Source organism: Gossypium raimondii, chromosome 5 (genome assembly GCF_025698545.1).
Source record: "Gossypium raimondii isolate GPD5lz chromosome 5, ASM2569854v1, whole genome shotgun sequence".
Lineage (NCBI taxonomy): Eukaryota > Viridiplantae > Streptophyta > Magnoliopsida > Malvales > Malvaceae > Gossypium > Gossypium raimondii.
Window position 1 is genome coordinate 20,972,150 of NC_068569.1, and position 60,948 is coordinate 21,033,097.

General features: G+C 31.6%; 3 protein-coding genes across 4 annotated transcripts; 2 read left to right on the forward strand and 1 right to left on the reverse strand.

Moving 5' to 3' along the window:
* The first annotated feature begins 16,525 nt into the window (after positions 1–16,525).
* Positions 16,526–19,414, forward strand: LOC105769822 (trihelix transcription factor DF1). The gene is made up of 2 exons (XM_012590709.2): positions 16,526–17,100; positions 17,671–19,414. Exons 1-2 carry the CDS (start codon positions 16,733–16,735, stop codon positions 19,091–19,093), a joined length of 1,791 nt encoding a protein of 596 aa, XP_012446163.1. The 5' UTR covers positions 16,526–16,732; the 3' UTR covers positions 19,094–19,414.
* Positions 19,415–25,705: 6,291 nt separating this feature from the next.
* Positions 25,706–28,787, reverse strand: LOC105769823 (trihelix transcription factor DF1). The gene is made up of 2 exons (XM_012590710.2): positions 28,262–28,787; positions 25,706–27,609 (listed from the first exon to the last, which is right to left on the reverse strand). The coding sequence occupies exons 1-2, from the start codon at positions 28,492–28,494 to the stop codon at positions 26,133–26,135; spliced, it is 1,710 nt and encodes a 569-aa protein (XP_012446164.1). The 5' UTR covers positions 28,495–28,787; the 3' UTR covers positions 25,706–26,132.
* A 25,682-nt stretch (positions 28,788–54,469) lies between these two features.
* On the forward strand, positions 54,470–56,884 carry LOC105770399 (WAT1-related protein At1g43650). 2 transcript variants are annotated; one of them, XM_012591594.2, is made up of 7 exons: positions 54,470–54,719; positions 54,814–54,873; positions 54,949–55,065; positions 55,147–55,396; positions 55,476–55,634; positions 56,179–56,330; positions 56,453–56,884. In XM_012591594.2, exons 1-7 carry the CDS (start codon positions 54,517–54,519, stop codon positions 56,595–56,597), a joined length of 1,086 nt encoding a protein of 361 aa, XP_012447048.1. In that variant the 5' UTR covers positions 54,470–54,516; the 3' UTR covers positions 56,598–56,884. The 2 variants fall into 2 exon arrangements, with proteins under 2 accessions (XP_012447048.1, XP_052487231.1); XM_052631271.1 differs by lacking the exons at positions 54,814–54,873; positions 54,949–55,065.
* The last annotated feature ends 4,064 nt before the right edge of the window (positions 56,885–60,948 follow it).

The window sequence follows — 60,948 nt, forward strand, 5'->3', positions numbered from 1 at the left end:
AATCTTTTAAAAATTATAAAAATATTGTAAAAATGGTGAAATTTAACTTTTGCTATCATGAAAATATAAACTTTATTTCTACCCCTCTCAAAAAATTTTCTGGCTCCGCCCTTGATTGCAATGGTTTTTAATGTCCATAAATGTGTGGTGAATACAAAAGAGAAATTTATGAAAATCGAACCTTAAAATTGTTGGTATGTGGGAATAAAAAATAAACTTACGAGAAATTAATGAAGGTTTCAATGTGTGTAATCATGTCTCTTTTTTTTTAAAGTTTTATTCGCCTCACCTATATTTTAATGTGCAAAAAAGTTAAAATCAAAAAAACCTCGAGAATACAATGAAAGTCCAATGATTAAATGCGTTTTGCAATGAGCACTAAATGGTGTACAACAATATCTTTATAGAATAATCTACTAATATTAGAATGAAAAAAAAAATAAAATGAACTTTGTTTTTGAATTCTTTGGAGTCGTTTGTGGTATGTCATGCAAATAAAATTTGTATTCTATTTATAGAAATTTCTGTATCTTTTCATAGAGACATAACTAACCAATAGATGCTTATTTGGATATTCACATCCATTTACAATCACATAATTAATCATTTGATATTACTTGAATAACTCATCACTTTGATAACTTTGGATTAATAATCAAATGTTACGTACTTACAACTTTTCATTTGTAATTATTCAAATATATTGAAAATATAAATAAAAAAATTAAAAGATAAGTTTAAAAAGAAATTTTGGGGTAGTGCTCATAATTGTATAGTAGTGCTCAAACACTGTTTTTGCTTTTAGATTTAACAAAATTAATGATGAGACTAATAATGCACCATGAACAATAAATCTGAATCATGAATTTGTCGACTTTCACCACTTTATTTCCTTTTCATGATCCACAGTCTAAAAAGAGCACAGTTCTATTTTGAAATACATATATATATATATATGAAGATAAAAGCATAGTTTTATCATTCTGCTTTACAATTTAAAATATATATCAAAAGTTGTATACATACATAAATCAGTTTCATTTATATGACTCGTGCATTGTAATATAGAGAAATGCATAATCCAAACCTTTTTTCTTTTATATATTAATTCATCATATAAAATATTTAAATAAATTAAATAAATATATATTATGAATTCATTATAGTTCTCGTTTTACTATACGTCGATAATGACAGTAGGAATGATCGCAAAGCAGTAAGAAAGAAAAACAAGAATGCACAGATTTTACGTGAAAAACTCTTATCGGGAAAAACCACGGGCAGAAGAGGAGGAATTCACTAATGTTGAAAACACAACGATACAAGAGGTTCGACCCTCGATCTTCCACTCCCACATATCCCCAGTTTTGCCTCGAACTTTTCAAGTTGAGATTCAAATCACACAGCTCTAACCGTTCTAGCTAAATATCAAACTTTGTAATTGATCTAAAAAAAAATCTAAAGATATATATGAAAATGGAAGAAAATAATTGACTATGTATAAAAAAGATATGCATGATTTTGAAATTATAAAGGGTGTAAGACAAACTAGATTTAATGAATAAATTTTAAATTTATATCTGGCCATCTTTATCAAATTTGACTTATAAAAATTAAATTTTATTCAAAAAGATATGATAAATAAAACTATGCATATCGTTGTAATAGGAGTCACGCAAGAGTTCATATTATTATTAGCACACCTTATAGATAAGATAACCCTATACCTATTCTATTTTACCCTCAAGATGTTGCTTATTTTCTATCCTGCAAATTTTACATAGCGTATCCAAACAAACGTCTAAACAAGAGAAAGGTATAATGTCAACTTGAGTCCTTAATATTTATATTTTTATCAATTTGATCTTTATATTTTTTAAGTTAAATTTGACCTCAACCTTTAAAATGACTTGAATTTGACTATCAATTGTTTAGAAAGAGTCAAATTATTTTTAATAGAAATACGTACTAAACCATTGATTTTTTAGTGAATTATACTTCATGCTATTTTCTATGAATTTTTGTTTTATTTTTAGATCATTTGTTGACATAGCATATAAAACAAAAAGTGACATGTCAACATAATATACACGTGGACTACCATATTGATTGCAATGCTTTAGTCATAATTTTTGTTTTTAAAAAAGTGATTTAATTTTTCAAAAGGCTGATAAATAAAAAGTAGTTAAAAAAAAGCTGGAGAAATGTTATTGTTGGTAGTCTCCCTAATTTCTTCCTCATGGTAACATGTCTATCAAACACCTGGGGCCAATGCTCTTTCTTTCTTGCTCAATTTGGGCTTTTTTAGTGCTCTCATTGGCTCTTTTGGGGCCATCTGATTTGTCACAATATATGTTCTCTAGACAAAATTCTTATATTTTAAAATAGGTGAGTGCTGTTTTGCTAGGTTGTAATTTAAACAAAAATTAAACATGTTATTTGTAATTTAACAATTAACACCATGTACATCAATTATGTGAATTAAAATTTTAATATTATATAAATATAAAAAAAGGAAAGTGAGATACAAAGTAAAGAGCATTTAAAAAATATGTATCTCCCATTTCTAGAAAAGAGAAAAAAGAGATCACAAATAGATATAATTTTATGACACGATGTTTTTATTTTTTTGATTTCTCAATGTATAATTGGGGAAGGGGATGGGGTCATTTGGGATCGGATCCAAGCTCTCGTGTCTACAACATAATGCTCTTGTCATCGTACCAAGAGATTGTTGGCATCTATTACTATATTTTAAGTTTTTGAATTGATATCAGGGGCCAACAGAATACCAATTCGATTGAGAAATAGTTGAAAAGTAATAAATGTTAGTATTAGAGTGCTTTTATTTTATTTTTAAAAATTATATAAAATGAAAATAAATTTAAACTCAAAATCTAGAAAAATATCTATACGTTGTGGGACTTGAACATAAAATACAATTATATATTTTCAAATTTTCAAATTTATCAATTCAAACAAAGTTGCAATTTTATATCAAGTGTGTAAATTAATCTAGTTTGATTTTATACACTTCTTTAATTGATTAGAGAAACCATTAATAATTTGAATTTGTGACACTCATAATGTGGTCAAAGAAAAGATTAATTTATAAAATTTATAATTAAGAATTTCTTTTTATGTTATAAGAATAAGTACAACAGTAACTATAAATACGAATAATATATGTTTGAATAATTGTAATTAGAATAAAGGGTTAGCACAATAGATTGATAACATGGATCTATACCATGAAGTGAATAGTTTCTTTAAAAGGTGAAATTTTGCAGTATAATATTTCCTTGAGAAATAATTACATTGAGTGGGGAAAAATGGGAATACTTTTTTAGCGGTGAGAAATTATAGTGGGTAATTCAGTTTTTCTAAAATATAGTTTAATTAAGAATTTGAAATTTAATTGGGTTAGGAGAGTGAATAATTTTAAAAAACAAATAAATGAATTTTATAAAATTTTAAAATGATACAATAATCTTTATATTTTAATTTAATAGATTTGATTTTTTAGTAGTTTTTAAAATCAAAGAATAATTAAATAAATAAGGAATTCAAAATATAATCTAAAAAATGATAAACTGATTCAATTAGTTTGATATGGTCAACTTTTTATTTCATTTTCATTTTTAAGTGATTTACTCTTAAGCTAATTCAATTTTTAATTTCTCCAAACTGATGTCTAACAACATTGCCCTAAACTTGAAGCTACCAACACAACTTCCAACATTAGGTGGTTTGTATTTTAGAAGAAAAAACAAAAGAATTAGATGCAAATAAAGCCCAAGGTATATTCCAAACACATTACAAAAGAAAAAAGAAAAGGGCGAAAAAGCCTTATAATCATTTACCATTTAGCTTTAATATTTATTATTATTATTATTATGTTGCTTTTAAATTAGGGTCATTGATACCTCAAACACATGCTTTCATGTTCTAATTATACTTAAAACTGAACATAAACGGCTGCTGCAACCATACATATGTTACGCTAATAATTTAAGTGAGTTGGGGCACATGGCTTTGTAATTGGTGATTGCTTCCATTTTAATCTTTTTTTTTTTAATAATTTCATTATACGTGACACAATATTTAAAATTACTCATACTCTCTCCTCAATACATACAAAGGAGGATAATGCGCTTCAACATACTCGAACTTACGTCCTCTCACATTAACAACAATAAATATACTAATCGAATTAAAACTTAATTGACTATAAATACGAAGAGTTTTAAGAGTAAATAAATAAATAAGAAGAGTATTTTTGACAAAACAAACATTATAAATAGAAAAAACAACAGAAGCAATAGGATAACTATTGTAGCTGTCATAATTGTTTGAAAAGTCATTGTAAGCATTTTATTTTTAGCCCATGCTGATGAGTCACATTCAAGTGATTGCCTCATTACCTTTATTTTTTATTTATTTAAAAAAGAAAGAAAGATTAAAAGATACATATTGCACTGGATGGTTGCTTTTTACAGCAGTCGCCAACTAGTAGCAAGTGGATATGTTTATACCTTGTTCCTTTTTTTTTTTTTTCACATTACAGCCCATAACTATATAGGCTAGTGGCATATAATTTTAAGCACTCAAAAATATTTATTCAACCAACTAATATTCTCAATCTCATACATATATATATAATAATAATAATTCCCAACAAGAAAGGAAAACGCAACTTGATATGATCATATCTATATTTATAGTTTTATATAATTTAACAATTTTATTATATTTTCTATTAAATTATTAGACATGTAGGACGAAAATTGTCAACTTGTAAAAAAGAAGAGAGAAAAAAAAAATGAGAATCAAAGAAGGTGGATGGGTTTGGAGTTGAGCTGGTGGGGAGATAAATGTAGAGATGAAACCACATGGTAGACAGCATATATATATATATAAGTGTACATAATTCACATGATATGCCCACCCCATCATCCCCATGTGAAAGTAAAACCTTTTTGTCTCTATGTTTATTGTAACTTTTCTTTATGGTCCACCAAATATGTATTTATTTACACCCTATACACAATATATAATGTATGTGTGTGTATGCATGTATGGATATAAACAAAAGTCAGCTGGTCACCCTCACTATTTGCTCATTTAATGTCTCCACACACATGCTTTTTCATTTTCTTTTATAAAAATGATCTTCATCCCAACAAATTACAATTTCGAACCTCTATCTAAGTTTATTTTTGTTGAAAATATATACATATTCAAAAGATTTGGGACAGAGAATTAATACAAATATGAGTAGAGCAGTAAATTAATCGAGCTTCAATGGATTTGTTTATTTATTTTTAATTGTATTTGTTCATAAATATTAAATGAATTATTGGCGATCCGAAAAATTTAATTTTAATACAAAATTTTAAGCTTCAACCTTATTTTTATGTTTGTTCATAAATATATATACTTGTTTATGGAATTACTTTTATGTTTGTTCATAAACGTAAATGAATTACTTAATTATACATTATCTATATATTTATTTTGTTGAATAAATGTATTTCAGAATGTTGATAAAATTTTTATTTCATTGCAAATAAAATGAAAAAAGAAACCCAAAAGTAGAAAAAATCACACTGTATTTTTTATTATTAAATTTATTTAGAAATTTTTTAAGGATTTATTTTGAGTTTTATATTAAAAATTGTATTAGTAATAAATAAAAATAAAAGAAGGCGAGATAGAAATTGAAGTTTGAAGCATCTCAGGCCGTAAATAATGCAAGTGGGTTGATGAATAGTAGGGGAGAAATTATCAGGCAAATTACATATAAAAGCTCTTTTTTTTAAAAAAATTATCGAAATGGGCCAAGTAAATAATTATTTATCGGAATGGCCCAATTCCCCGAAAGCGCGTCCACGTCAGCGTGATGTCAGGGGACGTGGCAGGAAAACGCATCCCTGAGGAAGGGTTTTGCCTACGTGGACAGAAATCGCTCCCTCAAGGATGCGTTTTCCTGCCACATAAGTGCCTCCTTGGGGACGCGTTTTGCCCACGCGTGAACAGTAGCAATGGCTACTTTTTTTACCGTTGGTGACCCCCACAACGGTAAATAAATAAATATATATATATATATATATAAAAACCCCCCTTTCATTTTTTTTCACAACTAAATCCTTTCTCTCAATTTTTCTCTAATATTCTCTCAAATTCCTCTCAAATTCCTATTTAAAAGGGCTTTAATTTTTTAATTATTTTTTAAAAAGTTTTAAATTTTATTTTTTGAATTTTTTTTAAATCGTAAAAATTTGTACCAATTTAGCAATGGCCGGAGAATTGATTTGTCTTGATGACAAGCACATATCCGTCGAACAAATGAAAATGGTAAGTGTTAAATTTGATTTTTAAATATTATTTAAGATTTTTTTATTTATACAATTTTAAATAATTATTATTTTATTATTTGTTATAAAAGTCTGTAGATCGGATATTGCAATGCTATATCCGTAATATGCATGGTCCTCCATCACCGTTGGTAGAGAATTACCTGCGGGAGGCGGGTTTTTGGCACGTGGCGACGGTAGGCTGGGGATGCAAGTTGGACCCGAAACTTATCAGTGCGTTGATTGAGAGGTGGAGACCCGAGACGCACACATTCCATCTTCCATGTGAAGAGTGCACTATCACTTTGGAAGATGTCAATTTGCAATTGGGATTGCCGGTGGACGGGTACGCAGTCACCGGGTCTGTTCAATCTGGTGATTGAGGAGTAGTATGCTTTGAGCTTTTGGGCGCTATTCCGAAGAATATTAACGGAGGTCGGATCAAGATAGGCTGGTTACGAGACACATTCTCGGATCCGGATGATGATTCAACCGAACTAGAAAGAATCTGATATGCTTGAGCATACATTCTTCAGATAATTGGAGGTTATCTGATGCCGGACTTGTCACAGAACCTCGTACATCTAAGATGGCTGCTGAAACTCGTTGATTTTCGAGCAGCTGGTGAATTTAGTTGGGGGTCTACCGTGTTGGCAACATTGTACCGGGAGATGTGCGGGGCGACGCGACCGAATAAAGCGAAAATCAGAGATTGCCTGTCACTACTGCATCATGGGCAGGGTTTCGCTTTCTATTTTTACGTCCTCAAGTGGACCACTCGTATACATTCCCACTCATAACGAGGTAAATTTTATATTAGATTTTACAATTATTACGTAGATTTAAAATATAATCAAATGCTAAAAATTTATTTAATTAGGTGGAACCATCCGACAAGTTATGCTCGATGACCTACCTCTCTTGAGTTAGCGTACGTGCCAAAATATATGCCATGATTTAGGATCCATGAGAAGCCGTATTTACTGTCGGCAGAGAAGAGGCAGCGGCAATTGCGTGTCCAAAGGGAACGACGTGGCCCTTTAAATCCAAGAAGAAGGGACGACGACGCAAGCCTATCAATGAGGCCCAGACATTCACCCGACACAGTCACCCGACCCAGCAGTTCAACCGACGATACCCACAGCACAGCCTTTTCAGATGATGTCAGGTGCGTATCCTAGCCATTTTATGTATCCTAACTCTTATATGTTTCCTTTTTCTAGTCCTATGGCAGGTTGGAGTCAATGGCCTGGTTCATCTCCATTTTCGATTACACCGAGTGGACCGCCGATGTATAGGCCAGCGTGGCACGAGGGATCGTAAGAGAGGCCGTCGGGGAGCTCTTCTTTTTACCAAACCCCATTACCGTATGGGTTTCAAACAGCTTCGCTGTTGGTGATGCAAACATCTCCACAGTCACTATTCTATCAAGGTGGCTCATCGTCCCAACATCGACAACCAGATCCCCTACCGAAAGAACCAGAATCCCCGCCGGAGCAACCACAACCCTCGTCGGAAGCTGGACAAAGGAGGAATCCAGCGCGTAACCGTTGACAACCGCCATGTGGCACTGAATCTGGCGGGCACGGAGATTGATTTTTATTTGTACAAACATTTTGAATATTTTGATATTATTTGATGTAATAAAATAGAAATTCTTTTAAATAAGGCAATATGTTGAATATTTCTATATTATTTCATTTAATAAAATAAAACGTTGTTTTGAATAAAATAATTGTAATTTACTTTAATATTTTTAATAAAATAGATTTTCTTTTAAATAAGTCAATATTCTGAATATTTGTACCAATTTTTTATTTAAAAAAATATAAATAATACAAAGTTTTTTACAATAACGTTCAACTATTGCGATTTGGGCATGATCGGCTTGTGTGGCCTGGGTTCTTACACCATCCGCACAACTTCTGTTGACTGGCCCCACTAGCGAGATCAGTCTGCACCATTGCCTCCAAGTTACGAGCACATTTTATGTCAAACGAGTCATATGTCACCGGATCAACAAAAGAACAAAATCGATACGTAATAGACAGGACTTTCATTGGCGTCGTTCCGAATATTTTACGCCTAATTCTTTTACGAAAATCTGTCAAATCTATGTTCTAGTTAAAAACCAATCGCACTGTATTCTCCGATAAAAAAACAACACCGTTCTCGGTGTGGCAAACCTCACAATCATAGTAAATAACAGCTCTAATACGTTCACTCATCTTCACTTTCTATCCTTCTTAGCCTCTCTAAATTTTTTTTGCTGTAACTTATGCAATCTGAAATTATTTTTTCAGGAGCTACTGTAGCAAAAGTGCGTCCACGTGGGAGCTTCTTTAAATTAACAAATAATTTAATTACGTAACCCTAAACCCCAAATCCTGATTTATTTGAGTTTTTACTTAAAAACCCTAAACACTAAACCCTAATCTAATTTTATAAAAATTTATAATTAATTTACTCAAGTAACCCTGAACCCTAATTTATTTGATTTTTTTAAAAACCCTTAACTCTAAACCCTAATTTGATTTTTTAAAAATTTTAATTAAATTACTTAAGTGACCTTAAACCCTAATTTAATTGATTTTTTCTTAAAAAACAATAAACATGAAACCTAATCCAATTTTGAAAAATTTATAATTAATTTAATTGACAAACCTTAAACCCTAATCCCTTATTTGTTTAATTTTTCTCTAAAACCCTAAACTTAAAAGCACCAAAACCCTAACCCTAACCCTAAACCAATAACCCAAAACCCTAATCGCAGGAGATATTAGCAAAACGCGTCCTTGAGGAAGCGTTTTGCCTACTTGGACATAAAGTGCGCCCTTAAGGGAGCAATTTCTGTCCACATAGGCTAAGCGTTTCCTCAGGGATGCATTTTCCTACCATGTCCCCTGACATTGCGCTGACGTGGACGCGCTTTCGGGAAAATAAGGCCATTTCGGTAAATAATTATTTACCGGGCCCATTTCGATAATTTTTAAAAAAAACAGGCTTTTATATGTAATTTGCCCGAAACTATCCCTTTCCAACCCAACTCGACACTTTCTTCTAATTTAGTCATTAGTGGATAAATATTAATATTTTACACTTTAAAATAGTACTGAAATATATTTTAATTTTTTCCATAAAAATAAATCACTTTGTCAATACATAAATTCAGAAAATATTTAGATTAAATAGTAGTTTAATTGTAATTAAATTGTAAAATTGTTTATCTATAAAAATAAATTATAGTTACTTATATTTTGAGGCGAACGTTGCATTTTTGAATTAAACCATATATATATTCATATCTAAAACTATAAAAGCATAAAATACAACTTTTATTCATCCTACTCCTATCAAAATGAATAAAATTAAATTAAATAAAAAAACATGTTTGTTAATTTCCAAAATAGAAAATAAAAGGAAGTCAGAGGTTTCTATATCATATATATTATAAGGTCTAAGATTAATGTTGATGTAGATAGTTTAAACTCACTACTTTTGATACTCTAAAATTTTAATTTAATTTAATTTTAAAATTATAATTATGTTTAATATTTATTTAAAACAAAACACGTCTAAAGAAAAAAATACAATTTTATTCACTATATTTGTTTTCTTAAGATTTATTTTTAATCGTTGATAACTAACTTTTTATATTTTTTATAAAATCCCTTAGGTGAAATTTGAAAATATTTAATTATAATTTTAAAGTTCTAAATTAGAACTTGCAGTCCATTATATATATTAATGTTTTCTTCAATATTTTCTTGTTTTGATGGACAAATACTTATAAATATATATATATATATATATATATATTGATATTTTCTAAGCCATGTATCAATACGAGTCACTCCTACTTACTGATACTTACTATGAGATCCAAACTTTAGGCAAAAAAGGCAACATGCCGACTCCAAAAACATACTAACATAAGTTCAAACCAATGCTACAAAAATTGACGTACCAGAACGTACATGTAGAAAAATCAGTTTAGAAACGCGCTTCTTTTCACAATGCAAATTTAAATTGGTTCTAAAATTGAGTTTTTGTGTTTTTTATAACAATAAACTTTACACAATTATTACCTATGTTTTCGACTTAGCGGCCCTAGTCGTTTCCCAATTTTCAACCAACATGATCTTATCAGTTATTATCGAACCCTCGATTTGTTTAGGGAGTGGACTCTAATATCACAGACCGATTCACACAATGAAAATTTCTATTTTTCTAGTGGAGAAATTTAAATCTCTTTATGGGCTAAAAACCTAACTTAAGTTCTCACGAAAATAGAACTTATTTATGAATGATAAATCTCACTATTTCAGGTAGAGTAACTATGCTCAATACATGATATATTTTGACCTAACGCATAGTCCCTGCTTATAAGGAAAAATCACAAGAGTTCTACTTGTGTAAGAGGAGACAAAATAATAATATTTTAATAAAAATACTCAATCCCACTGGACTGACTAGGGTGGGTGGCACACCCCTTTGGGTTACTCTCATAAGATATTCTCTATCTTTTTTGGTTAAATTTATTCACCCAATATAATCTTATTTTATCTTATGGTAACCATTTGGATCCTTCTTTCATGAAAAAAAGTCTATTACTAACATATGGTAATAAAATCATTCGTCATTTTTTCCATCAACCATCCAATGCTAATGAGAGGCTACCATTTATTCTTTATTGAGTTATAAATTCCATTGTTGTAAGCAAAACTATGTCATACATAAATCGTATACTCAACGTAACAGCTTTCGACTCTATTATCAATTGAACTCAAGTTTTTAATATATCAAAGTATACGAGTTACATACACATAGTCAATTACTTACTTGGGATTAAGGTACGTCATATCATAAACATCACAAGTGAGTACATCTATAAACGAATATAAGATAAATGAGTTTGGACAAAAAATTAGACCTGTTTAAAATAGGGGTTGGAATCGGGATCAAACATTCAAAGCTCAAGCTTGATGCTTGGCCCGAGCTCCTCTTCTAGTTTCTAATATATAACATTATGTAATTTATAACCCGTACAAAAATAAGATCTATAGTAATATACAATACTATAATATCAATATTAAAAATTGTTAAGATGTCTATATAAAATTTTACTATCATTTACAAAAATGGATGGGTTTGGACAAAATTTTAGTCCTATATTTCGAACCAGGCTGGACTTGGTCAAGTATAAAATTTGTTAATATCATCTTTTAAGTACAACCCGACCCATGAACACTTTGACCTCTACATTTGAATTTTACATTCCAACAAAATTAAAAAAATAAGACAATGTAATATATTGGAAGGGGCCTTGACGACCCGGGAATCCTACTTTTGGCTTTTTGAAAACTTATAAAATATTAAATTAATATGTGGTAAAATTACATTTTAATTTTAGAATGATAAAATTTGAATTAATTTTTAAAAATATAAAAATTAATTGAAGGATGAAAATTTTTCCTTTAACTTACTATTATTTACATTCTCGTAATTTTAGTACAAAATATAATCTTGAAAAATAAAGTAAACCTCTGTTGGTAATAAAGAAAAAGAAAAAGAGGCTGAATTTTTATGGTAATTGTCAAACTAACATTTTCCTTTTTGGCGAAAATGGTTAACCTAACTTCAAAATCTAGTTTACCTAGAAAGAAAAAGAAAAATGATGTGATTAATTTAGATTCTACAAACAAACACGTATTCATTAACTTTGAAAACAATCAAAATTTAAGTTTAAACGTAATAATATAAATTGATTTTAAAAATAAAATTAAAATAAAGCTTTTGGTATGAATCCAAACTTCAAATCTATCTTCTTATTGTTTTTCTAATTAGAAAGACCATTTAACTTAATATTAAGTATATTAAATTACAAGAGTCCTTTTATATTTACTTCGTCATGTGAATGTTAAACTCTGATTATTCGTGCATTGAATGCCGTATTGATTGAATGGGCCCCAACCTCCCACAATTCTAATTCTCTTTTTAACCTCTACCAATAATTGAGTTACTGAATTTGATGGCAATGCCATTTTTCTTTAACATAATAGTTTATGTAATTTTAAAAAATCGTATTTTAAAATGTTTTTTTTAACATTTTTTAAAGGTTTATATTCATCTTTTCACCAACATTTCTTGCCCATTTCTTATAACCCCTTTTAGATTTGACCCAAAAGTTTTATATTCTACAAGTAAATCTATCAAAAAATTCTAATTTTATAAATGTGTTTTAGTTGAATATAATTATATTTTTTAAATATTAAATTCTAATTTTGAGTAACTCAAATTCCTTGTTCAAATTCTATCTAAAAGATACTTTACCAACATTTCTTATAATCTTACTTTTATTTAATACACATCACCCTACTGCAAAAAAAAAAACCTTAAACATCGCAATATCATTTTATTTAATTCTAATATATATTTAAAATATTTGTATATTGTTATAAATCTAATGATATTCATATTTCATTTTGCATATTTTATAGTTTTTATTTTTAAAACAACTACTTGTCTTTTGTATTTATTGTTTAATTCAAGCATTTCTAGTAACCTAATTTTTATTCTAAAACAATTACAATTATAATTTAATGAATCTTATCCATTTTAAAATTTCATCCAAATACATCTTGAAAGTTATAATTCTTCGTGTTTTCAACCCCTACTAGATTTAGAGAGTGTACGCACGATTCAAGTTAAGTTTAAATAATGATTTTTCGTACTTAACGATATTTAAAATGTTTTTATTTAAATTTAGTTATAAAATGTATCTTAATATAAAATATATTTTAATATTTTATTTTTAAAATAGTGAAATAGGTCATCTAAATTAAGCTAGACCAAGCCGAGATCAAGCTCACACTTGAATTTTTTTAAAATCAAGCCACAAATTAGCTTATAAATACTTCTATTAGGTACTTTAATTACACTCAATTCAATTAAATTCACTAATTACATTGGTTACCCAAAATAATTGAACTCAAAATTGACTATTTATTAAAATTAAAACAAAAATAATGTGATAAAACTTCAATTGCCACTTTTGATAAAGGTCTCTAATTCAATGAGATTAGATAACACTCCATTTTTTTTTATAACATTAATCTCGTTATAAGTTCTTATCATATATGCACTTTTTGATACAATACCTAAAATTACCCATATTTTCTCCTCAACTCTTAAATAAGAGGATAATGCGTTTCAATACATTTGAACCCACGTTCTCCTACACTAACAACAATATAAATATATATTTTTCCATGAGAATATATATGAACTAATAATTCACAAATAATTTATGTAGGATGGGCCTTTTAAAGTTCTCCATATTTCAATCTTATAATGTTAAAGCTTTATTGGGCAGAAAACTATCTTCTTTTTTCTTGTAGAGCTTACGTAAAAAAAATGAGAAATATTAACCCTAAAATAAAATTAGAAAATAGCAGTCAACAACTCAGTGCAATGATAAAAAGGGCGATAGAATGTAAATAAGAAGCAATAAATAAGGGGTTAATTTAGAAGTGTTGATGTTGGTTAAATAAAAATGGAATCAATTTACTTGTATTTTAAATATTATAAAAAAAAGAATAATAGATAAAGAAACAAGTTAATTGAAAGACGTTGATATGGATAGGTAGCCGTGCGAGTCACGTCCCACACTAATTGTATGGTACAAGTCACCTCTGTTAAGACAAAGTTAGTGAAACACTCCAATTGACCCAACCAAGTGAAATGGTCCCCCACAAATTTCACAATAAAAATTAAAATTTGATTTTACGGGATAAATGGAATTGTAGCCATGAAAATGGTTTATAATATAATAATAATTACGGTAGGTTGCAACCTAACAGAAAAATGGGCACCAATTTACTTCATTTCATAAATGGGTTGGCCCCTAATAACATGACCCTACACCATCTAACCGGTTTAATTCAACCATGGATCCCACTGCAATTTGCAAATGTCTTTTTGTTACATTATCTTTAACTCTTTTATGCACCAATATATATATATTTCTATTCTCAAGATTTTAATTTGTTTACCACAGTCCCACCCAACAATTTCAAATTCTGAATAACAATTTTTTTTCTTTTTAATCTTTTTTTGGGTTAAATATGCGGTTTCCTTTTTTAATCGCTGAAATACATTATTTTTTTAAAAATTTAAGAAAATAAGTCGATTGTGAAAAGAGAGTGTATGGAATCGTGTCTAACTGGATGTACTTTTTTGCTAACCATGCAAAAAATATGCTAAGCCGAATGTGCTTTACTCTCTGTCTAAAAATGATCTATTTTCTTAAATTTAAAAAAAAAAGTTAATTTATTTTACCAAGTAACTTTTTTTAGGCATGTTTAATTAATTTAACCCTTTATTTGATTGTTTTATGAAATCCATTTATAATGCTACTACTATAAAATTATAGAAAAAAAGTTAATTTGATTTGACGGGATGGGAAAAACATGTAATCTTTTTCTTTCAACTGTTATTTTTAAATTCTTTAAATTAAGCAGTATCTTGTATGGTTGAAGTTTTAAAATCTTTAAAATTTTATGTTAGAGTCTCATCCTATGTCATTTATGTGCGAATTTTTAGTTAAGATTTATTTCGGTTTAAGTTTTAAATGTATTTTTTATATATAGTTTTACGTTCAGAGTTTGTGATTTTCTCTTTTAATAATCTCTTTTAATACTCGACCATTAATTAATAATTTTGAATGTATTTTGTATTTTTGAAAATTTGGAAGGCTAATGCTTCTAGCGTGTATTATTTTGTATTGTAATTAAGATTGTATTATGTTTCTTTAAAAAGTTTTTATTTTTAAAATTTTCATAGTTTTTTAAATCAACTTCAATGCAAAATAACTCGATTACTGATTACTTATAATAAATTTGGTTTGATTTAATTGAGCCTTTTGAATTTTTTCAACTGTCTATTATTTTACTTATAATATTTTTGTTTTGAGCTTTTAGATTTATTTTAACAAAAGAGTTTTATTTATGGCTTTTTGAATCTTATTTGACAAAATTTCAAAAACATTTTCATAAATGTTTCTAGAAAATAATAATCTTTCAAAACTTTTAAATTATTTTCACTATTGTAAATATAAAAATTTTATTTTATATCATAAAATATTAAAATTAATTATATAATAAATAAAAATAGAAATGATTTGGGTTTCACATTTTAAAACTAGCATTTCATAAACAGTCCAAACACATTAGTTCAAGTTGATTTTTGGTTGTTCGAATTTTCCTGCGTACCCTAAAGAAGAACCCATGTGTTAAAATAAATCGAAACTCGAATCCCGAACCTCAACTACGTGTTGATTAAATCGATTATAAAATAGGTAGTTGTTTTAAGGGTACAATGTTAATAAAATAAAAGATTTTAAAAATTGAAAAGTTGAAGAGAGTTAATTGTAAAGAAAAGTAATCACCCAAGTCCCAAGTAGAAATTTGGTAATGATAATAATATATATTTGGGTTCAATGATTAAAGTTACGGATGAAATTTATTGGGATCCATGTTAGGGGTATTTTAGGGATTTAAGTGAAAATGTTGCCAAACGTCATTGAAATTATGGAAAATCCCCAAAAACAGGAAACTTCAATTTGAATGATTTCCTTATTCAAACCAAGCGGAAATGAATGAAATTAAAGCTAAATAAATTTATTTATTTATTTTAAAGTAAAAAAAAAAAAAAAAGGTTGAAGAAAACGGGCCGGCTTTTAGCTAAATAAAGGAAGACAGACAAAAAACAACTAATTATCACCATCGTCTGTTTGTGCAGCTGTTAGATAAAACTTTGGAATTTTTTTATTTTTTTCATTTCTCTAATTATTACATAATACCATCTCTCTAATTATGAGACATGGAAATAATATGATAATAATTTCATATAAATTTATCATATTATTAAATTTTATATATATACAGATCCTCATTTCTAAAAAACACAAACATTTATTTATTTACAGGTTGCCTTTTTAATAAATATAAATTTAAGATTCCACAAAAAAAAACTTTTAATTGAAAAAAAAGAAAAAAAATCTTGATTTGACAAGCAGATCCCACAAAGCAAAATAAATTAATCAATTCACCCATATATACAAACCCGTCTCTTCTTTGAAAAGAAAAAAATTCACCACCCTTTTTTTTTTTTTCTCTGTTCATAGATAGGATCATAGGAATAGAGACATACAAAGTTGAAATATATATGTATTTTTCAGATTTATTTTATTTAAATTTTTAACTTTTTTCCCCCTTTCTTCATTGAAAGCTGCAAGTAAATTGTAAGCTCTTGCGAAGGCGGGGCCAAACAAGGAGAAAGAAAAAGAAGAAGTTGTCGTATCTGCAAAATCATATATGCTGGGTGGTGGTGGTGACACAACTGCTAGTGTTCTTGGAAGCGGCGGCGGTGGCACTGATGGGAACGTTACTACTACTGCTGGTGGTGGTGGTGCCGTTACCATGGGTAGAAGCGGCGGAGCTCGTGATGGAGGAAGCAGTGAAGGCGGTGGTGTAGCAGCCAACAACATGTTTGGTTCCAACGGGAATAATAATAACAATTCGGGTGATGAGGATAGAGTTAGGGTTGATGAAGGTGACCGTTGTTTCGGGGGCAACCGATGGCCGAGGCAAGAGACTTTGGCACTCTTGAAGATAAGGTCCGATATGGATGTTACTTTCCGTGACGCTAGCGTGAAAGGTCCATTGTGGGAAGAGGTTTCCAGGTGATGATTCTTGTTTTTCCTTTTGAAAATTTGAGTTGAATGAATGGAGATCTGTGCTTTGGAATTAGAGTGCCAGAAATATATTCTGTGAGTTCATCTTTGTTTGAAAATTGGATAGCTGGAAAATGAAAATTTGAAGTTGAGAGAGAATTTCAGCATCTTTCAAGGAGAATTCAATGTCCATATGATTAAGATATTTGGAGGCTTTTGGGTGCTGTTATCATTTCTGGCATTTGCTTTTCCCAATATTTTCACAGGGAATCTTAAGCTGAATTTTGCTCATAAATTTTCACTCCATGTCTCTCTCTCCCCTTTTCCCTTTGCTCATTGAGCTCTAATTTAATTGCGATTTCAGTCACGTCATATTCGATTTCTAATATTTGTCTTCAATTTCTATCATCTTTTTTGTCTTCACCTTTCTCATATTTTTACTTGTATTAGAATTTCATTGTCTGAAAAATATATGAAATTCAGTTTATTTTATGTGAGAAAAGCATCGTTTGGGTTTGCTGAACTGAAGATAGGTTAAATATAGTTATTGTATCTACTGACTTGTTGTGTTGATATCAGGAAACTAGCAGAGCTTGGGTATCATCGAAGTGCTAAGAAATGCAAGGAGAAATTCGAGAACGTTTTCAAGTATCACAAGAGAACCAAAGATGTCCGAACGGGTAAATCAGATGGCAAGACTTATCGTTTCTCCAATCAACTACTAGCCCTCGAAACTCATCCTTCCTTTCAGTCCCCCCCAGCAACCGCAGCCGTGGCGGCGCCCACATCACCGCCGCAAGCTCAGCCTCAGGCGACAATGCCAGCTCCGAGTCTCCCTAATGTTACTGTTCCATCAGCAGCAGCCCTCCCCAGTTTGCCTCAAAACATTGTACCAACAAATATAAACCCTACACCCACACTCCCTTCTTTTCCTAATGTTTCGGCAGATCAAATGTCGAATTCGACATCCTCATCGACCTCATCGGATTTGGAACTGGAAGGTCGGAGGAAGAAGAAACGGAAATGGAAGGGTTTCTTCGAGAGGCTGATGAGGGAGGTGGTTCATGAGCAGGAGGAGATGCAGAAGAAATTCTTGGAAGCATTGGAGAAACGTGAGCAAGAAAGAATGGCCCGTGAAGAAGCTTGGAGGATGCAAGAAATGGCAAGAATAAATAGAGAGCGTGAATTATTAGCCAAAGAAAGATCAGTAGCAGCTGCCAAGGATGCTGCACTAATGTCGTTGCTGCAAAAATTATCTGAACAGAAAAATCCAGGACAGCCGCAAAGTAATCCACTGCAGCAACCACAACCGCCTGTGTCAGTAGTGGCGGCAGCAGCGACGCCAGCAGCAGCATTGTCGGTGCCTGCTCCGCAGCCGCCTCCACCACTAGTACCGCAGCAACCAATGCTGAATTTAGAGGTGGCGTCAAAGTCGGATAATGGCGACCATAGTTGCACACCAAGCTCTTCAAGATGGCCTAAAGTTGAGGTTCAAGCATTGATTGAGCTGAGGACTAGGCTTGACGCTAAATACCATGATAATGGTCCTAAAGGACCATTGTGGGAGGAGATATCAGCTGCAATGAAAAAGCTTGGTTACAATCGCAATGCTAAAAGATGCAAAGAGAAATGGGAGAACATAAACAAGTACTTCAAGAAGGTAAAAGATAACCACAAGAAAAGGCCCGAGGATTCCAAAACATGTCCCTACTTTCACCAACTTGATGCTTTATATAGAGAAAAGAACAAACATGACAGCTCCTCCACTCAATTCAAACCCCAGAACTCAGTCCCATTAATGGTACGCCCAGAGCAGCAATGGCCCCCTCTTCCTCCTTCCGATCCCGACCATCAACACCGCCGCGACCCCGAAGACTTAGAAAGCTATCAAAATCATCAGGACGAAGACGGCAATGACGAGTATGAAGATGAAGATGAAGATGAAAGGGGTGAGTATGAAATTGTAGCCAGCAAACCAGTGTCAATGGGCACATGTGAGTGATGGGTGCATGACGGGTTGGAGTGGAAGCATTTGAATTGAATTTTTAAAGGTGAGTACACAATATTAGTGGGGGTGTAGCATATGGTCAGTGGAATTTTATATGTTCATTTTCATTATATTTATTTTTTGGGGGCTAGATAAAATAAGTTTAAGAGGAGGTGTAGATGAGAAGAGAGAGAGAGAGGTTCAAAATTTCATTCCGCATAATAAGAACAAGTAATAAACAGGGAAAACGAAAGAGACCTGAGCTGTATTTTTTGTTTTTGTGCCCATAGTGGTTGTAAATGTTAGAAATGGTAATTATTTCTAGCATGTTTGTTATATTCTTGTTTCTTTATTGTCTTTTTCACCCATCTCAATTGACCAAAGACCTCCCATTGTGCTAGCTTAGGCTCCTCCTCGTGTGAGGGAAAAAAAACCCATATAAGTGGGGTTTTAATGCAAATGGTGGTGTTGCTGAGAAGAAGATGAGGTGAGTCTGAATAATGAACAAATAAGCATAGACAAGGGGCAGAATCAAAGCCATTTTTGCAGTCTTTTGACAGAAATTCACATGTAGTCATCATGGGACCTCTTTCCACTTGAAAAGGAATCTTCTAAGTTTGTTAATCCAAAGACCTAAAGAATTCTGAGTATTGATTAAGTACTTATTACCAGTCTGAGTTTCATCGCCAGATTCTTGATCAATTACTAATGTTTTCTTTTTCTTTTTTTGAGACCTGTGACATTATTTTATACAGAATAGAGTTAACCTTCTTTCACTTAAATATTTTTTTTCATAGTGTCAGGTTTTCTGGTTGCTCAGTAAAAATTCATGATGTCAGAGCCAAAAGCTAGTAGCAAAAAACAAAAATCATGGTTACCTCTCTTGGTTTATGCTTTGGGAAAGAACAGACCTGAGATTTTAGAGATGCACTTAGGAACCCCTTTCTGAAAAAAATGATATTATAAACTTATAATTCATCATTATGTTTCCCTTCAATCTCCATGATTTTGTTTGGTTCAAAATAATTAAAAGAATAAGGACTAAACAACTTAAGTTACCCTTATAAGAGCATGAGCCCTTTTGTTAACTTCGCTACAAATCCAGTAGAAGGATATGCAACAACAATAGTTAAGAGACTCGATACTACCACTTGGATATGTAACCTACATGTCGGTACTCACGATTTCGATAGTCATACCAGTAATTTGGAGGAGATCTCTCGCAAAATATTTAGTGCCCATTTCGGCCAACTCTCCATCATCTTTCTTTGGCTGAGCGGCATGTATTTCCACGGTGCTCCTTTTTTTCAATTATGAAGCACGTCTTAGCGATCCTATTCACATTGAACCTAGCGCCCAAGTGATTTGGCCAATAATGGGCCAAGAAATCTTGAATGGCGATGTGGGTAGGGGTTTTCGAGAAATACAAATAACCTCTGGTTTTGATTGAAAATTAGATTCAATATGGAAATAGTTCTAAGTTCTCAGTAAGATATTTTAGAATTTTTATTTAATTAATTTCTTTCATAATTCAATGTAATTTTGTTTTTGACACACAAAAAGAAATTTGAATAAATTGCTTCATTAGTCCTTGATCTTCATAAAATTCATTGGTTAATGTTTTGTAAGAATTGGGTCACTTGGCATCTTAATCCTCATGAAGTAGTCTCTGTAGAGAGTTGTTTGGTGGAGAGAGGAAGCGTTACAAACAAGTGAATGAGATGTACTGAAAGAATGTGGAGAGAAAGGCTGGAGCAACTCCAGTAACATTAAGTGCAATGACAAGTGGTGGTAAGGAAAATGTGACTGACGATCATGTTCAATAAAGAAATAGATTGAGAGGATTTTAAAGAGAGCTTTGAGAGTCCAAAATGCCAAAAAGTCCTTAAATGAGTTGTACGAACTTATATTTGTAGGTGCGTAAGGAATATGAGTTACAAAGGTATAGGCATTAAATAAAAATAATAAGAGAGTTTCGGTTTTAAAGACATCAATGCTCTTTTTTATGATAAAGAGTTTAAGTTGTTAACAATGATGAAAAGTGAATAAAAATTCACTATGTTTCTACAAGCAAAAGGGAAAAGCATTCAATGTTATAGGAAAAAGTCAAGAGTAAACCTCTTAAGTACCTTTATATTTGATGAACCAAACTAAACTCTCCGAAACATTTCAACAATGAAGACAACCCAGGAACTCTACCATATTTCGGGATTGTTTTCACTTCTTCTACCTTGCTGAAGCGGTATTATGTGAAACATCTTTTGAAATGAATTCTTCTTCTTTTGGTTGTTCTGAAAAAAGATTTATTCTTGCTTGTTCCAAATGTGAGTTGTTCTCAACATAGTTATCTTTTGTTGGTATAACATGTTTTAAATAATAGCTCTTTTAAAATTAAAATTATTTCAAAAATAAAAATTTATTATCATAAAAAACATAACTATATTTATTTTAAAATAAAATAATTGTTATAAAATAAAGAAAGATGGAGAGAATAAAGAACAAATAAAATATGAAAGAAATAGAGAATGTACTTTATTAATCAAATGGATGATTACAATGCTTCATCGTAGTCTTTATTTATAGGCATAAGAAGTATAAAAGAAGTAGAGATCTAATTCTAATAACTATTAGAATTTAAAATACATCAAAACTTTATCTTGATCATGATGGACATCCACTTAATAAGATATTCATAACAATAATCAAATTGTTATGTTTAATTTTATCAAAATTATTATATTTAGTTTTGGTCCAAAACAACAAAATAAATTATTTAAAATAATTAAGATTAATTATCATCAAACAATATAAGTATATTCGATATTTTAATTTTATTAATAAAATAAAACCAAATCTACCAATCTGAAATTAAAATCTCAAATTCCAAAACCTTATAACTCAATATTTATAAAATTCAATATCGAAAATTCTGTATTTAACTTTTTCGGTTTTTTTCAAACGATGCTTTAATTGGAAACTATTTTTGCCTTTCCAAAATTAATTAAAAGAGAGTATGAAAATGACTTGAGAAAATCATTTTCATGGTTGCCAGCTAGATAGAACCTAAGGTTTTTTTTTTTCTAAAATATTATTCCATGCAAAACATAAATATGTTTTCAAGCTTTTATAATTTTAATTTAGATAATTTCAATTTTTTATATTTTAGGAAAAATTTAAAATTTTAATTCATTTTTTGGGTAGAAAAAAGTTGTATAGGCGAATGTCAATGCATGATATATCCAATTGAAAGAAGAGGATGACCACTCAAAATCTGTGGGCATGAATCACCCCAATTTTAATGAGGGATACAAGATTTTGGATTGCCAACAAAATGGGCAAAAGCAAAGAGGAAATATGGACCATGACCCAAATATTAGTTAAAGAGTGGGAATTCATGAAATGTAGGATGAAAATTTAGATTTGCACAATAAATGAGGAGACAATGGATTAAATTTGTGGAAAATGAATATAGTTAGTAGAAATTAAGATAATGGCAATGAGGAAAGTCAACAACAAAGGCTTGCATTAATAATTATCTCATACATTATTACTAGTATTATTGAAGATGATTTAGAAGATTCCTCTTGTAGGACCCTATTAGGGTTAGGTTTACTCATGTTAGGGAAGGGTCCCTCTTTCAAAGGCTATTAACCATTTCACTTCTCTAGGCCTCTTAATAACTTATCTCATTATTTTTTATGAGGTGGATGTTTATGCTATTTCATTTAATTAATCCTAATTTAAAATTTGGTTAATTCCATAAGTGGAATCAAACTTTGATGGTTTGATTGCTTCCATCTGTTGCATAAAATTAAAACTGACATAATACTTATAAATTAGTAAAAATTGAAAATCAGAACAAAAAAAATCTTGAAATGAATCAATTATAAAAAATATTGTATTTTTTTATGACCCACATCTATAAGGTGACAACTATCGTGAGAACTTTTGTGACGAGAATAATGAGAATTAAAATATTATCAATTCTTATATGAAAATGTTTTTGAATCTTAGCTTATCATTTACTCTATATCATTAAAATAAAAGGCCTAATACCCTCTTTTTATTGTTTATTTAAATAATGATATAAAATATTTTGCACAACTTTAAATACAAATAGAGCATGGATTTGAAAAAAAATAGCATTTATATGACTGTTTTATTGATTTTTATTTTCCATTCAAAGAGTTCATTTTTTGCTATTTTTTTTGGATGAACATATGACGTGTATTCCAACGTTATTGAAATCGAATTACATTGGTAGGTTAGATTGATTGGACAAAGAATCAGTTGATACACTAATTTGAACTGGTACAGACCGCTAAATCGTTTTTAATAAATTATTTAATCAAATCAGACCAACTGAATGCCCATTCCTAATCCTAAATGAGACGTAGGGATCGATATATAAACATAGTATCTATTTAGATACGCGCAATGACCCCTTCTCATAATGAGAATGTATATAGCCCTATTTCGGTCTGGTCTGGTATGGAATGAACTTATAATCATGGAATCGACTCGATCATCAGGTTATAGATTATAAGTTCATAACCCCGACCCATTCCCATTTTGGGCGGAATAGATCTACTAATTCTTTGATTCCAGTTAGTAAAGAGGGACCTTGAACTAAGAAATAGATTCTAGAAGCTAACTAGAAGCTAAACTAAAAAAAGGTATCCTGAGCAATTGCAATAATCGGGTTCATTGATATTCTTGGTACAGTAAATGCTATCACACATACAATCATACTCAATTCGATGGGATTGTTTGATCTTAAAGGGGATCTTCTATAATTTCGCACGTGAGGGGTTATTTATTGGTTTCGTTCAGTCATTAATAACTTGATTATTTTTAGATAATAGTAGATCGAAACAACGCTCGTAAGGAGTCCTATTGAAACCAAGAAATATAGGCCTACCTGCCATCCACACCAGAATAAATAGAGTTTTCCGAAAAAAAATCTGCTAGTGGAGGAAGACCTCCTAGAGATAAGAGACATAGAGCCAAAGAGAGAGCCAAAAAATTATCTTTTGTGTATAATCCTGCATAATCTTGAATGTTATCAGTTCCGATACGTAGACCAAATGATACAATGCAAGCAAAAGTTCCTAGATTCATGGACATATAAAACAATATATAAGTTATCATGCTCGCATATCCACCATTTGAGTCTCCAACAATTATTCCAATAATTACATATCCGATTTTACCTATGGACGAATATGCAAGCATGTGTTTCATGCTTAAAAATGGGAATGTATCCTAGAAGCATACGTTAGTAAAAAAGGACCTTGAACTAAGAAATAGATTCTAGAAGTTAAACCAAAAAAGGGTATCCTAAGCAATTGCAATAATCGGGTTCATTGATATTCCTGGTATAGTAGATGCTATCACACATACAATCATACTCAATTCGATGGAATTGCTTGATCTTAAAACGGATATTCTATAATTTCGCACGTGAGGCCAAAACAAGCCACTCCTGAGAGAAATAAATGAATTCCAAAAATCTTGGGCAAATCCAAAGAAGGTTTTCTTGTGCGCTCATCACAAAAAATTTCTAGATTCCAATATATCTAGTGCCAGATAGCTGCAAAGAAGCACAAGCCAAAAAACACAATATGTGCTCCGGCCACACTTTCGTAACTCCAAATACCCAGATTTGTTATAGTCCCCCCTGTAATACTCCAACCTCCCCATGAATTGGTTATTCCTAAACGAGTCATGAAGGGTATAACGAACATACCTTGTCTCCACATTGGATCAAGAATGAGAGCGGAGGGATCAAAAACGACTAATTCGTATAGAGCCATTGAATCGGCCCAACCAGCAACCAGAGTCGTATGCATTATATGAACAGAAAGCAAGCAATCGGGATCATACAATATGACAATATGAACACGATACCAAAAATTGGCAGTCGATAATAAAGATAAAATCTTGATTTTAAATGAAAAAGGAAAAAAAATAAAAAATCACAGAAATTAAAAATAAAAAAAAAAGATTGGGTGCTAGCATTTATTGTCCAACACTTGTTTGAAAATTTTAATTTACCTATCATTTAACCAACAAGTCAATTGAACCGATGATTTAACCGATTCGATCATCAGTATTAATTAATATTTAATATAAATCTTATCCGGCTCATTGAATTTTGCACCACTTTGATTTCTCAACCTAAAATATGAGTTGAATAAAATAAAAATAAGTATATTGTTTTTAAAAATTACAATTTTGTATCAATTAGTGCAATAGGGCTTTGTTTTTTTATTTATTATTTATTTTAGAAAAGAAGTTAGAAATGGTTGCATACACTCTAATGCAGATATTTAATTGAGCTTTTGATAAGACTAATTAAGTGAATAAAGTAAAAAATAATTAAGCCTTTTTGGTAGTAGTGGAGGAGGATAAGAGTGAAAGGAAAGGAGATGAGTGGAGAATTAAGCAGAAATGTGGCAATTATTCAGTTGTCACTCCAAAACAAAACACTAAAAGCCACGTCTCCCATTTACACATTTGCAGCAATTATAACGGAAAGAAAGATACAGCACTGACTTCTTTTTATTATTTTATTTCTTTTGAAATAAATTAAAGAAAATAAAAATTCTATTCCCAAGAATACAATCATACAAAGAGCTAATTGGCTTTTATTTTATTTTATTTTTTAATGATACTGTGCAAACTCCACACTTTTTAACATTTTTATTTAGCAATCAAATAATAAATTATAACAAAGAAAAAACATTTAACCCCACAATAAAATTACACCCCATGTGCATGGCTGTTAATCCATGTCACCCCCACTACTTGTTGCTGAATTCATCAGAATCTGACTCACTTTTCCCCTCTTCAGACCAACAAAATTTTGTTACTTCTCAGTCAAAGACAAATTTCATGTTTTTGAGGATAAGCTATGGTGTGTGTATGTGTGTGTTTTCCTTTCTTCTTCTTTTTTTTGTTTTACCAAAGTAAAAATATAGTATAGTAGTAAAACCACCTTGTCAGTGTCCGAGTTGATGTCATCTTTGATTAGAAGCTTCCCTTTGTTGTCTCACTCGCCGCCACTGCCAATTGGAGCAGTTTTTGCTACTAACTCGAAATCATTCCCTTCATATTCATCTTCAGTATCCCCATCTTCTTCTTCTTCTTCTTCTTCTTCTTCTTCTTGGGTGTGATTGTTGTTGTGACCCACATTGCCTTTGTCAGCTTCTTCTTCCATCATCGCCACCGTCTCGGCCTGGTGGTTGTTTCCTTGCGGTGGAGGCCATTGTTGTTCGGGCCTTACCATTAGTGGCACCGTGGACCTGCTGTCGGGCTTGACACCGTAAGGTGATGAAGTGGCGAGGGAGTTGCCGTTTTTGCTTATTTTGTCTTTGTAGATGGCATCCAGCTGGTGAAAATATGGGCATGTCTTGGAATCTTCGGGCCGTGTCTTGTTGTTTTCTTTTACTTTCTTGAAGTATTTGTTAATGTTTTCCCATTTCTCTTTGCATCTCTTTGCGCTCCGATTATATCCCAGATTTCTCATGGCGGCTGAGATCTCTTCCCACAGGGGACCCTTTGGTCCATTGTCTTGATACTTAATGTCAAGATTAGTTCTAAGCTTTATAAGAGCCTCAACTTCAACTTTTGGCCATCGTGAAGGACTCGGTGAAAGTGAAACTGAAACCGCACTATTCCCTCCATTACTCATTTCTGAGGTATCAAAATTCAAAGCTTGAGTTGGCGGCGGGTGTGTCTTTGGCTGCTTCACCTGCACAGGAGGAGGAGGAGGCGTCGATAACGGAGCTAACATCGGCTGCGCCGGAGGAGGTGGCTGTGGCTGAGGCTGAGGATTGCCTTGCACCGTGTTGGGTTGTTGTCCCGATACCTTTTGCAAGAATGCAAACACCGCAGCATCTTTGGCAGCAGCCTTGGATCTTTCATGGACTAAAAGCTCATGTTCTTTGTTGATCCTTGCCATTTCTTGCACCCTCCAAGCTTCTTCACGAGCCAACCTTTGTTGTTCGCATTTCTCTATGGTTTGCAAGAACTTGTTCTGCAACTCCTCTTGTTTCTCAATCACCTCCTTGGTCAGCCTCCTGAAAAACTCCTTCCATTTCCTCTTCTTCCCACTGCTTCCTTGGTACGAATCATCATTGGACGTGGTCGAGGAAGAGGTGGAAGTGGAGAAAAGATTGGATGAAATATTAAAGAAACAAGGATTAATGGAATGGAGAGGAGGAACCGGTTGGGTAGACAAGGTAGGGTTGATGGAAGGTACAGTGGCATGGGATTGAGGTACATTGGTAGGGTTCATGACAGAAGCGGACGTTGGGGTTGGAGTTTGAGGTTTAGGAGGTGACAGTGGATGAAGTGAATGAAGGTTTTGAAAGGCTTCTAATTCATCAAAGAAACGATAAGTCTTGGTCTTGCCATCAGCTTTGCTGGTTCTGCCATCTTTGGTTCTCTTGTGATACTTGTAAACATTCTCGAATTTCTCTTTGCATTTCTTAGCACTTCGATGATAACCAAGCTCAGCTAGTTTCCTGGTATAAAAACAACTTTATTGCTATTTTAAAATCTATCTCAAATTCGGCAATACGGAATAGAATATAGTTTAAAAAGCACTCTGCGACATTAATAAACCTTCAAACTAAAACACCAAGAACAACTTAGAAAGTAAGGAACAAAGGAAAGGTAAAAAAAGAAAAAACCTAAGCAAACTAAGGTCACATGGGAAACTCACAAGCCATGTTGGAAGTATATGTAGACATTTATTAGGCCTTATTGTTAACCTCTTTACTGAAATGGACAAAAGCTAAAATAAACCATCCCTCAGAAAAAAACCCACCATTATCAGCATCTGGGTTTTCTTTCTGGTTGTGGAACCTTTAAGTTTTAAATGCTTGAAAAGAAATAGACTTTGAGAAGATTAAAAAAGCTGAATTCAATTCCCAGTTTGTTTAACACTGAATCCCATGAAACTGAAAACTGAAAAACTGAATTCCACTTTCTCGGATTCCAAGAAAAATGATCAATAGTATTATTATTAGTATATACGAAGCTATGAACTTCATGTATCTTTGAAAGAGAAACCAAAATTCAGCTTGAAAATCAAAATCCAGTGATCTGCACGCGTGATCAGCTAAACAGATTTGCTAAAGAAAGGAAAAAGAATTTCAAGTATTTGGTCATCACCTGGAAACCTCTTCCCACAATGGACCTTTAAGTGTTGAATCCCGGAAAAGGGAATCCATGTCGGAACGTATCTTCAATAAAGCCAAAGTCTCTTGCCTAGGCCATCGATTTCCTCCAAAACTCCGATCACCTTCATCAACCCTACCTCTATCTTCTTCACCTTCACTTCCTTCATGGATTCCAGCCACCGTCGTTGCCGCTTCCGCTGACCCTTCTACCATACTTGACTCCATACAGCACCAAAATATGAAGAAGAAGAAGAAGAAGGAAAAAAAATTTAAGTATAACAAAGTGAAAGGTGAATATTATCAAAGGGTTTTTTATGTAAGAAGATGGATGGTGAATTTATTTATTTATTTTTGGGGTGTGGATCTGCCTATCAATCTCAACCCTTCAAATAAAAAAATAAAAAGCAATTTGCAAACGAGAACTTTTTTTTTTTCCTTTCTTTTCTAATATTGTTTAATCTGTAAGGGATCTTCAGTTGTTTTTCTCTTTTGCTGGGGAAAAAAAAAGTGGAAGAAGCTGGATGAATTATCATGAATAACAATAAAAAAAAGGGTGAAATATAATTATTTATAAAATATTATAGATAATATGTCAATAAAAGTTATCAGCAGCAATGGCTACTGCTACAGACAGCGACGATGGGAAAATTAAGTTGGGTGCTAAGGCATGTAGGTCAGCTTTGCTTTTTGGGACGTTTTGGATTTCAGTGGCCGTTGCTACACCTAAGTTTGAAATTACTATTACCCCCCTTTACCTCTATTTCTTTTACAATTTAGACTTTGAATAATATGCGAAAAGGATAATCCAATACCATTATTTTAATATACGATACAAAGCAGTTTAGTCTCTCTCAAAATAATAAGACAATTTTACCCCTATGGCATTCGAAGAGGAAATCAACATAATTGAAAATGACTTCACTAAGTGTAGGTGTGAAAAACAATATCACATGCAAATCACAATTAATTGAACTTTAATCATAAAAATGTATTATTAAGATTATAAAAATATTCTAAAATTCACATAATTTTGAAAAAAATCAATTACAGTAATTTAATTTTAAAATTAATAAAATTTCCAAAAATATAATATGAAAAATTCCAAATTTTAGAAAAGAATTTTAATGAAAATTTTAAATATTAATTTTTTAATAATTTTAAAAATTTTGTAATTTTATGATTTTTTTGAAAATTTTAAAATATTATATGTTTTTCGAAACAAAATTTTAAGTTTTTTAAATTTTGAATTCAACCCATGTTTTTCACAACTATATATATATATATTACCACATCGGCTTTTACACACTTTCAAACAAAAAATAGTAAAAGGACTAAATTGTGATTTCTATTTTAAAAGGGATTAAATTGCTCATTAGTTACTCAGATTCAACAATTAGTTGACTGATTTTAATGGTGTGACGTCTCTCTCTTATTTGTTAGGACCGTTATGAGCTCATCTTGCATGTTAATTAACTGTTTATGACATGTAGAATCTTCTCTCATTACAGGAAGATGAACCCATCATTTACCATGTGGTGTTGTACTACTATTACATACAACTGGTACCGATTAAGTTCAACAACTTAAACCACTCTATATTAATTTAAAATCGAAATGATACGTGTTAATCGATACAATTGACACTACAATCTCTATATCATACATAAAAATAATACGGTTTTGGATTTGAACCACATCCAATTTCCATATCCACAAGGAAGCTTTTAAGGCGAGCACTGACACCTTTCTCAATATATCTCCTAAATTCAAACGTTCCATATCCCTCATTATATTCTTTGTGTTTATTTTTATTCCTTCATATTTTAAAATTTTAATATGGAGAAAATAGTAAATTATTGATCCACCACGCCTTCCATGTCACTTCATTTTCATTCTTTTTCCCATCTCATTAATTAATTTGATGTTGAGACCCCCCCTAAATTATCGGTCCACCCCACTAACACCAATGGCTCGTTCCTTTCAATCTCATAAATTTCTTTATTATTATTAGTCCAAGCCTAAACATCTCCAATTAATTTTACTAATTAAACAATTAGAGAATTATATATAGAAAATAGAATTTAAAAACCCAGTCATAAAGGAATTGAAGACAAAAGGCATTTATGAAGTTGAAATAGTTTGGGCTTGAGCCTCCCGGTATAAAAATTATAGAAATCTCGTTGGCAATGACATACTCTCTATATTTTTTTCTCTAAACCATAGGAAAGGGACATTGCTTTTATAACAATTTATCGACATATCATAATGGTTGAGTGCGATCGGGTGGGTCGGATCGTTATTTAACTTTTTTAAATTAAAATTTCATTTCAGATCATATTCATGGTTGACTTTAATCTCTATATTGTACGGAGAATTGATCATGGTCGGATCACTCGTCCAGGCTCGAAGGCCCACATGAAAAGTGAGAGAGTTAAAGAAAAAAATATAGGCCTAAAGCCCATTTTCTAGACAAACTGGGCCTTAGGTAGGGTTTATTGCCTGGGCTGGCCTGGCCCAAATGTGTTGTTTCACTATTATACTACTATTTTATTATTATTGTTTGGATATTACATAATTCTTGTTTTATTGTTAATTTTATTATTATTCTACATACATTTGTTTGCTAAGTTGCAACTATCTTAGTGTTATTTAAGTATAAAGACTTTTTAAATGTATTTTTCAATTTGTTAGGAAATATCTATTTTAATATTTTTAGTGTATTTCATGTATTCTATTTTTTAAATTTATTTTATATAAAAAATAATCTAAAAAATTAATCCGAGCGGGCCAAGTCAGGCTCGGGTTTAGCACTTTTAATCTGGGTCAGGCTCGGATCTAGAAAATAGGTCTACAATTTTGCATTGACCCGACCAATAATCAAGTCTAGTTGTACCACTTTTAAAAAACTAGGTTTTTAATACTAATAATTATGATATTTTTTTCTGATTGAAAATAATTGATGATAATTAACAAGCAAGAGCAAACAATTTTTTTGATATAATGACTTATTTGGCCCTCCAACTTTACAAAATAGTTATTTTAATCATCTATTTAAATTTTTTTTACTTTTTTAGCTTTTAAACTTGTGTATTTTTTATCAAATCACTCCAAAATGAATAGAAAAGTTAACGCTTTTTCGCTTTGCTTACATGGCATACACATGGATTGCCACGTGAATGACACATCAGCATTTAATTATTTTTAAAATTTTAAAATTCAAAATAAAAATAAAAATATTTTTTTAAAAATCATTGAAGTTATTTAAAAGTATAAAATATTTAAAACTAATATTATATTTTTTAAAATTTTAAAAAATTATTTAAATGTTAACATATCATCCACGTGGCAATTCATATGTATGCCACATAAACAAAGTTAACGATAGTTAATTTTTTCATCCATTTTGAGGCGATTTGACAAAAAATTTAAGTTGAATGGCTAAAAAAACGAAAATTTAAATGGAGTGCTAAAATAACTTCTTCTTTTTTTCTGTAAAGTTGTTGGGTTAAAAAACTATTATGCTGTTTTTTTAATTATAAGAAAGAGAGGATTACATAATATGAGCGGTGGTAAAAATTCTAATCGCAATGGTTGATTGGATTAGTTGAGTGAAACATTGAAAATTATGAATTTTTCCATGGATAAAAGATGGATTTAATTAGTAAAAATGGTTTATTTAATTCAAAAATATTAGTATAACCGATCAAATTTGAATTTGTAATCTCTGACATTATCATAACATTTGATAAGATTTTTGTTGAATCTGCTAACAAATATCATATGTTGATGAAGAGAAAATACTGTTTATGATTATTTTGGTTTTCATTGAATTAATAAATTAGATATACACTATCTAATACAAGTAATTTTTGCGAGTTAATTAGAGTTAGGATTCTGTGAAGCCCACTCGATCGTCGTGAATGGTGTAAGCAGGGTTTTTTATTTGGGGGAACTGAGAATAGTTTCCTTAATATGGGTAATGAGGGTTATACAGATTGTATGGGTTGTGGTTGAGGGAATGGTTGGCTGGTTCTAGGTTATTTAAGAAATGATTGAGTTTGTGAGAATGGCTGTCCAGATTCATTGCACCAAATGTTGAGGGTAAAATGCGGATAACAGTGGAGACGACGATTCACACGAATGGAGGAGTTGGCGAAGGTACTATAAAGAGCTACAAAGAGAGTCAAGAGAGAGAAGAAATTAGATATCAGACAAAGAGTCCCCCCTACTAGCTAGGGGATATATAAGGTTGATTTCCATATGCTACGTGTCATCTTCTGTGTATTTTTTATTTTAAATGTAATTTTAAAAAATTGTTATGTGTCTTTTAAATATATATATATATATATATAATTTTTAAATTTTACTATACATTTATAGATACTTGTCATCTATCACTCTACACCGCTTGTAGAATTTAAAAAGTCCACCAATAATATACTAAATACTTTTTCTTTTAAATTTCTTTTATCCAAATTTCCTCTCAAGCTAGGTAAATAAAATAGAGCTTTTTAGAAAAATATGCACAATTCCTTACTTTTTTTTTATTTAAATTTTAAAAAAGTTAAAACATGTCATAAGTCTTTATATTTTTCATACATTTTGATTTAGTCCTAATAAACGGGCAAATTACTAATAAAAGCCGTTTTTTTTCAAAATTTACCGAAATGGGCCGATTTTTTGATAATTTACCGGAATGGGCCATTTTCCGCGAAATCGCGTCCACGTCAGCGCAATTTGCTTACGTGGAGACAAATCACGCCTACAAGAACGCGGTTTGCTGACGTGGATGAACAGTTTATGTTTTTAAGCTTGGAAAACTTTGAAAGGCCATAACTTTTCGCTCGGTTGTCCGATTGAGACGATTTTTTTTAATTTCGAATAAATTTTCGAGATCTACGCGCTGACAAACAACGAAGGCGGTTTGCTGCAGTTTTCATCAAAAAAGATCCTTTTTTTCCCCTAAATTTCGGTTTTTCAATTTAAAATTGAATTTTGAAACTTTCAAATCATTATTTTCCTTATTTATTTGAAGTAAACACCAGATATTTTTTTACAGAATTGTCTTATATCATCCTGTTATAGGTATAAGTCAGCTCATTCCACTTTTGAGAAGTTCCCTAAAATTTTCCTTTTTATTCAATTTAGTCCCTAAAACCTAAATAGTCATATTTTCAAATCTAAGCTTCGTTTTTCAATTCAAATTCAATTTCATCCTTCCATAACATTCAAATATTCTTAAATACAAAAATTTCATGCTAATTTTGAAATAATTACACTTTAGTCCCTGTACTCGTAACTAACAAATTATACTTTACAAATTAGTCCCTATTAATCCCTAAGCAGTTTGTCAGCATGTAGATCTCAAAAATTTATTCGAAATAAAAAAAAATCGTCTCAATCGGACAACCGAGCCAAAAGTTATGGCCTTTCAAAGTTTTTCAAGCTAAAAAACATAAACTGTTCATGCCACGTCAAGAATCGCGTCCTCTAGGCGCGATTTCCATCCACGCGACAAGTCGCTGACGTGGATGCGATTTCTGGCGCGCACTCGACATCGCTATTGACGTGGACGCGATTTCGCGGAAAATGGACCATTCCGGTAAATAATTAAATAGTTGGCCCATTTCGGTAAATTTTGAAAAAAAAAGGGCTTTTATTGGTAAATTACCCCTAATAAACATGCATTTAATAAAATAATTTTAATAGTGTTAACAATTAAATTTCAATTTTGAAATATAAAAATAAAGGAATTAAATAATTAAACATAAAAATTTAATGATTAAATTCTAAATTTAATATCAGTTTTTTTTGTAATTTATCTTATCCGACAAATTCAAGTAACTACTGAATATCTTAGCAATTTATCTTCCAATCTAATTTCTTAAGCCCTAAATGTATCATAAATACACTTTGGTGTGAAATTTTGACTTTCATCAATTATTTATCTAAATCTACATCTTTATTGATAAAAAACTATCTATAAAAGACTGCAATTCTATCAATAAATTAAAACTGAATTGACAAATTGGTATTTACATATTTTTATTTTAGTATTTAAATTACTTTTGTCAAAATGACGTTTAAATTTTTTTTTTCATGTTGATACCTTCATGAATCAATTATGGTAAATTATTTTACAGACCTTTCACATCACATTATCTATGGTCTCTTTTCAAATATTTGATGACATTTCAGTAATTTTTTTCATGTTATTGACACATAATTTTGGTTATTTTTTTTACCTTGAACCATGACCCTGAATCTCGAACTCGAACCCTGAGCTCTGAACTTCAAACCATGAACCCTAACCCTAAACTTCAACCTCGAACCCGAACCCAAATCCGTTTAGGATTCGAGGTTAGGGTTTAGGGTAAAAAAATTACCGGAATTATGTGTCAATGACATGAAAATAATTGTTGACATGTCATTAAATAATTGGAAAAATGACCATGGATGATGTAGTGGGAAGGGTCCATAAAAGAGTAAAAAAGTATATTTTAAATGTACTTAGTAAGAAAGAAAAGAAAACCGAAAAAATAACAATTTTTCATTCTAATGAATAAAATTATCTTTTATCACCTTGCATAACAAATACATATATATACATGTATATATATATAAGTGGATCTAGGATTGAATTTATTAATATAATTGTATTTGTCATGCATATAAATTTTCAAACGACATATCCATCACATCGATTTAAAACAATGTAGATATTAATATTTATTGAACGTCTGAAAGTTTTTTACATAAAATAAATAGATAAAATTTTAAATTTATGCCAAATTTGACATTCATGGTCTAAGTGAATAGAATATGAAATAGGATGATTGAATCGTGGAAATATTCCTTGTATAAAATTTACGGAAAAATGCAAATGTAAGTGAAATGATTTAATTTTATTTTGAACTAATATCGTTTTGTCATAGCTATAAACGACACCAGAAATAGGTTGAATTTCATTGTATTCTCCAAAATATATATTATTAAGAGAAGAAATTAAATAATCGTAAAGTTGCTCCAAGGATAATAATGGTATCAACTTAATTACTCAATTATTGATGGAAGAAATTAAGAAAATGAAATAGGCGTGCAGGCTTATTCTTATATAATGCAAGAAAGAGGGACCCAATAATAATCAACATGACATTATAACCATAATACATGGTGATTAATATAATATTATTTAACATATACACGCAATTTTGTCCCCAAAAAAAAAAAAAGTAAGACATACACGCAAGGAAAAATACTTGTCATCTACTTGATCCCCCAGTTGTTCTAATTTCATATTAAATACCCTAATTAAAACTAACAATAATAAGAGTAACCCAACTTTAAATGTTAGTAATAACGAACAATTGAAGGTAGCAAAAATTAAGGGAAAAGGAAGAGTACAGTAAAAAAAAATACGAATACTGGAAAGGAAAGAAGAAGAAGAAGAGGTTAAGTGGAGGAAGTAAGGTAGGTAAACATCAAGGAGAAATGGGGCAGCTCTGTCATTGCCATTATGGAGTGGGGGTCAAGCGCACGTAACTAATTTATAACAATACTTGTCACATTTATCTATCTTTCTTTCTTTCTCTCGTTTTTCTCGATTTAGCTACGTATTTATTTTGTATTTTTTTTCTTTGGAATTATGATTAAAAATACTATATGTTTATATAAATTTTGATGTTAATAACTGTAATGTTTTCGTGTATTTGTACACCTAATCTCCCTCTATAATAGGGCAGTCCTTCAAAAAGGTAAAATTATTATTTAAATTCTTAAAACTGTGTAAAATTATATTATATGATAATATAAAGGTAAAATTGTATTTTATCTCTCGCAAAAGAATTTATAAATCATTTTTACCCTCTGACGTAATTTTTATGTTTTATTTTACCTCTATTACAACAATAGGTACAAAGTATAAAATATAATTTTACTAAATTAATTCTCTACAAGGATCTTTTATTTTAAATTTTAGTATAATTAATTCAATTTTCAAATGAAATAAAAAATTAAGATATTATTTCAATAAAATGTTTAAATTTTATTTAATGAAATCATATTTGTAAATTTGATTAAAGATGCATTCTAAATTTCACTAGTTAATAATATTAATAATATATTATAGTTTTTTAATTTAAAACTTTTAAAAATTCAAATATGATCTAAATATCTAATGTCGTTATAAGTGTACAATACCACCTCTTTAAAACACCAAAAATTTAACAGATAATAAGGCTATTGTAGAAATGCAAGGGCGTATGTAGCGGGCTAACAGGGCCTAGTCCCCCTAAAATAGAAATTTTTTTAAGTAGGTCCTTTAAAATTTTAAATTAATAAAGGTAAAATTATACTTTGGCCCCTTAAAAATGATAAAATTTTGATTTAACCCTTTAAAAATTATAAAAATATAAACTATTCAAATAATGAAATTATATTTTTACGATCGTAAAAATTATAATTTAGTTTCGACCTTTAAAAAGAATTTCTGGGCAAACTATATTATGTATGTATCCATGGCAGCTAGATTAATAGAGATGGGTAGCTTCCCCACTTTTTCCACCATTAATATATAAGGTGCCTTTCACTTTCTGGATGTAGTGATTCATCACATGGCAGTACAAAACTAATGGTTTTATTTCTTGTAAGAAATGTAAACTACTGCTTAGATTAAAATTAGAACGGTTTTTATATTATATATATATGGGATCGACTCGTACAAACAATGAAATGGTAAAAGTGAAAAAGAAAGAACACAAATATTTTATATGGAAAAACCTTTAAAGAGGGAGAAATCACAGATAAAGAAAGTATCGACTTTTCACTAAATAGGTAATCAAACGTGAATACAATATGGAGGAAATAAATTTAAAAGTACCAAATGTACAAACCCAAACCCTAAAAATAAAACCCTAAATTGGGAATAAAATTCTCTCCATAATTACCACAAAAGTCTCACCAAAACTCATATGCCATTACATTTTGTAGACCTTAAGAAAAGTCCTTGCTAATTGGCGTGTCTAAATCAAGGTGACAAAGGCCCTGTAAATAGACTAAGATTAGAGGTTTAATCATACTAAAATTCGTGACGTCGCCTCTGATTTACCTCTTCTTGATAAATCGTCAAACATCATTCTAAGTGTTTGTAGACTATTCAATAGATGCGAAGCACGCCCCACAACATACGATGTTATGAATATTTTGAGTCACTTGATAGAATTAAAAAAAAAAAAAAAGAGGTGAAATTATGAATATTTGTGGAATTAAAAATAACAATAATAAAATTTGTTTTAGTGTTTCATAGAAACAGAACATGAGTGTTAAGATATTTGTAAAGTCAAATGGTTTTAAATTATTAGTGAAAAGAAAATGAAATATTATTATTTAATTATTTTACCTCAATAAATATATGTGTTTAGTAATTCTAGAAAAGAAACAGGTTAAGAAGGCTGATACATGTGAGAGAGAAAAGAGCAAATTGGGTGGTAAACAAATGCAGGAAGGTATTTGGATTTAGATCTTAGTTTCTTTAAACATAGGATTCCAATCATTTTATGTGTGGTATTTATTACCAATAAGCTAATTATTAATTAATATTAATAATAATAAATACTTAAAGTACCCATCAATTTATACATCTGAAATCTATTATTTATTCTCACTTTCAGAAAGAAACAACACCCAAACAATCATTTCTCTGTGCTATCGCTTAAGCAAAGAATCATGGCAGCACCACAATAATATATTTCTTTAAAAACTGTTACTGGTGATGTACTCTGTCAGAAGCTTTGCATGGTTCCACATCCTGTATTACATAATTTGGTATATAAAATTATAAACTATAGTTAAAGAGTACATTTTTGAAGTTGTTTATACTCCAATTATTGCTTATTTACAACGTTGAAACCGAGCTGTACATTACCTAGGGCTGCAAGGCAGTTGCTACTTGTTTTCAATTATCTCACTATTTTATTCATCCACCATAAATTTGAGTTTAAGTTTCTATTTCTAACTTTATTATTATTATTCTAAAGCTGTTTCATAATTGGCTGATAGTTGATTGTTGGTTATAGTAGTTAGTTCGACCAACCGATTCTATTAATTGTTTATTTAAAAATGTTTAGTAAAACTTAGTTGATAAATGAAAGTGATATATGTAAAATGATGATAAACGCAATTATCAAAGAATTAAAACATCCATTATGGGAATTAATTAGAGAATATTTTTAAAATTTAAATAAACATATTTCTTAACTTCCTCATTTGCAAATATCAACCTTGTGAAAATTGATAAATATTAATAGTGTATCAATATAATTGTAAACTATATTCTTAGTGATACTTATGTCATGTTCTTAGTATGTAAATTAGTGATAATTATGTCACACTCTGAAAAATCATCAACTAGCATATTTCAATTAATATAAAGTTGCATAAGAAATCATTTTACACAAGTAAATTGAAAATAAATTCGGAGTACATAAATATTCAAGAAATATAGATACATCACATATCTCATTAAGTTTGAGGGCATGTGGCAAAATGAGTAATTTTTGATCAAGCATGGTCAAACATGTCATTCCACATATCTCATCCTCAATCAGTTGCGTTTTTTGTTTTAGAGGTTTTAGCTCAACAAGCTATTACAAACCTCTATTCACCAAACATTGCAATTAGAGGGTTTGTCTACCCAATCCTTCATTGATGTCCAAAACTCTATTTACCAAACATCTCATAATTTTTTGTTGTTCAAAAATAATTTTGAATAAATAATATTCAAATGGTAAACATCTAATCAATTCGTACATAAGAAATAAAAAAAATTACAAATGTATTATCCAGTATTGAGAAAATGTTGAAAAATAAAGCAAAGTGAGTATAATAAGAAAAAAAATAAAAGAGGATAAGGAAAGCGTCCAGGCTGGTAGTGGTGGAGTTATAACGTAGCTGTCGGAGTAAAGCCATATAAAATATAAAATATATAAAATGGAATGGATTAAAAGTAAAGTTATTTGTATATCCACTTTAAAGATATTTAAGGATGTGTTATGAGTTTTAATGAGATATTATTACGTTGTTAAGCTTTTAGGTTATATAATTATTTCTATATAATTCCATCTTCCTCCATTATTTCATTATCAATCCAAATATGTAAATTGAGTGACACCTACTATGAAATTTTTCTTTTCTTTTTTCTTTTTGCCCACAATACTAAGAATATCTCATGAGAATTTCAGTGTTTTGGATTAAAAACTCTCATAAACGGTATTAAGATGATATTAAGTGTTTTTTTTTAATTATAAAAATAGATGGTATCAACCTAAACTCGCTCAGGGATGAAGTCAGAAATTATTTTCTAGGGGTCACCGTTTGAATAGCCTATAAATCTAATTTTTATTATTTTAAGAGGGTCAAAGTGTAATTTTACTTTAACTAATTTAAAATTTTAAAAGGTTTAAATAGAAAATTTTTCATTTTAGAGGCCAGTCCATACGTCCCTGAACCTAATTGTGAAGTCTTTTTACTTTACTGGCAAGTGTATAAAATAATTATCTTGGATTAATTTAGAAAATTAAGTAGAATTTTTCACTAAATATTGAAAAGAGGAAACTGGAATAGGCTTAGAACTCATTGCACATTTTCAGGCAACATTAGCCCAATAAATTATGAGAATTTGGACCAGCCTCCCGTCCGTGAAAGGCTTTAGTTTGAACTTGAGTACTTCTGGCGACAAAGAATTTATCAACAATTTGATTTAAATTGAGCGAATAAGAATAATATTTTAAAGATTCGATTCATTTAGTTTATGAATAAATTCATTTATGAATCATTTAACTCTAATTTAATTGATTATTTAAAATATGTTTTATTTTATTTACTTTTAGTATAATTATTGTTCACTATTTATATTTTATATCTAAAACTAAAAAAATGTTTATTTTTTAAATTAAGCAAGGTGAAGAAACAAATAAACAAAATTAATAAACCCTAGTAGTCGCCAAGAGTGCTTTGTCGAAAATCCTAGAGAGTGCAGTAGATGCTGTAGTTTGGGATGGAGGAAAGTGGTGGTGATGATAAAGGGGGGAGGGATGAGATTTCCCTTTTAGCAGAAGAACTTATTCAATTATCGGTAAAGGAATCGATGGTGGTGCCAACTGATAAGCCGACTTTGATTTGTACAATTTGGACAGAGAAGTTTTACAATCTTGAAAGTTTTAAAGCGCAGATGAAAAGTATATGGAAGACAAAGAAAAACTTTGAGATTATGATTGTAGGGCAGAATTTATTTTTGCTGGAGTTTGATCTTGATGAGGATCTGGAGGCAATTATGGAAGGGAGACCATGGTTTTTTCGAAAGAATGTTATTCTGTTTGACAGGTTAACAAAACAGATAGAGAGGGCTCAGATCCGTCTGACGTCATCACCTTTTTGGATAAAAATAGGTTCATGCTTACCAGAGTTTGATAAGAAGGATTTTCTTCATGCCATTGGTGTTACTTTTGGTGGGGTTATCAGATCTGAGATCAATGGGAATTCATGTCGATTGGAGATTAATTTAGATGTCCAGAAACCCCTACGAAGAGGTATTTTTGTTTCAACTGAAAATTTTAATAAATCGTGGATTTCTTTTAAGTATGAGAACCTCCCTTTGTTTTGTTTTGGCTGTGGAAGAATCGTACATAATCTCAAAGAATGCCAAGTGCTAAACCCTGTTGAAAAAGAGAGAATAAAAAAAGATCCAAATTACACGTTGGCCTTAAAAGCAGAATCGAATTTAATTGGGAAGGAGAATATGAAATTTAATGCTTTATCAAATAAGGCGAGGGTTCAAAGCTCCTATACAGGTGGTACAGAGTTGCTGTCAACCAATTTTATAACATCTATGGAGGAAAATAATAAGGTTTGGAGAGCACAAAGGACATCGAAAGAGACTGATGCAGCGGAGCCCATTCAAAAGCAAGAGGAAACTTCTACAACAAGAGAAAATGACGAGTTGGATGAAAGCAAATTTTCAAGTATTACCAAGAAGACTAGCTGGAAAAGAAGAGCTCAAACTGTCATGTTGAATCAAGAGGAAAGTGATAATGGTACAAGAAAGAGGAAAACCCCCGAAGAAGATACTGATAGATGCCGTATGAGGTGGGTGTATGATGAAAAGATAAAAAGATTAAAACATGGGAAAGATGGTCGTGAGAACATTCTACCTGTAGCAACGATGGATACTATGGTACAAGTAGATGCTTCACAGTTTATAGGACCGGCGGCTGCCAGTAGGCAAGCCGACCGAATACAATGAAAAGCATAAGCTGGAATGTCCGTGGATTGGGGAGTTCACGGGCAGTGGGAAGGCTGCGGTATTTTTTACAGCAGTATAATCCCCACATGGTCTTCTTAATGGAGACAAAAATTGATAAGCAACGTATGGATAAAGTTAGAAGAAGATGTGGATATCCGAATGGAATTGACGTTGAAGCAGAGAGATCATGAGGAGGTCTAAGTTTAGCCTGGAAAGATGATATAGAAGTGGCTCTAAGGAGTTTCTCTAAAAATCACATCGATGTCATGATCAAAGACGCAGGGGATAAAAAAGAATGGAGGTTTGCAGGTTTCTATGGTATACCTTATGCTAACAACAAAAACGCTTCGTGGAATTTGCTGAAGAAATTGGGGGAAGATAAAATTCATCCATGGTTGGTGAGTGGGGACTTCAATAAAATTATGTATTCTTATGAAAAGAAGGGAGAGGCACCAAGGGAGGAGAAGAGAATGGTGGCATTCTGTGAAACTCTTGAAGAATGTGAATTAGAAGACATGGGATATTCAGGGGCTTGGTTTACATGGGAAAGAGGTAACTTGCCTGAAAAAAATATAAGAGAAAGACTTGATAGGGGAGTTGTGAATGAAAAATGGTGGCAACTTTTCCCAACGGGTTATATTCAACATCTACCTCAGTCAATGTCTTATCATTGCCCTCTTCTTCTAAACACAAATAGCGAAAACTCTCATGGAAGGAATTTAAATTTCAAATTTGAAGCATGGTGGATCATGGAAGAAACGTTGGAAGAAAAAATTAAGGTATCATGGGGTTCATCGGCAAACACAATAACGGAGAAACTTAAAAGATTACAATCTGATCTATTGGCATAGGCTAGATTAATCAAAAAAGAGAGACAGGGATTAAAGAAAAAACTCACAAAGGATCTCGATATCTTAACGGCGGAGGAGAGGGACGAGGATACATTAAGCAAAATTATTGACACAAGGGTTTCTCTAAATTTGGAAATTGATAAAGATGAACTCTACTGGGAGCAAAGGGCTAGGGCAAATTGGCTCAAAGTAGGTGATAGGAATTCGGCTTTTTTCCACAAGTTTGCCTCATCTAGAAAGCGAATTAATACGATTTCTCGGCTGGAGATTGAAGGAGGAAGGGAGGTTACCGAGTCAAGTGTGATCAACGAAACTGCCACCTCATTTTTTCAAAAGTTATTTACATCAAATAGAGTTGAGAATCTTTCATATCTCTTAAAAGGCATTGAAAATCATATCTCTCCAGATGTTAATCGGGCATTACTATCAGCTTATTCTGAAGAAGAAGTGCATTCAGCTTTAAAGGGAATGGGGCCTACCAAAGCACAAGGACCTGATGGTTTCCCTCCTATATTTTTTCAAAAATTTTGGCATATAGTAGGAAAGAAGGTTACAAAGTTTTGTTTGGGAATTTTAAATAGTAATCAGGATTTGGATTCTATCAATGAAACAGATATTGTGTTGATTCCAAAAATCCCAAATCCTACAAGTCTGGCAAATTTTAGACCTATAAGTTTATGTTCGGTCCTTTATAAAATGGTGGCAAAAACAATTGCTAATCGACTTCAAGGAGTAATTGAGAAATGTATCGATGAAGCTCAGAGTGCTTTTGTTCCAGGCAAATTGATTTCAGATAATGTTCTTTTGGCTCATGAGATTTTGCATACTTTTCAGAATAAGCAAATAGGGAAAAAGGGATATATGGCAGTCAAGCTTGATATGAGCAAAGCCTATGATAGAGTTGAGTGGGTTTTTCTTAAAGAAGTAATGTTGAAGATGGGCTTTGCAGGGGAATGGGTGGAGTTGATCATGAAATGTGTCAAGATGAATCTTTTGCAAAGAATACAAATGGGGAAACAGGAAGAATTTTTCAATCGACTAGGGGTTTATGTCAAGGAGATCCCCTTAGTCCCTTTCTTTTTTTATTTTGCAGTGAAGGTCTTTCATCCTTAATGCGTTTGGCAATGAAGGAAGGTCTGATGAAAGGTGCAAAGGTTAGTAGGAGAGGCCCAGAGATTTCACATCTTCTTTTTGTAGACGATTGTATATTGTTCGGGGAAGCATCGGATAGGGGGGCGAGAATTTTAAAGGGAATCCTACAGGAGTATGAAAGGTGTTCAGGCCAATGTGTCAATTTTGATAAATCTACTATTTTCTATAGTTCGAACACATCAGAAGAAAAAGTAAGTGAAGTCTTAATAGTATTAGGGATAAGAAGATCAACAAATATGGAAAAGTACCTTGGACTTCCTAATATGATTGGCAGACGGAAGAAGGCGTCCTTTCAAAATTTAAAAGAGAAGATTCAGTCCAAAATTAAAGGATGGAGCACAAGATTCTTATCACAAGGGGGAAAGGATGTTTTTATAAAATCAGCACTTCAAGCTATTCCAACCTATGCTATGTCTTGTTTTCTTTTACCAAAATCTCTTTGTGGGGAGTTTGAAAGCATTTTAGCTAATTTCTGGTGGCAGAAAGCACATAGGAAAAAGGGTATCCACTGGTGTCAATGGAAGTATTTATGCCGATCTAAGGAAGAAGGGGGAATGGGTTTTAGGAACATGACACTATTTAACGTCTCATTACTAGCTAAGCAATGATGGAGAATTTTGAATAACCAAACTCTTTGGTTGCGAAAGTTTTAAAAGCAAAATATTTTCCGAGTGAAAATTTTTTTGATTCGCGCTTGAAATACAACTGCTCGTATGCATGGAAGAGTATATGGGTTGTGAAAGGCATTTTAGAAAAGGGACTATATTGGAAGGTGGGAAGGGGTACAAATATATCTGTTGTTAATGACGTTTGGATTCCTGATTTAGGCTTCACAAGTTTATCATCTTTAGGTTATAATTTGAGTGATGTTAAAGTTGCTGAGTTAATTAACACGAATAGCAGACTGTGGAAAAAAGAGTTGATTGAGTCTACCTTTCCAGAAGAAGTAGCTGATAGGATTCTTCGCATTCCACTAGCAGTTGAGTATCACGATGATCTTCTGGCATGGAACGGTGAGCCTTCGGGTGAGTATACAGTTCGCAGTGCCTATAAACTATTACAAAGTTTGGATGTAGATCCTAGAGCTTATGAGTTACAAACCGACTACAAAGGCTTATATAAAAAGCTATGGCTACTTAACCTACCTTCAAAAATAAAAATAACAGTATGGAAAGTAACATGGAACTATCTTCCTCTACGGGCAAACATGCAACAAAGGAGATTGACAAACATTACATTTTGCCCGAGGTGTGGGAATGGAACAGAGACGATGAATCACTTATTTAGAGAATGCCCGGTTTCAGTATCGGTCTGGGGAGAATTAACATGCCCGATTTTCCTATCCGAATATAATTTAGAGTTCCCAAAGTGGCTTGTCTGGATCTTTGAACAGAGTGATCCAGTTCAGTGTAGGATTTTCTGCTGCACTTTATGGGCAATCTGGGGAGATAGAAACGCAAGAGTGCATAAGAAGGTCAGTAAATCTGGAAAAGAGATAGTAAACTTTGTCCACAGTTATATTCTTGAATTAAATGAGATCGAAACGAGAAGGCCAAAAGTTTTTCAAGTTGTCAGCAAATGGAAGCACCCACCTTATCAGTTTGTGAAGATTAACTTTGATGTTGCATATGATGTGAGGTCTTCTCATGCAGCGCTCGGAATTGTGGCCAGGAACAGCGAAGGAAAGGTCCTCCTAGCATGCTCGGAAATCCACAATCAAGTCGCTTCAGCCTTTGTTGCTAAGGCAATAGCGTGTAGAAGTTCAACTCAACTCGGCATTGACATGAAATGGGGAAACATTATCATTGAAGGGGATTCATTAACAATAATCAATAAGTGCAGAACAAAGAGCCAAGATAAGTCATTGATACGGGCGTATATACATGATATTCAACAAATCTCGCTTAAAACTCAAAAATACAGTTTCGAATATACTCCACGAACAACAAATCATCTAGCACATATCATTGCAACTGAAACAATGAAAAGCAAGAAAGGAATTTACCCCATCGGAAGAGTTCCCGAATATGCAGAAAAATTGAAGGAGAGGGATAGTGTGAGAGAACCAGACTAAAGGAAATGGAAGGTGAAGATGGAAAATGGAGAGGTTAGAGTGGATAATCAATAGGCTCGGCTAAGAAGCTCTCCTTGGGAAATTGGAATCGTCTTCAACAAGTAATGTCAGATGATAAGAAAAGGCGTTTCTTTCCAAAGCGTTTTCAGATTGGGAATAGTGAGAAATAATGAATGTGTTTACAGAACTTTATTGTTTTTGTTTTTTCTAGAATCTTTCCGTTTATTTATTGTTTAGTTTTTCTCTTTTGGGTTTTTGTTTATTAGGTCTCTGGTTTATTTCTTGGACATTGTTTTTTTGGGCTGTGAGTTAAGGCCTGTTTTTTCCTTTAAATAAAATACAATCTGATTATTGTTTTCAAAAAAAAATGTTTATTTAGTTTTTTTATAATTGTTTATTTTTTTTTTATGATTCATAAACTTTTTTTTGTCATTAACATAATTTTTAAACCAATTCATGAGCATAATTTTTAATTATCAAATCACATGATTATCATATAAGGGTTAAATGCTTAAATTAGGGTTATTTACATAGGGTCTAATATTTACAAAAGTACTTAAATATAGGTTTTCACATACTTTAACTCGGTTTGTAGTAAAATTTAAGTAAATATTGAAAAAAATATAATGATAAAAGTACAATTTGAAACCTTATAATTTTTAAAAAAATTGGCCTTTGTTTGACCATTTTGAAAATTTTGATCTCCATTTGAGCAGTTTTGTAAAAGTTAAGCTCTTTATGATTATTCTAAAAAATTGATCCTTATATGAGCAAATTCTAAAAATTTAAGCCCAATTTCAACTTTTAACCACATATTTGCAACATAATTTCATGTAAATCTCTATATTGAAAGCCTTTCTTATTCCTTTTTCTTTTCTTATTTAATCATTAATTTCGGTATAATATTACAATGAAATTGTTGGAAGGTTAAGTTTGAAAAATGCAGCGGAAAATAGGTTTAAAGAAAAACTGGAATTTTAAAAAAAGTTCAAAACAAGAACTTGATTGTGTTGTCTAAATTAATAAACACTTAATTAAAATTCGAACATTTTTTATTTTTCTATGATGAACGTTTCAACCAAGTGATCTTCTCCACTATCCTCAAGCTCACACCTACTGAGTGTGGATTTGCTCCGAATCAGAAAATTTTTTCACAAAATTACTAGTGGGGCAATTTCTTAATTTCACTAAACTTCTAGGGTCAAGTTGTAAATAACAAAAAATATCTCTATCAATTTTCTAGAACAATTTTTCCAAAGATTTTCTTCTCTACAACTTTTCTTAAATTAAAGTGTGTGAGAATAAAGACCCAGGTTGATAAAAGTCTCAAGACCCAATTTTAGGCCTATAGATGTGATGGGCTTACACTACCTCAGGACCCAATAATAAGGTCAAAAGTCAAACAAATCAAACTAAGATTCGATCAAAACCAATATGCGAGAATGAATCTTTTCGAGAAAACGAGAAATGATACATGCACGGAATTGGTGAAATGTATTAAAGTCAATTCAACTAAGCTATCAATTTTCAAGCTGAAAAGATTATTCAACTTGCGGCAAATTTTTGGGTGGGACCCAAACATTTTTGGATGTCTTCATAGCATTCGAATACCTATCTCTTAGCTTCGAAATGCACTTTGAATCACTCGATTTCGAGTTCGGGAACTCAAGTTATAATCGTTTTAGTGAAGACTGTGCGAGCAGAATTTCTAGATGGGATTATTACAGAAATTACGAGTTTCAGGCTTTTAATTGGAGTTTAAATCTTATTGGGTTCAAGTTTTAGGCTTAATTTTTATTATATATGAGCCCAATATTTTATTTTTCAGATCTTAATAGTTTATTATTTATTCCTAATTTTTATAATTATTAAGTATTTTAAGTTATTTAAGAGTTTTATGTCAACAAGAAGGTTTATTTTAAAATTATTTCTTTATTTAGATTAATTAGAGTTTTGGTATGCTTGAGAGTTCTATTTAGATTTATTTAGTTAGCCTATATAAAGGCCTTTACATTTTACACAATTTAATCAATTCATTATTCCCAATTTAATCAATTCATTATTATTCAACAACTTCTCTTTTAGTTAATAAATTCTGTTTAGGTTTTTCTTTTCAAATTTTTTTTTTTAGTTTTCTTTTAGAAGAGTTTTAACAATTTTTTCAGATTATTGGAATCATTTTCAAACTTTCTTATCAAGTTTTCTTTCTTGGAAGGGAAATTAGAGTCACTTGAAAGGGGTTGTGGATTATTCTTGTTCCTAAGGCTCCGTAGGAATTCTACACACTACATTGTGTCAAAATCCAAGTTTTTTTCCAAATGTTTAGAGCCGTAAGTCAAATCTGCGACTTGGAAAAATTATGATCCCATTCTCCACTCATCCGTATCATAAGCTCTCTTTATATAAGAGAGAGTTTAGAGAGAGTTCAACTAGGATTGAAATTACTCACATTAATGCTAAATTGATAAAATACTATCAAGATAATTATTAAATCAAATTTAATATTTCACATTAATATTAAATTAATAAAATACTATCAAGATAAATAATAAATTTATTAAAATAATATTATTTTTAGAAAAGTTAATTTAAAGTCAAGTTGCTCGGTAGAGTTCTATTAAGAGAATAATTTTTCCACTGCTCTAGCACTAAAGAACTGCTGCCACCGTCATAGCCATCATGCCCGGTGATCTCATCGTCGGGGCTACTTCCCCTCGGTACCCCGAATCTCATTTTTCCCAAATTGGCCTGGCTGGCTCGACGCCTCCTTGCGAGGTCGTCGACGTCATGGCTGGGGCGAGGCTGGCCATTCGAACGATTGACCCTACACCCAACCTCTCATTTTTCCCGATCGGCAGGTGCCTGCCTAGGCTGGTAGTTCGCATGACCAACGACATGGGGTGCAACATCCCTCGGCTAAGCGTTCGCACGCCTAGCCTGATGTTGCCAATGGGGTTGGCTAAGACCCCTAGCAGGTTGTTTGAACAACTTGCCACCATGGTGAGGCACCATCAGCTAGGCATTTGCATGCTTGGTTGGTGCGACAACCATTTCGACTGCTACTAGTTCAGTCCGGGCTAGTGACGACCTGACCAGCCCAGTCCAACCATCGGTTGAACTGTCAGTCTAGTTTCATATATCGAGTTCGGTTCAACCAGTTTTGGGTCTTGGTCTTGGTTTTTAGTTCTCAAGTCCAATTTTTGATATCAGGTCCAAGTTTCAAGTTCAATTACCCGTTGGGCCAATTGTCTGACTTGAAAATTAATTTTCAAAAATATAATATTTATTTTAATTAATTTTATTAATTTAATTTTACTTGATAAAATTAATTTTTCAACAAGAAAATTTTTTAATCAAATTCTCTAGTTGAACAAATTCTCACAACTGCCTAATTTAATTCATCATTGAATAAATCGACTCAATTAAATTATTTTCAAAGTCATAGAATTTTCTTCTGATTCAAATGTAGTTCGACCGAGCTTTTGTTGAGCTAGTGAAATGACCAATCAGACATATACAATTAGGCTCGAGTAATTGCAATTACGTCAAGAAGAATTGTTCTGATAATTCGAAATTTACTTAATCATGGAGTCAGTTCACAAGAAGTACCATGATTGAAAACTCCTTATTGTATACTATTTACGAAAATAATTCATTGAACTGCTTTATCCAATGTCTTCGTCATGTGTGTGTTACCTTCATACGATATCCTTGATTCCTTTAAGTTAAATCCGTTCACTCAATACAATCATATTTTATCTTTTTGTCACCATTGTGTCTTCTTAATGATTAATATGACCACTGTCAACTAATGACTGTGATAAATTGCTCGTTCAAAAATAAGCAACTCATAGCCATGTTCCATATTTATCAATCCACACAATGCTAATGAGAGGATATCATTAACTCTTTAATCAAGCTATGAATTCTATTGTTGCTAGTAAAGCCATGCCATACACAAGTTATGTACCCAACCTACTAGCTATCAGCTCAATCATTTTTAGGGCATAAGCCTGCACTTATATCAAAGTACATGAGTTACATACGCATTGTCAGTGACTAACTCAGGATTTAGGTAAGTCACATCATGAACATTACAAGTGAATCAATTGACAAATGAATTCAGAATTAATTCAACTTAGGTCCAATCCAATGTATCATTCTTCCAATGAGTACATCTATGTCTCTATCCGTAGAGTTAACTGCTCCAATAGCCATGGCTAGCCATCTCCCTAATTGGAATTGTAAAGACATAATAATCCTTCTAAGTATTTGAACCAAATGTTCGCTTTGATTCTTTTACGAGATTACGAACTGGTTTAAATTATCTACTGAAGTAAGTTATCTTTCTCGCAATGTAAACATTCTTACCGTGCCACTTATCATCAGTTTGAATTTAGACAATCAATAAGCTAATATTTGCTTGTCACAATTTCACTATGTAAGCAAAACATGAAAGACAAAAACATAAAAGATATAATAGTGAAATGTGAAATTAACCTTATCTATTTATTAATCGTTCAAATACATAGAAAACAGTTATATGTTTACTACAATATGGACATATTTTCCAACAATCATCACGCCCCAAAGATGGATCATGATACAGCAATATCGTCTTAGTACAATATTCAATAATTTAAGTATTGTTTAAGATGATATAAAAAAACATTTCACATAAAGAAAAACATGATTATGAAAACAAGTAATCTTAAAATAAGTTAGACTTGTTTTTTTTTTTAAAGAGTGATTAAAATGCTAAAGTAGGCTTCCATGAAAACCTTCTAGCTTCCAAATGTTAAGACTTCTTCATTATGTATCTGAAAAGGAAAAGGGATAAAAGAATTAACGACTATTGGTCAGTAAGTATAACCATAAGTTGTTAAAAGTATCGTTCTACTATTAACATATATAAATGAGGATAGTTGAGAAAGAAAAAAAAAACATAAAATAATAAATCATGATACCATTTATGTTTTCAATACGACAACATCAAAGATGCTCCTAAGATTAAAGGGCGACTCAGTTATTCATCTATACATATCACTAAAACAATATATTTATCTTTTAGGAACCATTGCAAGAATTTTCTCAACAATTATAGAATCTAAAAATTGAGTTCCAGGCAACCTTACCTCGTTGGCAATGCCAATTAGCAATTCTTAGGTTGTCTCAAACTCTTTCATCCTTTACAATATAATTCTCTTAATAAAATGGACACCTCTATGCTTTGTCTCCCATGTATTCTTCTTTGATATAGTCCCGCACTTGTATTTTTTTTTTCTTTGTAGCTTTTGATTTGGACTGTGGTAGAATTATTTGGCAGCGAAAGAACTTTATAATCCTCAAGGTAAGCTTCCATTCTTATTGCCCAAAATTGATTAGAGGAACTATTAGGATAAAACTGATTTCAGTCTCCATTACACTCATAAATCTCTAAAGCCAATTGAAGGTAATAATGATAGCCACTTTGTGTTGCTAAGGTATAAGACAGAATAGTCACAACTAGTAGCTCTTAATTTAGATGTAGTACAATCTAAAAATAGATAGCAATAACTTTATAAATTAAAAAATCCTAAAAATCAAAATATTTGACTGAAGAATCTTTCTAGAATAGGTATGGCTTTTAATGGTTCAAAACTTTATTGATTTTATCGTGAAATAAAAATACAAGTCAACTTATTCAAGCAAATATTGAACGGATAAGATTACTCCAGAAAAGCTTCGACTTTTGGATTACAAAAAAAAAGGAAGATGATTCTGTACTGGAGCAACTCCAAGAGGATTGAACCACTTCTCTACACATTAAGTATGAGTGTGCCCCATAATTTGATAATCAGACATCACTTTCGTAAGTGATGTTCTATAATCCATGAAGATTAACATTGCCCCATGGCCAGAAATTAATATTTATTCGATATCCCTACACTGTAGTTATATTGAATTTGATTATATAGAATCGAATTGGATATAAATAAAAGATTTAACTGTTTCAACTTCTATTGACAAGACTAAAACTTTATTTATTCCATATCTCACGAAGAGTAGATATCGGTTGCATGTACAGAGTGGAAATGAGTGGGACTAAATGGTGTAACCTGTCACAAGATGGGCACTGAAAGCAGAACATATTTTCATGGAAAAATGTAGTGGTAGGCCTCACTACTCAACACTCTTGCAATTTGGCTATCGACCAACAGTGACTAAACAGGAACACGTGCTCAATTCTTTCACAAGCTTGTGCTTCCTCAAACTCCCTCTTCATCATATTCAATCTTAATCCTGGTTTGTATGTATTCAATGTCAAAGCCTTGCTTCATCAACGACTTCATTTTTATTGTAGCTGCTTTTTGCCCTACATCCATGTCCATTGATATGACTCAGCAGATCTGGCTTGGCAGACAATGGTGGGTGATCCAGACATGTGATCCTATTTGCTTATTTGGGTTCTTCAGGTAATGGTTTTAGGGATATTAGCTCATGTGTTTAAATTGCTCTACAAGTAAGAAACTACTTTATTAGGTGCAGTTGTCAAAAGCAAATTTCAAGCCATTACAAAGATTCCATTTTTCGACATTTAAACAACGAATGTAGCACGACGTTATGGCTGCTGCAATTCGTCACGATAATATTCATTATGCTCGCAACCACGATAAACACGATGTGATTAAAAAAAAGCGTATATGATACCTAACATTCAGAAAGGGGATGGTAAGGGATGATGACTTACATTGAAAGGAAAGTCATGGAAGCAGAAAGGAAAGAACATAACACGTTGAAAGACTTGAGGATCAGAAAGTAAAAAAGGGGAGAGGATTGAAATGATGAAGTTGCATTATTGAAGGAGGAGAGCTTACATTTCTATTTTTATATACTTTTAGTTGGAACTTTTGTACCCTTACATTTCTATTTTTGAACTACTTTATTTAACCTCCTGTCACAATAAGCTCAAACAAGTCTAAAAACAGACTGATATTTTGAAATATCATGTGTATATGTCTATGTGATATCAGACAAGCTTTTTATTACTTGCACTAATTTAAAAATGACCAAAATCTAGCTCCAAAATTGGCCCTGGATTTAAGTATGGGATTATTGATTAGACCAGCTATAGGTATGTCTTCCATTTTAAGATTCCTTGCTTTTAGCCATTCATTACCATATCAGGATAAGTGGGAATTCAGCTATATGATATTTGAGTTTCAATGATCATATTAGCAACCGTGCCTAATTTCTCTTTGGTTTCGGTTTCATAAGAAAATATGGTTAGAAATGGTGAAATGGATGACACTGTTAATGAAGAACAGATCAAACACATTGAGATGAAGAAATCTGTTTGCTGTAGTGAGTGGTTTGGAAGGGATGTGTATACGTAGAGGTCTTCCTTCAAAAAACGAATCATAAATAGGAAAGTGCCCTAGCATGGCTGGTGGAATGCTTCCATTATTGTCTGCAAACAGTGGGTTCTAAATTTCAACTGTTTGTGAAATCAAAATAAAACATGTCTAAATTCCTAGAAAAAGACAGGAAAGCAGCTTTGCAATAACCTCACATGCTCATTTTCTTACATAACTCACCACAAAAAAAAACAAAGGCTTGCTTCTTTGTTCATGATTCTTGTATTGACTTTATAAATACTGCAATGATTCATGTTGGGATATAAGATATACTCAACACGGAGACACAAGTGCAACTTGCAAGATCATAAACCTCGAATTTGTATCGTACGATAAATCGAAACCCCGGGACAAAGATTGTGATGATCATATCATGGTGTCTGAAATTTTTTACTGACAAGCAGGCAACTTCAACCAAGATTTGCTAGTTTTGGATCCTGTAGATGTGTTTATCTTGTTATCTTGCTGTACCTTTTATAGTGCATCATTATTGAGATTTTCGGTTCATGGAAGTAGTGAAAACGGACAAGGTTGTAATGGTTTGACTCAAGTGAGACTCTGAACAACTAGTTGGTCTGTATGTTAAATATGTCACAAAATTTTCAAGAGTTTTTCACATGGCAAGTGAAACTTTGAACTAGATTCCCAAGAAGAAACCTTGGTGTTGGTTGATGTGTTAAATATGCCTGAAATATCGTGTTAGGACTTGGGAGGACACTTTATTAACAAGTTGTCTGTCAGCCTTGGTCTTAAAAAACACATATGCATAAAGCCTTGTTCTTTGCTTCCCAATCTGTCATACTACAGGGTCCCTGAAAGCCATTGGAACTGATTCTTTTCACTCTGCATTACAATGGGTTCTTGCAGGGTAGCATCCCATAAGCAACTACGGATAGCATAGCGTAGCATAGACTAGCCAAAGAACTAAGCTCAACGTAGACTTTCATCTCCATTTTGTGTAATTGGATGTTGTACTATTTTTGCTTCAGTGCATATCCCCTCATCCTTCTTAGTTGGTATTCCATTTGCAAACTTGAGGACGCTCTTAGCCATATTTGCCATTGCCTTTGGATAACTATCCCTCCACCACCATGCTATTAAGCAAGCTTTCATGTTGGTTGAAAAGGATTAGATGCTGAATTTGCTTATGGCAGATATCTAGTAAAAGTAAATTTTTCACTCTACTATTCATTAAACCCATGCTTTGAGTCATGAAAAGTAGGAAAAAGTGTTTTTCTAGTGGTCCACCATGCCACTATGACAAGACTCAGATGACTGTTTTTGAAGTGTTTTTCTCAATCAAGCAGAAACACATTCCACTTTAACTTAGTATTGACATGTAGGAAGAAATAAATATAGAAAAAGATTTTTGAAAAAAGTGCCAAAGGAGACTACTGAGTACTTGGTTTTTTTCTCTATATATTGAAGAGCTTATCAATTGAAGACTGACAAAAGGAAACTGAGAGGGATAACAACATGAAGAGCATACTTAAATATGCAATGCTTATGGAAAACCATAAGCCTTACATTGCAATGCTCTTTGTACAGTTTATATATGCAGGCATGGCCTTGTTTTCAAAAGCAGCAATTTCCAAAGGAATGAACCCTTATGTGTTTGTGGTGTATCGGCAAGCCTTTGCCACGATCACGTTAGCACCATTCGCTTTCTTCCTTGAAAGGTTTCTTCGAGTACATAATATATTTCTTGATTGCATAAACCCTCAATCTGTCCTAGTTTTGCTCATTTTAGTTTGGGAAACTTGTAATTTGCAGTAAGCAGACATCTCTATCATACAATTTAATCATCAAGATCTTCTTGATTTCGTTATGCGGGTACAAACTGAATCTTACTTGATGTTATTATCCAATGTCCACCCATAATTCAGATTTTAACACTACTTCATTCAGGCTCACCTTGAGTTTAAATCTCTACTCTGTTGCAATAAAATACACCACTGCAACATTTGCTGCTGCCACAACCAACACTATTCCTGTTCTTACCTTAATCATTGCTGTTTGCTTAAGGTATTCCTCAAAAATATGAAAAAGATAATATATATTCAAGATCTCTTTAACTAGCTAAAGGACTAACTTCGAATATTTCAGGATGGAAAGCATATCGGTACGAAAATTTCCAGGACTAGCCAAGGTGTTAGGTTCAGTAATCAGTCTTTCAGGAGCTTTGGTGTTTGCTTTTGTTAAGGGGCCAACTATAAAGTTCATGAACTGGTATCCGGAAACTCAAAACCAAACTGCAGACTCCATTGCTAAGGATCACCCTGTTGGAGTGTGGATAAAAGGTTGCCTTATCATGCTTTCAGCCAATACAGCATGGTCCATGTGGCTTGTTTTGCAGGTTTGATCTGAATTAACATGCTCTCCTTTTCATTCATGATCCCTTTAATTATCCTTTGACGATATGTTTTCGATCTTAGGGTCGCATAGTGAAGCAATATCCGGCCAAACTACGCCTCACTGCTCTACAATGCTTCTTTAGTTGCATTCAATCGGCAATTTGGGCAATTGCAGCAGAGAGAAATCCATCAGCCTGGAAACTTGGATGGGATGTTCATCTTCTAGCTGTAATCTATTGTGTAAGTTAACCATCTCATCTATTATAAGTTGGTTTGCATATGGTTAATACTTATTCAATCCATCAAATTAACATATTTAGAGACATGTTATTGCCTAAAACAGCCATTAAATTTTTTTCCATAACAATCATGAAGGCCTCAATTTGAAGGTCATCAAACCAATCACTATGGACCTTTTTTACAGCACCCCAAAGAGAGAACCATCCAGTAAGTTCATATATTACCCTTTTCATTGCACGTCGTAGAAAAAGAAGTCCTTTAACCTATTAGGCCAAATTTATCGCACTAGATTGTGGAAATCCTTCTAATTTCTGAGCCTATCAAAACCAACTCTAGTGATTGTGCCACTTGCACCACATGTTCAACAGTAAATTCTAGATTATTAAGTGCTTATCTAAGTAGGTAAATGGCCTCGAACAAGAAGCCTAGCATTGGTGTTCATATGATCACTCTTAAGAAGCAACAACCAACAGGTTTATGGTTAGAATCCCAATATCTACAACCCCTTTAGGCACTTTAGCTGACTGTAAAATGATATTGGCAGGGTGTAATTGTTGCTGGCATCACATACTGGCTTCAAGTATGGACTATAGAGAAGAAAGGTCCAGTTTTCACAGCAATCTTCACTCCATTAGCTCTAGTCATAACAGCAATCTTCTCTGCATTCTTGTGGAAGGAAACCCTTCACTGGGGAAGGTACTTACTATTACTCTCCCTATCTGCAGATTAACATTCGATCATGAAATTTTTTTGGTCCAATCATTTGATACTTATATTTCATAATCATCATTTCAAATAAAATGATTAAAATATCGCAGTGTTGCCGGGGTTGTCCTACTGGTTGGTGGTCTTTACAGTGTGTTGTGGGGTAAGAAGAAAGAAGATGAGAAAATGGTTAGAAATGAACAAAATCCCGGTACTAATAAAGAAGAAATTGTACTGGAGTGCATTACACATCAGTGATTGATGGGACTCAAATATTAGCTATAATGGCTTTTGGTTTTGGCCATTTTGATGCTCACATTTTCCACAGTGTGAACCTCTTCAAGGAAGACAACACCAGCTTAGATTTCATCCTTTTTTTCTTTTCTTTTCTTTTTTTTTTGCAGCTTGTGTTATTAGCTTGTTTGCTGTCTTTGTTCTAACTTGTTAGTATTTTGGTTGATCCATTGAAACCAGTTGTGAATACCTAAACTTTATTTGTGGGTTCCAATGGCAGAAATATAATTATAAGGTTTTTCCTTCTTCAATGGATGAAACATCATTCTGTGATAAAGATGAATGCTACTAATAGTAAAAAATTTGAATGTTCATAGGGCTATTAAAACAAAGTGATTATATCATAAATGTGATTTTGTAATGTTTTTCCAATTAGAAATGCTACTTAAATAAATAAAAGGAAGACCAAAATTTCTAAAAGAATGCTTTAAAAGAAATAAAGATACAAGTAAGGTCTTGTAAAGAAAGAAAAGGAAAACAGGGGCAGAGCTCACTTTGTTAAAAGCCTGAAAAACCTACTACTCCTTGTCTTTCATTACTATCTTATAATTACTGTTTTAATATTTTAATGTCAGATTTCTCTATTTGTTTTGAAATTGAAATCCAGCAATCCCATTTTCTTTCTTCTTTCTGCAATATTTTGTTTTTATTAAGAAAAAGAAAATCACACATTTCCTAATATTAAATTCATAATGCTACATTTTATTGAAGTTTGTCACACTAATATTTAAAATTGATAATCAAATTCCCTTTTATTTATGAATATAAACTCTGAAATTATGAAACTTGAAAATTTACAATTTATTTAATTTTTGGATTATATATTTATTTATTAATTCCAGGTGTGATAACTTGACACAATTTAAAATGTCATGTCATCACCCTTTACAAAATCCAAATTAAGGTCTTAAAAGTGGATGAAAAATACAAATATCAAAATACACTTAATTGCAAATTTATAAGGTAGAAATTACATTAAGCATTTTTTATACAAATAAATTAAATATCATTTAGCATTTGGGCCCATAAAGAGAAGTTGAACATATAAAAATAATAAACCATGGCTCGGAACGATCAATCAAGCAAAACAACAATATGGCAAATCAAATTAAGCTAAAACCCCAAAAGAAACACTAGTACTATATTGGGTAGTTGTGTTATTTTTTCATCATATTTTAATATATGAGCTATCAATAAAATAATTTCGAATGGTAATTTTTAACCACTCACATGATTTGTTTTTAGATTAGAAGGGATATTTTCTACTTATTTTGAAAAGATTTTATTTTATTTTATGTCTAGCTATTGTAAGACATATATATTATATAAGCTTTTTCTAAATGTTATTACACTACTATCAAACATGGTATAAGAATCTTCAAAAAAATCCAGAACCCCTTACAAGACTAGGATAAAGGTACCACAAGCATGTAGCAACAACAACCTCTACAAAAGCATCCACTAAGCAGCAATCTATGTTTAAAAGTGTCGCTAATAAGAGGCTCAACCATTAGCTTTTACTGATACTTTGGCGATGCCTAATCATAACTTTGAATCGTCAATGGAGGTGGTCTCCTATTGAAACCTATGCTCAATGTACACATGACCAATGCTTGAAAGTCCCCTCATATGGTCATGGGTTCTTGAATCAAAGAGAAGAAAAAATGAAACATCATATCTATATCAAAATCCATCTAACATCGGATTTTATGGTTAGTATTTGAAAGCCTCTACTTTGTTCTCTGGGTTCATATTTGAATAAAAAGACACCTGATATTTTAAAGAAAATTTTAAAAACAAGTTGAAGAGACTTTAAATTCAAAATTCTTTTAAACTTTAGTAATGAGAATTTTTAAAAAAAAAAAAATCTAAACCCATCCTTCACATAATTTTTTCACTTTTCTTCTGTCACTTATCACAAAATTAAGATAAGATATAAGGATTGCCTAAAATTAAAACCCAACGGTAAATGTTAATCGAAAACTTAATAATAACTCAAATATTTTACCACTTCACAGATATTTTAATTATCTTTCAGATATCATATCCATATCTTCTCCCAGTACACTAGATTTTCTTGTCACTTTAGGTGTTGGACCTGCCCCTCACAATTTAACCAAGCATGCCTGCTTCTACATGGGCCAACTTTGTTTTGTCGGAAAAATGGATTTTCCAAATGCAAAACATTAATCATTGAGTGAAGCGCGAACCAATTCGACTCTGATGTGATCCTAGAACCTAATAAAGATACGTGAGTGACAGCAATCTCCATTTCAGAGGATGAACTCCATGCTGCTAGGAACTCAGAAAACATGCGTTTCAACGCATGATTGGAGACAAAACTTGATAGGTGCGATACAGGTGTTTGAAAAAATTCGGTTGCGAAGCAGCCAAATCTGCTCATGTTGTTATTTTGCTGATAAACCAAAACTCTATCTTCAGAATAGCCGATGGTCCGATAGACACACATACAAAGACCAAGGAAATAATGAATGAAAAAAGTGGCCAACATGTAAAGAAAAACATGAGCCAACCTTTCATTTAGCTGGCTGTCTGCATACACATCTTCCACCATTAAATTCCTCACTTTAAGAGCATTGGATTGGAAGTGGGAAGAATCTCTTTAACAAGGCGCCACATACTTTTGGGGAGATCTTGTGCTCTCCGAATAAGCTGCCACAATTGAGAACCAATTAGGATCGCTGTTAAACTTTTCTCTGTCCCTGAAATTGTATATTTCTCTCTTTGATCTTTGTTTTGTCCAAATCTCTTTTACAACTATAGTATATTAGTATATACATCTCAATTTTTGGGGGAGACTTTGTTTAGGGATATAACTAAATGTGGGTGTTAAGTGTGATTAAACCCTTAATGATGACATCAAGGTCTTTTCCTTTTTAGTAATATAATCATCATAGTTTTTCCTTTTAATTAAAGTTTATATTTAATACATAAAAAATGATGTATTACAAAAAAAAAAATTAAAAGTCTAAATGATAATGACATGTTGATTTATTGATGTTGTATAAAATTATATATAATTAATTCATCAAAAGTAAATAAATTAAGGGTAAACTATTAAAATAACCACTTTTGTTTCCCTCAAGTTACATTTTAGTCACTTACATTAATGTGTTGTAACATTTTAGTCACTGAGTCGTTAATTGTTGTTAACGGTGTAACGGTAAGCTGACGTGGCACGTTAAATCATCATTTCAAACAAAAATTTTAGGTTAAATTGTACAATTGGTTCCCATATTTTTTCGTTTTGAGTAATTTATATTTTTTTATGTTCTTTTAACCATCCTTTTTTTTTTCATTCTCTTCTGCTACTCCCTCTATTTTCCTACCTTCTCCATCTTTTTTAACGTAAAAGAAAAAAAATTAAATAGCTCCAAACGAAAAATAGAGAGACCAATTCTGTAATTTAACCTAAAATTTTTGTTTAACGTGCCATGTCAGCTTACTGTTACACTGTAAACAACAATTAACGCTTAGTGACTAAAACGTTACAACATGATAACATAAGTAACTAGAACATAACATTTCAAACATAAGTGACTAAAATGTAACTTAAGGGAAACAAAAGTAACTATTTTGACAGTCTACCCATAAATTAATAGCCATGTCCTATTACATTATCCTTTTTTTTAAGAAAAAAAAAACCAACATAATGCCTAGAGACGAAAAGAATATAATTTGATAAAAAGAAAAAGATAATTATGGAAGATTTAAGAAGTTTGAATTTAGTGGGGATGAAAAAGGTAATTGTGAAAGTCGTAAATAGGGTGCAGAAAATAGTTGACTGAAATTGATTAAATCAATTTAATTGATTTTTTTGTTTATTCTATCAAGGTATTTGATTTTATTGGTGAATTTCTAGTTTTCAAATTGAATAAATTATATATTTTTTAAATATTAAATATTAAACTCACAGCAATATTTAGGGTTGTATTTTTTTAGTCAAATTATTCGATCGAATTGAATTAGTTCGGTTAATTGATCGGTCATCGAATCTAATTCAATCGAAAATTAGTTAAATTTTCTTGAAATTTTTAATTATTAATTAATTCAATTTGAAATTAGATATTAACCGATTAATCAAAATTATTAATAATATATTATAAGCCCAGATATAGGTCCAATACATTATATAAGCCCAATGTATAAAAATAATGAATTTATAAATCTTCCTATAATGGGCTGAAAAATTTATGAAAACTAAAATTAAACTAAAAATGAACAAAAAGTAAAAATTAATGTTTTTAATAATATTTGTTATAATATTTTTAATTTAGTATTGTTAATGTGTTAT

Coding starts and splice junctions, on each gene's coding strand:
- LOC105770399 (XM_012591594.2), top strand. CDS start 54,517: ATGAAGAGCATACTTAAATATGCAATGCTTATGGAAAACCATAAGCCT. Junction 54,720..54,813: donor TTCGCTTTCTTCCTTGAAAG/GTTTCTTCGAGT, acceptor TGTAATTTGCAG/TAAGCAGACATCTCTATCAT. Junction 56,331..56,452: donor GAAACCCTTCACTGGGGAAG/GTACTTACTATT, acceptor AAAATATCGCAG/TGTTGCCGGGGTTGTCCTAC.
- LOC105769822 (XM_012590709.2), top strand. CDS start 16,733: ATGCTGGGTGGTGGTGGTGACACAACTGCTAGTGTTCTTGGAAGCGGC. Junction 17,101..17,670: donor TTGTGGGAAGAGGTTTCCAG/GTGATGATTCTT, acceptor TGTTGATATCAG/GAAACTAGCAGAGCTTGGGT.
- LOC105769823 (XM_012590710.2), bottom strand. CDS start 28,494: ATGGAGTCAAGTATGGTAGAAGGGTCAGCGGAAGCGGCAACGACGGTG. Junction 27,610..28,261: donor TTGTGGGAAGAGGTTTCCAG/GTGATGACCAAA, acceptor TTTTTATACCAG/GAAACTAGCTGAGCTTGGTT.